Source organism: Opisthocomus hoazin, chromosome Z (genome assembly GCF_030867145.1).
Source record: "Opisthocomus hoazin isolate bOpiHoa1 chromosome Z, bOpiHoa1.hap1, whole genome shotgun sequence".
NCBI lineage: Eukaryota > Metazoa > Chordata > Aves > Opisthocomiformes > Opisthocomidae > Opisthocomus > Opisthocomus hoazin.
In genome coordinates, this window is record NC_134454.1 from 11,263,175 (window position 1) to 11,335,263 (window position 72,089).

Below are 72,089 nucleotides of genomic sequence, written 5' to 3' on the forward strand. Positions count from 1 at the left end.
AACCACAGGGTGCCCTGTGGCATGTACCCTCTGTATCCTCTCTCTTGAGCAGATGAACACTTACTTCTAATACCTGAGATGGGGAAGTGTATTGGTGGGGAGTAGGATATATTCTCTTTGAGTTGCTGGACCTCCCAGGACAGTTTCTCCACAGCTGAGATGAGGGCAGAAGGGAGACTTTCTTTGTATTCCTGGTATTGTCCAGCCATTTCATCCACCATTGGTGTCTATTCGTCTTTCCACTACATTATTGCCAATGAGCTGACATACAAAAATGGTGCACTCCATACAAACTTCTGCCACATAGGTTGTGTGCATTGGACTTCATCTGGATCTGTGGGTAGCTGCGCATTGTCCAGGTGATGATAAACCATCTCCTGCATGCCTAATTCCTTCAGGTACTGGATACCTCTCTCATGGTGGTCCACTTGCTTGGATAACATGCAACAGCTTCACTGAAGGGATACATTTCCCTCATACCTGACAGAAGGTGCCTCCAGAGGCAGAGGGATGTATCTTTTTTCCAATATCCTGGTCAATGCCCCCTTTGCTGGAAAACAATCCCAGCTACTTGGCTTCCCTGCCCTCTAATTCCAAGCTACTGGCCCCCGTAATCCCAGCATGAGAGCACCCAGGTGACAACGTGCTCGCCTGCGTGGTGGCTGAAATTTTTCCCCGTGTCTCTCAGCTCACTCAGGGACAGGGATCGGGTGATTATCTCTGGCACTGCCTCCTCCTGCTTTCACGATCACTGTGGTTCATTGTCATCCTTTACTAGGCAAACCGATTTCTTTGTGTATTTCTTTTTCTGTATAGAGGCAGCTGATACGGGCATGGTTTGGTTTTCTGGTTTAGCTTCAGGGAGTGTCACTGAGGTTGGAATACCCGCAGTATTGGTTGCTGGATTTTGGGTAGCCTCAGTGCCCATTGGTTTGTTTTCCCTTTCATTCCCTTGAGAGTACTGCATAGTGTTGACCAGGGTGGCTTGGTAGGCAGGGGCTAGGCCCCAGCATATTGCAGCGATTTGTGTCTCCCCTCTTAAATACTGAGCATGATGTCACACGGTATTTAATATCCCATTTGCTTGACCAGTGTCCCCTCCTGGCTTCTTGTGAAATTTAACCCTATCCCAGCTAAACCAAGGACACCTATACATGTTGAATTTGTAGTCCACTATAGAATGAATTGAAAAATGCATGCTTTTACTCTGCTCTGTGCTTAATTTTTGTAATATTACTGGAAAGATATTTTAGAAAAGTGCCCTGAGATGTCACCAAAGAAAAAATTTTGAAATGTACCATGTTAAACGTAAATTATTTAACATTAGGTACATGTAAATTGAGAAGAAAAATCAGTAGTAGGAAACTGACTAACTGATGCATTCAGAGTTGAGGGCATTGGCCATTTTCTGCTTTACTGACAAGAAAAAGTCTGATCGGTGTTCACTAAGAAATCCGGTGAAACTGCAGAGCTATATTCTAAGAACAAATAAAAAGAAAAAAATGTGTCTTTTTTGAAAGCATTTTTGTACAAACTTTACTGGTTTTGATTACTATTGCTTCACAAGTGTCGTGCCTCAAATGAGAACTAGCATTTGCGGCATGAATAGACTTGATATGTTTTAGCCATTGAAACAGAAATCACCTGTGGCATTAGGCTATATTTCTGAGGAACTGTAAAAACGACTGGTTATACCGCATAGAGCTCGCCGAGATGAAGTACCAGGGGCAACTTTTCAGTTTCTGTGTATGCTAGTCTTCCTGACTTTTACTCATCTATTTCTGAGAAGATGCAGACTGAGAAATCGTTGTTGGAGTTCTGTTGTACTTGTGCTGTTTAGTGTCTAAATACATGGGGTTTTTTTCTCTAACTGATAAAAGACTATTTAGGATCATGTAAAAATTTCCGTAATACCGTATGAGTCAATCGCATAAGGAAATTGGAAATATATGTTCTTCTTATATTCAGTATTTTTTTCCACAGACTGTCCTTTCCCTTCCACTCACCTTTCTCTTCCTCTCCCCTTTCTCCACAGTAAACTCCAACTTCTTGTTTATATGAGAAATTCTGTGAGGTTTGTAGTATGCAAAAAAGTTAGAAATAGCTATCAGCTCTTAGCTCATCTAGTCTTTCATTCTGCCAGTGTAGCTTGTTCCTTACAGCACATTTTCTTGTGTGTTGTTCAGCCTATTTTCACAAGTCCCAAGGAAAGAGGGTTCTACCTTTTTGTCCAGGAGTCTATTCCCCAATTTAATAGATTGCCTTGTCAGCAAGAGTGAAATCTGTCCAGAAGAGATTAAAACGGCCACAAATCTTACCTCCTTCCAGATTAAGCGTCAACCCCATCTGTCTGCTAAAGCTTTCCTCCAATAACTGAAAAGAGCACTGAAATCGATAGATGAATGGCACAATGAAGAAGAAATCTACATGCATAGGGAAGGGTACACTGTAAGACACAAAACATCAACTACATTCAGGCTAGCACTGATTTGATTGATTTTATCTGGATTTTTTTGTTTGTTTTGTTTTTTTCCTTTGTCAAGTCTTTTGACACCATGGTGAAGATTTGTAGTTAAAACAGTTAGCTAGATGAGAGAGATAGACAGAGAGGCAGGAAGTCATAATAATGAAACTGGTTTCTATAACAACAGATGGAATACCAGCTATGAATGGATTCAAGGCAGGTTGTCTGCAGAAAGAACCCTGATTTTCCACCTTTTTGAATTGTCACTGCATTACATATCAGTAAGTGCTAAGTGGAAAAGACACTTAATATAGAAGTAGCAGTAAAGATTAACTCCTCACAAGACAGTGAGTTTTGTAACTCTTAACGCACAAAGCCTGTTTACTGTTATATTAATGACATAGTGCTGGTACACAGACCTCATTGTATTGGTTATTGTGCAAATGTAGAGAAAAGGATGCTCACTGTGCCTTAAAAAAATGATGTGGGGTAGCGACAGAGACTGGCTGGAGATATGAGCAAATGAGGGCGACAGTAAGTCCCAATTTTGTGCTTCCAGATTATTGTGTTTCTTTGCCTTAACTGTGTATGGTGGCAAAGAAAAGAATGGTGAAAATGTGAGAGATGTGTAAACTTACAGGTTAATGTTATTGACATGCATGGTAATTATATACGTTACGCATCCATGAGAAATTTCTACTAATGAGTAACTAAATTTCTGTTATTCTGATATGGATTTTGAGAAAAAAAAGAAAGAAGTTGCCAGTGACATTAAAAAAAATCCTTGACAATTTTTAACTTTCCTCAAGGTCTCTAACTGAGATAAGCCTTTTGATAAAGATATAAAAAAATATTTGATATCAAGAAACAAGAAATTTATAGTTGTAGCTGGGGCTGGTTGCTGCGGTTTGCATTTTTTATTTGAACTTCAGAGCTTGAGGGATCTTGACAGATAGCCACCTGCTGAAGGAAAACATAAAAGAGGATTTGTGCTGCATCACTTCTATTTGCACTAAACTTTGAGACTATGCAGAAATATATGCCACAATAATAATATTCAGAATTAGTGAAATATCACAGATTTAACTGAAAGTTTTTCAGCTTATGTTGTAGGCTAACTCCTTACCTTTTTTTCTCATTTGAAATCTACTTTGACTACTTAAAGGACAGAGGGACTAATTTGGAGATTTTCTATATTTCCATAAAACTAGCAGTTGAGTGACAAAGAACCCAAAGGAGACAAAATAGCCTCCCTCTTTTTGCTACCCAGACACAGATTTTTTCACCATTGTATATGAAAGAGTGCAAAATGTCTTACTATTGTCTAAAACAGGACTACTGATACTTTTGACTACTGCTTTGAAATTGTCAGCTCTAATTCTCTGCTGAAGTAGGGCTTCAGTATGTACGCTGAGAGAGGATATAGGCAAAATAATTGTACTTTTTTTGGTACTCTGCTTTCCAGATTACAACTAGGTTTGACAGAACTTAACTCATACAGAGCAAGAGCAAGAAAGTAAAGATTTTCCACTCTACTTTTGTTCTAATCTCATTGCTCAGACTTTTTAACATTCTTCCGCTGACTCCTTCTTACTCTTCTTGCCTTATGCCTGAAACTAAACAGAGACCATATTTTCTTCCTTGCACTGTGAGATTCTTATTACACTCTTGGGAACTGTAACCTAAACAAAGGAGCAGTTAATTAGAAGTGTTTGTAGACTGGTATAGAAACCTGGAAGGCTGAAAATAAAGCAATTCTGGGATACCTTGTAGGAATGGAGAGGGATAAAAGGACTCCTTGTGTATTTATTTGTAGTCTGTAGTCTTATTCCTAGAAAGTTCCGAGACAAATGCAGAAAGGAAATTAACACTTAAAATAATGTATTGTATATGCCAATTTAACTTAATAAATGTTAATAATTGCTAGAAATGTTTGAAGTAATTTGGCTAAGTCTTTAAGGGTCCTGAAGATAAATCCATGGAGCCACAGTGGACAAGTGATCCCAGGCAGCACGTGATCCTAGGCGCAGAAATATAACTACCATCTCTGGAAGGCAATAAAATTCTATTAAAGTGACAACAAAACTATTATTTTTTAATTTTTTTTTTTTTTATTTTGTTCAAGGTTAATATATCTACTGGAGGTCACTACATTTAGGATTTCTGTAAGAAATTTGGTTAGTATCAGTTTGAGTATCTTTATCAATTCTCTCACAATACCTACTATGTTTCTGAAGATTGGTGCTACCCGTAAATTCCAAATATTCCTTTAGGGTCTTTTCAATAATAGCTTAAAAGACAATAATAATGTAAATACAATAGGCTTGAGAGATGGCAAAGAAATGTGTGTGCAGAAATATATGACATGATAATTTGCAAATGTTTGAATCTGTCAGCATAAAGAACAATTTTTCATTTCCAGGAGTTATTGTTTTGTCTTTGTCTTTCGCTCCATTACTGTTTCTCTCTGCTACAGTAACGCTGAACAAGTTGTAAATGGAATAGTGTGAAGAAAGGGGAAAAAGACTGGCAGTCTGGCCTCAATAACTTACTGGGTTCTTTCCTCTGCCAACCCCATCATCACTGGCACTGTTAGATCTCCACAGTTGTGCTCGTCTTAAGACCTTTGCAACTGCTGCTGAGAAATAAGAAGTAATGAGAAATAAATCATCCAGGCATACTCTGAGTAACAGAGGAGTCAAATAGTTTACTCATGTTGTTTGCATTTATTGGTACTTTTTTGACATTCTGTCTCTATTGGGAGGAAGAATTGCAGTTAAGCAGAATAAAATAAGTATCGGAATAAGAAACTCAGTCAAATCCAATAAAGACAAACAATTAACAGTGAACTTAAATGCAACTGATATTTTATATAGAGTGTGGAGATAATGAGCAGAGAAGAAAAGATGCAAGGGCCAAAGGTGTGCAGCCACGTTAGAAAAAGTCCTGCAAAATGATCCTCTAACCTGTCCACCAGCATACTGAATCATGATGTCCAACATGCGTCTCACTGGCACAGTGACTGGAGCAAAAAGGTGTCAAATTACTGCCTGGTTACACCTTTCTGTTTAACTGTTAACACATGAAAGTAAGTAAAGTTTATATTAAGAGTGAAACAGACCCACTCTCTTGCGAAAGAATACATGTGTGTATAGATATACACACATCTATATATGTGCATCTGTATTTATACAGGGAATTAAAGTTCACTCTGATAGTGATGTTTTGGAGAGTGGCAAATCAGGACAGTTTCACATTTTAAAACTGAATTTTTACTAGAGTAATTAATTCATAATGTCCTTTGTGCTAGTGGTCAAATCTATGCAATGTACACCATCACCACACGTATAAAGCTATTAGCCTTTAGCAATCGTATTCTAAAAGAGCTGTGGGTATACAATACCACAGAGCTGTTGCGATATAGCTAGCCCTAATGGCTATAATCTGTAGTGGTTCTTAGTTGCAGATGTCAAATAAATCATCCCTGACAGGTCTTAGATGAGAGAAGTGGGCTATCCTCTTCTGTAATTTTATTCCTTGCTTGCACCTGAGATTGTAATGCTATTGCCCTGGTCCCACGAAGGGGGTTCTCTGCTTCTGATGCTGCCTACCTTATTTTATTGTCTTGCTTGTCATCTTTCCTATGTGTTTGCAAAAGTGCCTTTCCTGTTTGCAGTTCCGGCTGCTTGCTCTGTGTGGTAACTTTTTGTTACTTGGATGCAACCTGTCTGAAACTACAACAATCTTTGTCAGCCTCACTGGTGATCACATAGTTCACATATTTGCGTAAGGTTGTGTCTGGTTGTACCATCTCAGTGTCACAAAATACTTGCATGCTGTTGTTAATTACACCATTCTAGTGCACTTATATCTGGTTTGATGCAAACTAGTATTAACAATATCCTGATACTAATCATGTGTGGATACCACAGGCCTTAGTCTTCATTAAACCCGATTTTAGAGAAGTAGGTCTAAGAATTTGTGAGAGTTGATCTGAGCATGTTGTAAGAACTTGTAATTCTCTGATCTTTTAACTGAGATTTGCTTTTGCAGTGCTTTTCATGAAAAATATCAATGAATATTTGAATGAATATCTTGCACAGATACATGAACTTATTATATAGTGGCAGATGTTTTCAGAAAATCCTTAAAAAAGAAGTTATCTCCTCAAGGCTGTGATTAAATATTTTTGGATAAGTAAGCTATTTTATGTTAATCAAAAATAACGAACGTATGAAACTGAGTAAAAGTTAGTAGCCATTTGAAGCTTCACTTAAATAAAAACAGAGTTAAAAATATATGTATTATAACTTTAGATGAGTTACTTGTGAAAGCTGATTTTGAAGCTGTGCAGAGCTGGAGTGTTTCTTGGATACAAGATCACATTCAAAGATTGCAAGAAAAGATGGGACAACAGAAGTGGCAACAGGACCAACAGTATGTTTCTGTGTTAGAAACAGAGCTACATCTGATGTTCCTGACATATACACCTGCACAGTTGTTTATGAGGCTCATCATGTATCACATTGGCTGTGCTACTGAAGTGAGAAAGTGAACTCTTTTTACATGCACAATTACTCATATCTAGTATTTTCCTGACATGCTATATTGTACTTCCTTATGTTGCCCGTATATGATCTGAGTAATAAAGGGTGAAGATCCATTTCAGGAGTAATTACTCTATATCAACGTATTTATTATCACTTCTGCCTCATGCATGCTGTAGTAACTCAATTTTAATGCTGCTATTCTCTGCATTTTCTTTTGCCCCAGAACAATGTGCCACAGATGGCAAAAACCTGTTACACTTCAAAAGCAGACTGATCCTTTCCTACTACCAAATGTGAAATATGTCCAGATATTTTAACTACTTCTGCGGTATCATAGAACATAAACACTGTTTTTGTCCCTACAGAGGACATAAAGAGACTGCTTTAGTGGCTCTATTTTCCGAAGTAGTTAGTCATCCTTAGCTATCCACAGGAAACATACTTCACGTTATGCTACACCAGGTTTTCTGTTTAAAACTCTTTTGATGTGAATGCATGGCTTTCATAGAGCCGTAGTTAAAATGAAGTGGCAGTGTGTGGACATAAAACTTACTGTACTGCTCTGCAATCTTCAGATCAAATAGTCTGGGGAAATGAAATTTGGCAAACCAATAGTTATATGCAGTAGACCAGTTCTTGGTAAGATACAGCATGAAGTTTCCACATTCATTAGAGGCTCTGATCAGGGGTGGTTGGGAATTTTTGTTGAAAAGAAAGAGGAGCAATGTCAATGCTGATGAATTTTTTGATTTGAAAAATACACCAAAGTTTTTCTGAAGTATTGGTATAGTGTATATATATATTTATATATATATATATAAGTATTGACGAAAACTGTTTTTCGCCTCCCCACACACCCACTCTGAGATTTTAGTCTGTGCATTGGTAACAAAGAATTGCAGAGAGGGGGAACTTTTCCCTTTTAATTGCAATCAACAAAATTTATTGCTTTGGTTGGCAAATTCAAATATTTTCCAGATCAGTTGGAAAAACCTAAGAGTAATTTTTTTTTTGCATTTTGAATTTTGGAGAAAAAGGCTTTCACATCTTTGAAATACTCATGGATATAATAATAATGGTTTTCTGCGTGTCGTGTGACAGAAGGCAGATTTCATAGCTGTCTCTTTCAGAAGGGTAGCTAGCACACTAACCCTCTGACTCCTGGTTTATATATTCTTTCACTGAGAAGGAACAGTGTCTTAACAGATGACATTACGTTATCAGGTTCAGTTTGTTAATCTCAGAAAAATATTATGAATGACCACATCTCATGACCACGCCTTTTCTTCCCCCCCCCCCCCTTGTTTTATTCCTGCTTTCTTTTACCTTTTCTTTTGTTTTAATATTCCTTGTTCAGTGCAAGGTCAAACTCTGTGTTAACAGTCAATGTGACAACAGCTTCTTCACAAGACCAGTAATACACTCAAATTTGTAAATTCCTTTAAATTACCTTTCTGGAGACATATTCCTATCACAGAAACAGAAAATAAATCAGTAATTCTATTTTTTGATATATGCAGTGTACCAAGAAATTAACTTCTGTCAGAGTTCAGAGATCGTTCTAATATTCTGAATCTCCTTTTATAAGAAATTATATGAAAAATAATCACAGAATCACAGAATCACAGAATCACAGAATGGTAGGAGTTGGAAGGGACCTCTGTGGGTCATCTAGTCCAATCCTCCTTCCGAAGCAGGGTCACATACAGCAGGCTGCACAGGAACTTGTCCAGGCAGGTCCTGAATATCTCCAGAGAAGGAGACTCCACAACCTCCCTGGGCAGCCTGTTACAGTGCTCCGTCACCCTCAGAGGAAAGAAGTTCTTCCTCATGTTCAGACGGAACTTCCTGTACCTCAGTTCGTGCCCATTGCCCCTTGTCCTGTCACTGGGCACCACTGAAAAGAGCTTGGCCCCATCCTCCTGACACCCACCCTTCAGATACTTGTAAGCATTTATTAGGTCTCCTTGCAGCCTTCTCTTCTTCAGGCTGAACAAGCCCAGCTCCCTCAGCCTCTCCTCGTAGGGGAGAAGTTCCAGTCCCCTCACCATCCTCATAGCCCTCCACTGGACTCTCTCCAGTAGCTCCTCATCTTTCTTGAACTGGGGAGCCTAGAACTGGACTGAGTACTCCAAAGGGGGCCTCACTAGGGCAGTGTAGAGGGGAAGGAGAGTCTCCCTCGACCTGATGGCCACACTCCTCTTAATGCACCCCAGTATCCCATTGGCCTTCTTGGCAGCCAGGGCACACTGCTGGCTCATGGTTAACCTGTCGTCCACCAGGACACCCAGGTCCCTCTCCGCAGAGCTGCTCTCCAGCAGGTCCACCCCAAGCCTGTACTGGTGCATGAGGTTGTTCCTCCCCAGGTGCAGGACCCTGCACTTGCCCTTGTTGAACCTTATCAGGTTCCTCTCTGCCCAACTCTCCAGCCTATCCAGGTCACGCTGAATGGCAGCACAGCCTTCTGGTGTATCCACCACTCCTCCCAGTTTGGTGTCATCAGCGGACTTGCTGAGGGTACATTCTAATTCTTCATCCAGGTCGTTGATGAGGAAGTTAAAGAAGACTGAGCCCAGTACTGACCCCTGAGGGACACCGCTAGTTACCAGCCTCCAACTAGACCCAGTGCCGCTGACGACAACCCTCTGAGTTCTGCCATTCAGCCAGTTCTAAATCCACCTCACCAACCACTCGTCCAGGCCACACTTCCTGAGCTTCCCTAGGAGTATGTTATGGGAGACTGTGTCGAAAGCCTTGCTTAAGTCAAGGTAGACAACATCCACTGCTCTCCCTTCGTCTACCCAGCCAGTCATGTCATTGTAGAAAGCTATCAGATTGGTCAGGCATGATTTCCCCTTGGTGAATCCATGCTGACTACTCCTGATAACCTTCTTTTCTTCCACTTGCTTGATGATGAGCTCCAGGATAAGCTGCTCCATCACCTTTCACGGGATGGAGGTGAGGCTGACCGGCCTGTATTTCCCTGGGTCCTCCTTCTTACCCTTTTTGAAGATTGGAGTGACATTGGCCTTTCTCCAGTCCTCAGGCACCTCTCCTGTCCTCCAGGACCTCTCAAAGATGGTGGAGAGTGGCTCAGCAATGACATCCGCCAGCTCCCTCAGCACTCGTGGGTGCATTCTATCGGGACCCATGGATTTGTGGGAGTCCAGATTGCTTGAGCGATCCCTCACACAGTCCTCCTTAACCAAGGGAAAGTCATCCTCTTTGTAGGCTTCTTCTCTTACCTCCGGGGCCTGGGATTCCTGAGGGCCTGCCTTGGCACTGAAGACTGAAGCAAAGAAGGCATTCAGTAGCTCTGCCTTCTCTGCATCCTCCGTCACCAGGACACCCACCTCATTCAGCAGCGGCCCCACATTGTCCCTAGTCTTCCTTTTGCTGCTGATGTATTTGAAGAAGCCCTTCTTGTTGTTTTTGACATCCCTTGCCAGCTTCAATTCCAGGTCGGCTTTGGCCTTCCTCGTTGCATCCCTGCATGCTCTGACTACATTTCTGTACTCTTCCCAAGTGGCCTGCCCCTCTTTCCACATTTCATGGGCCTTTCTCTTCCACTTGATCTCCGCTAGAAGCTCCTTGTGTAACCACACGGGTCTCCTGCCTCCTGTGCTCGATTTCTTTCTCAGGGGGATGCACCGCTTCTGAGCATGGAGGAAGTGACGTTTAAACAGCAACCAGCTCTCTTGGAGCCCCCTGCCTTCGAGAGCCCTGGCCCACGGGATTCCTCCCAGTAGCTCCTTGAAGAGGCCAAAGTTAGCTCTCCTGAGGTCCAAGGTTTTGATCCTGCTTATCGCCCTGCTTCCTTCACGCAGGATCCTGAACTCGACCATTTCATGGTCACTGCAGCTGAGTCTACCTCAAACCTTCACATCCTCCACCAGTCCCTCCTTGTTTGTTAATACAAGTTGCAGCAGTGCGCCTTTCCTTGTTGGTTCCTCCTCCACTTGCATCAGAAAGTTATCATCGATGCTCTGTAGGAACTTCCTGGATTGTGCCTGCCTAGCTGTATGTTTTTCCCAGCTGATGTCAGGGTGGTTGAAGTCCCTCATGAGAATCAGGGCCTGGGACTGTGAGGCTGCTTGCAGCTGCCTGTAGAAGGCCTCATCCACTTCCTCCTCTTGGTCAGGTGGCCTGTAGAACACACCCACCGTAATGTCACCCGTATGTGCCTGTCCATTAATTCTAACCCACAAGCTCTCAACTCATTCTTCATCTGCCCCCAGGCCAAGCTCAATGCATTCCAGTTACTCCCTCACATATAGAGCAACTCCACCACCTCTCCTCGTTGGTCTGTCTTTCCTAAAGAGTCTGTAGCCATCCATGACAGCATGCCAGTCATGCGAGCTGTCCCAGCACGTTTCTGTGATGGTGACCAAATCGTAGCTGTCCGGCTGTATAATGGCTCCCAGCTCCTCCTGTTTATTCAAAGACTAATATAAAGTTTGATTAAACTCCTGTTTAATCAAAGACTAATAGACGAACCTTTTTCTCCCTAATATTTTAAACAGAACTGGCCTAGTTCATCTCTTTTGAATCTCTGGATATTTCGTCTTTTCGAATTCCAGCTATGATTAACTAGATAAAAAAATATAATTTGTATGTGTAAATAAAATGGATAATACATGTTTCAAATAATGCAATGCTTCCAATTTTTCAGGAGATCAAAAAATAGCTGTTTTCTTGCTTTTCACTTGAATGATTAAACAATAAGAAAATCAGTTAATGTGAAAGAGAAATCTGAACTTGTAAAATTAGTCTGCAAAGCAGATTAGAAAAACTCAGTGTTTTTCACATGTAATGGCATACACTGTAATGTTGTGTAATTTTGTTGACAGCTCTGCATGACCTAAGATACGTGTTTAGGCATGTAGAGAATGAAAGCTTGCACTTTTGGCAGCAATCAGAACTGGGAACTTTGAAGCGGGGAACCTATGGCTCAGTAAACAGGATGAGAAATTGAATACTGGAATAGATGTCCTTACTTATAGGAAAGCTATTGCTGTTTTTAAAAGGAGCTATAATCTTTACCCTTTTGAGGGCTCTGAATTGTTGTAATTATGGGCTCCTGGTTTCACTTGTGAAGACACAGAATACACAGAAGAAATAAAGCCCTGCTAAAATACTTCTACTGATTTTTTTCTCACTCTATGAAGCCGTAGCTAAATGATCGTCTGTGAGAGCTTATCACCCTTTTTTGGTGTGACTCATATAATTCATTCACAGCTTTACTCTATAGAAGTAATGTGGCCAGACTAAACCAATGTTGAGAAAATCTTTATATCATACTACATAAGTGAAAGACCTCATTTAGTCATGCTGCTGAAGGTATTGCAAAGCGAAAAAGATAAAGTAACACACTGCTCATCACTTCCACTACACTTTTCACAGCCTCCACTGAATTGTATTATGTGATGGTGTCTAAGTTGCTTATCCAAGAAATAAGCTACACTTCCAGCCTAGACTTCCTCTAGCAGAAGAATTTTTTACCCACAATTATCTGTTTAGAATCCTTTTTTGTGCAAAAGAATACTCAAACTGCTGCTAGCCCAGCAGGTACCTAAGCAGAGCTCTAGGGCTTCACACACTTCCCAACAGTAGACTTTCCTAGAGACACACAGGTGTGTCTTTCTACTTTCCAGTAAGAAGAGCATAATATTGATTGCCTCAGTTCTTTTTGCCTTGTGTGTTTGGACTCAGTCTAGTTTATTTATGTCTCCTATTTGTAAGGGTTTCCTTCCTTTCATAAACTGCCTCTATGTCTATTCTCATTTAGTTTTGTTTCATACCATCCAGTTCTTACTTAACCTCGGTCTCTTTACATCTGCGCTGCCTCTTCCATTTGTCATGCTTTTCTTCCTCTTCATTCTTCCCTTCCTTTTTCCTTCATTGCCCAACCCAGTTCCCTCAAGTCGATTCCTTTTCTCATTTAGTATACTGTCTAATCTGCAGCGCCTCTTCATCACTGTTTAAACACCTTCCAAGACATGGAACCAAAGGGATACATGATATTCTAGTCTGTCCTCTTTCCTGATGTAAGTTCTCAGTATGTTGTACGTAACGTCTTATTTCATATGGCACAGGCTGCATTTTTTTCTGAAACATTCCTTGCTTGTTTTGGGTTCCTTATAAGTCATAATAATACAATAAATTTATTTTTTCTCGAACAGTGTAAGTGACAGAACTCAAATAGGATAAGAGTATTACTTTATTTTCCAGTTTCATCACCTGCGCTTACATGTTGTTAAGAACTGATGTAAACAGACATATGAGAAAATTTTTGCTCCCAGCCATGCTGAGAGAGTGGAAAAGGTTATGCTTCTATACATTCTCCTGTGATTTTTAATTAAAGACTTTAGTTGTTGGCAGGTGTGTTAAAGTATTGTTAAACGTGTTGCTTAAATGTTTATTCTTTCGTCTTAGTTATAAATTGAATTAATTTGAAAATGTATTAGTGTCAAAAGAAGACTCAAGATGTCTGTTCCATAGAAGTCTCTATAGGCAATCCTTATTCTCATTTAGAGGACAAAAGAAAGTGTTATTTTAAATGCCTAGTTTTACTTGCAAGAAATATTTTCTTGTGCAAGGATGCAACAAAAACTACTTTAAGTCTGGACATTTTAAATCATACCTATCCTGAATTGGATTTCCTTCCCTGTAGGTAAAAATCTGTAGTTTTCTTGAACTGCAAAAAAACGGTGTATGGAAGAGGAGGGAAGAGGATAGTATTTGGTCTATTTGCCATGAGCCTGCAAATAGACCAGCTAACACCAATTAATATGGTAGCATCATAAAATAACAATAACGAGTAATAAGAGAGCTCTTTCATATCAATGATTAATCACCTAAATATCCAAGTTAAACAATACAGTTTGTATTACATCAAGTCAACAAACATATTTCATTTGTGGGTTTCTGAAACTCAGGATGAAGGCCAATTTAACTTTAATTAGGGTTGGTTTTACCTAGCTATCTAAATGCCTAAACTGTTGTGTTTTCTGTCTTTTAAAGCACTTTTAAATGGATTTTTGTACTTTTAAAGAATTATTTATACTCCTTACAGCTATCATTTGTGTGGTACTGATATCTTCCTGATACTTCTATGCTTCTTTTAGGCAGCAATCATCTTCCATGCACACACCCTTGCTGTTTCGTTTTTAATTTTCTGCATCCTACCTTCCTTTCCTCATAGTGCTTTTAATCATTGTCCTAAGTCATGAAGCCTGAGATCCAGGATCTCTGCATTCTGATCTTTGACACTTTACTGCTTTTTACGGAATGGATGGAATCACATTTAGATCTATTTTTTCCCTTTTCCCATGATGAAGAATTAAGCAAAGAAAAGTAAAGAGGAAATAATAATGACTCAGAAATGTAAATGTTTGTGACTGCTCATATGTTAATGACTCAGAGCCTGGGTACGACACCTACAGGCCCCCCTCCAGCCTTAAAATTATCTTCTGATTAACCTCAGTAGTTTAGAGTAGGTAATAAGGGAGATAGAAGCTCAATATCAGTTGTTTATGTGTATTATGTTAAACTCTGGACCTTTAGCCATTGTGTCACAAAGTTGTTTTACTGCTAGTGATGACGTTCAAGGAGTAGGATGGGATGGCAGGCACAGAAAGGAACACCTTCTCATAGAATTTTAAAACATTAGAAAAAATCAGTCTGGATGGTAATTTATTTAGAGTTTGATTGTTGGAGTATCTTTCTTACATACTGAGCTAAATTTTCATAATGAGTGGTATAAGGTCCATTTGATTTGACACAGAAAACCTGTAGCAAGAGTATACACAATAAGCAATTAAGCCAGCTATTAATTTAAACTCATTCTCACAGGTATTGCTGTCTAACCAGACCTCTTTCTTGCAAGCCAGGAAAAAGAGTAGCACCTAACTGGCAAGACGAAAACATCCCTTCCTCTCTGTACTCTTTATCTTGCTATCACACCGTGTCAATATCTCAGCTTCTTCGTACCAAGAGCAAGTCCAATCTTTTAAAACATAGTCTTAGTTTAATTTCAGAGGTAGCAGGAGCAACACTTAAGCTATTTTTAAGCAGTGAGAGCCCTCCATTAGGCTGCAGAAGATAAATGTGGTGTTGTGGGTTAGGAGTGTGTGAGTCCAGTGTTCTGTGAGTCCAAAATCTTCAAGTATTCAAATTAGATTTGCCCTTTGCAACTTGGTGCCTCCTTTACTTATCTGGATTGCTGGCACATTGGTTCAGAGACAAGCACCACCTGCTGAGGGATTTCTGCTCTTGGGACCTTGTTTCCTCCTTGCAACAGTGATTACTGAAGAGCCTGAGGATTTTTACTCATTGTGTTACCTTCAGCTTTATTTAGGATTTTCTTTCTATTTAGGGTTTTCTTTGCCCTTTGCTCACACCTCTCAGCCTTTGTGAGCAATGAAGTTTAAAAACTATGGGGAAAGTGAAGGTGCCAGAACAAATATGTGTTCCAAGGACTCTTTCTACAACTGCATAAAGCATTTTTTGCATAGACTCTTCTAATTCTTCCAATGTACTCAATGTGGCAGTCTTCAAGAACTTTACAAACATGAAGGAAGCAGCATAACAGGTCTGCTACATGGTTTTGTTGTTCTGTTTAAGAAGGGAATGGGATTCTGGTGAGCTGAACCTATTGCTTGATAATATGTGTACATGAAAGCAAGTGGGAAATGTTTCTTATCACAACTTATTTTATCCACAAAAGACATTTGTAGCACTGCCATCACCAGACAAACACTTTAAAATGCATATTTACTTTGAGAAGACACATACATACTACAAGTAGAGTATACAAAATGAATTAAAAAAATTTTTGTGAATAATGATTAAATTCTGAGTGACTATCTTAGAAAATAAAATACCTCAGTGACAGTGCAAGTATTTTCAAGCTTTCCATTTTCTTTTCATTGTTACTCTCCATATTTTTGACACTCACTATACAAGATTGTATTAACCGATGATAGAGCATCATACTGTCTTTTAAGAGATTACTGCTTTTTGAGTGAAGATCTGTTGTCAGTTTTACTAATAATGATTATATCCCACTTGAAACACCAAGGGAAGGAAAGGACACGTTGTCAAAAGAATTCAGATACAGGGGATGTGGCATACATCCCTTTACAGATCATTTGCAAAGTGGTGTCCTTGAAAATACAATGCCACCAAAGTAAGCCTGTTAAGACCTGTTAAAATGATTACAAGTTTTGCTCAGATAACGAAATAGCAAACTGGAGTTTTTAAAGCTTGCTCTTAGGAGAGTCTACACTGTATACAAGCATAAAAAAATCTCCAGTTTCTACCTTTTATTCTTATATTTCTCTACTCCTGTCACTTCACAGATCTTCATGCATTGAACACACTGTGCTATGGAGTTGATCAACTTGACATTGTGAAAAAAGAAAGAAGAAATAATTAAAAAAATAATGTAGCAGTTGAAAAATCTGTGAAAACAAAGTATATAATATATATTATGGAGATTTTTTTCCCATTTCTGAAAGAATATCCCTTGTTTCTGATGTCTACTTATTCATTACCTGTAGAGTACCATAAACTTCTCCTTATAATACTTATAAGTACTTCTTGTATTTGTGATCCCATTTAAATACTTCTTTTGAGGCCAGTGATCTAGTCCAGGCTCCCATATGCATCAGAATGACAGAAATCCCAAACCACTCTCTTTTGCTCTCTGCCTATTCTCCCTTTTGCCTACAGATTCTCGAATTCAAAATTAGATGTTGGTAGAGTTAGCTAAACTTGTTTGTACTTTCCAAATTTTCCACAATATTTCCATGTAGACATCTGCAGAGGCTTAAGTCAAACACTTCAATATTCAGAAGGGAAAATGTTCATTACCTGTTACTGTAGCAGGAGCCTTAGTTGTCCTGAAAGCAACCTGGATGGTGAGCGAATGGAAACTGAAGCGACCAGTGAATGTCACCAACTCAAGTTTTCCTTAACAATAGGGATCTCTACACCTACCCATACAATCTGTCAGTAAAGCCAAGCAAGGAGGGATTCACCCATGCAATGCTGTGCTCTGATTTGTGCCCTTCTATTTGCTTGTGGGACTAGCATGTAAACTATGAGTCATAGTGCAGGAAGGAAAGTGGATGCCTGCACAAATGATTAAAGCATAGGGACTTCTTAAATTGGACTTTTTTTTGTTAAAGAACATGTATGAAGATCCTTATCTTTAGAATAGACAAGAGGTGCTTCAAAAAGGAGATTTTGTTGGCTAAAATATATAGAACATTTTGGGCTCTAATCCTAGTATTCTCACTCAGCTCCAGGATACCCTTGGGAAAGGTTAAGTGTCTGCATACAAGCACATAAAAATACAGATGTGAATCTTAATGGAGGCTGCATAAACTACGTCCAGCAAAAGGCAAGGAAAAAATATGCTGTTATGTCTTGTCTTAGCTATCTGTTTTTATGTGAACTTTTAGATTTTTTATGCTTTCTTAGAAGTGAACATGAATTCTGAAATCCATTTTGTGCATCCTGTATATTAAGTGCTTACATGGTCACATAGTTGCCATGAAATGAAGTAATAAACCTGATTGTTTATAGATTATGTGGCAAGAAGTTTTGCCATCTTCAAACTAAATAATGGTGAAAGAGATGGCTATACTGCCTGAGATGGGAAAGTTCTTCCTCCACAGCTGGCCGTGTTACAGCGACGTCTGTGTCTTGGTCAGTGTATATGAGAGGTGATGCTTGTAGACTACTGCTGTCTGTGTTTCTGCCATGACACTGGGAATATATGAGTAGACTTTTGGAAAAGATTTCAAAAGAGCAAAAGCCTGGATAAAGTACTGTCTTCCCTCTTTTCATACAGGCCAAGAGATCTGCATTTATGTAAAAAATCTTGCCTCATACAGAGTGTCTGATCACCTTGCAAAGCATACTTTATCTAGAAGAGAAGTTTGGGAGGCTTGGTGTTAACCTTCGAGATGTAGGCAGCTGGACTATGCTGTGTCCACACAGAGTCATTACTAGACAGGAGTCTGTGTCTGGCATGTGTTCCTAGAGCTTGATAAGAAAACCGGTATGTGAATTATTAACTTAAGAGTTTGAGAGCCTCAAGGCTTGAGTATGGAATGTACCTTGTGAAAAGAGGCACTCATCAAGGCTATAACACCATATTTTTTCTTGTAACGGGCCATATATAAATAAAAAAAAAGAGATGAGATTGAGCTTTTAGCAGATATTTAGTAACGACCCTGACAAAAAAATGGCAATGTATTTATTTTTGCAAAACTGGACGTGACAAAACAAAACACAAAGTAGTGGAAAGGTGAGTCCTTACCGATTCCAACTCACAGGACTATTGCACATTCATCTCAAGGAGGTTGAAAAATTATATTCATGGTTTTCTAAAACCATTCTAAGATGCACAGATGTAAGCAGGTGGGCAGGGAGGTGAAGTGATGCAATTTCTTACCAACCTTAGGAATACCTGCTGTGGCTACGGAGTCCTTTAGTTTTGGGAAGATAAGGAATGGTGGACTTCTAGAAAGCCAAAACTAAGCGTATAACACCTATGCTGACCTTCTAATATTTTGTGTAATTCTGAAGTGCAGCTATTTCTAACAAGAAGCATTCTGTCACTTGTTTCACATAGTGAAATCCAGTGGAGTTCAGGGCAGGAAAGGAGGACTGCTGGTGTTTTTGACTGAATCAGTGGGAGTAACACTGATATTACAGAACATGTGTGGTGTGTTATGAATCAGAAATGGATATGTTTCTGCTAACGTGCTTGTGAGGGTTTACTTTTTTAATTTTTTTTGTTTTTATAAAGATCATAATCTCTAAAGATTATATTCTCGGCAACTCGCTGTAAGACTCAGCAATTATATCCAATTTATTAAGGAACTGAAGGAACTGTGGGTCACTTGAATAGTCTTTCTGAAATTGGATTGGTTTTTGGATTTTAGCCTGGAAATCACAGGGATGGTAGGACAGGCAATAGGATCGAGTAACAGATGCTTATTGGAGTCTGACTGGTTTAGCTGAAATAAAAGATTTAAAAGTAAAGGCACAGAAGAAAAACAAGATGTGTAAGAACAGTTATTTGATAAACTAATTATCACTGGCCTTTCAGGTACATATGCATTTCCTTGAAACAATAAAAAAAGAGAAAATACTGAGTTAAGGTTAAAAATGTCTTAATTAATTGGGATTACATTTAAAAATGCTGTGTAATATCATGTAACTTACACTTAACTGAGAACTAACATAGAGAACAGCTGTGTAGGGAAGGCACTTTCCTTCAAGTCCTCGTGTGCAAATTTTAAAGACTCCGATGGATTTCACTGTGATATGGTTAAGTGCAGGCAAAGCTAATTCTGATCTTTTCAAGCATACTGGGTTCACTCAGCATAAAGGACGTTGCCCAGATGTTGTTTGACTGAATAGATCATTTTGTTAGGGCAGGTTTTAAATAAGGAAAATGGGCCTAAACTATACAGAGTTTTGTGTTACTGTGTTTTTTCATGGTATTTTGGTATGTATGAAATCATGTGCTACTTTAAGGTGTCTTAATAAAGGATTATATTATCTTTCTTAAACTCTGATTCTAAACTTGGTAGACCACAGCGTTTACAGTGTCATGGACTTACTTACGTTTTGTAGTGAGCAATCAGGGGCCTTGAGCCCTGTTGTTTTCCTAGTAATTATGTGTGGCCACTGAGTTCCTGCGCAAAATATCTTTATGAAATTTTCATCGAGGGGAAGAACTGTAGTTGTATTTTCGGCATGGTGTGAAGGAATTTAGCTGCATGACTCCCACTAATGTTAATAAGTATTGTGTATCTAAATTGCTGTGCATTGTACTGAAAATTTACCTCTTGGTGTGCTTAGAGTAGAACAGTATGTGTTTGAAATCATCCTCCCTTGAAATAACCTGAAAATCTTGTGAATATGAGGGTGATGGGAAGGCATTCAGAGCTATAAATCAAAAAAGAGTTAGAAGGAACCACACGGAAAACAAAAACCAAAGAGAGACAAAGCAGATCAAACAGCTGTGAAGTCAAACAGAAAGTGTTGGGAACAAATGAGGATGTTCGAAGCTTAACAAAACAGACAATAGAGGAATCACAAAACTGCGTTTCATTCAGGTCATCATTAAACGAATGTACTGTGTGTCAAAGCATGTCCTCAAAATCAGAAATCTCTTCTGCTGATGACTCTGACTCAGACTTCTCCTGTAGTTGCAGATAGTGGTGAAGCATGGTGTATGAATATGTGTAAAAGTGCTTCTATTCTTCAGCCACAAAGTAGAAGTTAGGACATCAGGTTGATCCTCTAGAGGCTGGGAAGTCTAAATTTATATCTTTTTTTTCCTGGACACAGAGGTTAGGAGTTTCACTGTGCCATGCTGTTGAAACAATCGCAACTCATGCTTGCAGTACAAGCTTTGCAATGTCGATCTTTCAGTAAACTGACATGTGTAATCTCTAGGACCTGTGGGGAAGGAGATGGAGAAAGAGGAATTATGATACCTTTGTTTCCTCACACTAGTAGAGTAGGTTGTTTTTGTTGGTCATTTGCCCAAGATAGAACTGCAAAAAGAATCTATAGCGTAGGCTAGGCTTTGACCTGACTGAACTGGAACAGCAGAACGGCTGCCAGTTGTAAATGAAAAGCAAGATCCCCAGGAGGTTTGTGGGAACAATTTTGTCAGCTAGGTTCACCTTTATAAACACCAAATATTTTATTCATTTTCTGTGAAAAAGCGTCTATATAAGATTATAGTCAGAAAGGCTTCAGGGATCAAAACATTCTGTTATTAATATTTGATAACCAGTATTCCAAGGAAAAAAATACGTAAGTTTGTTGAACATGCCAAAGGATTCGAGAAGAACTAAATTTCTAAAAATTGGTGAATTACTGTATGCTTGTGTGATATTTATTGTGATGTTGCTAATCAAAACTGAACTCTATAATAATCTTCATGCTCCTCTGGGTGCCCAGTATTGCTGTAGTGCTGCCCCACATTCTGTTTAGCTCTTTCTTTATAAAAAAACCCAGAAGGTTCCTGGTGAGCAGTAGGAGTTTGAATTAATCTATTTGACATTTTCGGTTTTGAGCCTAAGAAAACTGCCTTGGGATCTCATTAACAAGTTGTGAAAATTGCTTTGTCATTTGTTTGTTGTTTCTGGCAGAAATACTCTGTTATGATTTTGAATCTCCACTGTAGATCTATTCTTTCTCTTCTTTCCTCCCTTGTGTATTTGTATCCATGTATCTGTATCTGTATACAGAGTGAAGTTGCTATGAGGGACAGAGAGATCTCATAATTAAAAAATAACCACACAGCTCTGTGGTTGTCAAGGAAGAGCTGAATATTTCAAAGAGCAATGGCTATGTTACATACTTTCCTTCTGCAAATGTACAATAGTGGTGAGCCACCTGCTGTCTAGCTGGTATGGGGAAAGCTTTCGTTCTGACTCGTTTGATCTGCATTGTGGTTTTGCTTTAGTGTTTTACCTTAAAGGATGCAATACACATCCTTAGTCTGTGGACAGCTTTAAACAAAATGCATCAAAAAATGAAAGAGGTATCAAATTGAGGAGCCTTCAGCAATGAATGCTGCTGTAAAGCTTAATCTGTCTTGGAAAATTATCAGACAAGTATTTTTGAGATTCCAGGCTTAGTGAAATGAGATTTGTATATTTGTTTTATTTTGGCTGTTTGTTTGGAATCTTAAGTTTTGTTACATGGAAAATAAACAACAGCTTTCGTATCTTAGTGCCTTGTCTCTATAAGAGGTCAACACAAGATTCTTCTGAAGAAGGTAATACATCCATTATACCTCCTGTTGTTTGACATGTGTATATAGCGGGCTAGATTTCTTCCTGACAAAAAGCAGTAATTATTTTATACACTAAAATATTGATTGATTGCCTTTTTAATTTTATTCTAGTTGTCTTAGTGTAATTATGTGCCATTTTTATTCATAAATGTCATACAACTCATAAATAGTATCTTCAGTAGTGGTGACATTGAGCTTCACAAATTAAGTATATGTTGTGTGTGTGTGAACTTCTCCCACCCCACTATTTATCAATTTTAATTGTGTAGCCTTTTCTATACATTAGTCAAATGGTTAAACACCAGCAGCAAAAGTAATGAAAAAGGTCTGTTTATTATTAATGAATAAAAGCCCTGATTTAATTCTCTGCTGTTCTTGGCAAGATATTGTATATACCATATGTTTTGATTATGACTCCACAATACTTACGAATGCCACGTGTCAGTGTAATACTATCACACATTTTAAGAAAGTGTATTGCTGTGACATGCTAATCGCTCATCATTCTGTTGCTAAAAAATAGCGTCATCCAATGAAGGAACAGAAACCCAGCCGGCATGAATAGTAAGTACAGTGAACAGCTCAGGGTCTACCTACAAACTTACAGTTATTCATCCTCAGAGAATTCAGCTAGCAGCTATATAGATATGTATTTCAAGAGATATATATTTTAAGAAAATCAAGATAAATTTCTTTCATTATTCTGCATATTTTGATAGAAAGGAATATTCATAAAACATAGTAATTAAAATCTGGAATACTATTCTTTATTCCAGAAACTTAAATTTCAGAGCAGTGTTGATCTTGGATCACTAAACGAACCGTATGACTTGTGTCAAATAAAAATAACACATATTTAAACTCTCAGATGCTTACAATAAACTGTTGTCAAGCATGTTCTAGACTAATACATATTAAATACAAATATTTTTTAAAAGTCGGTACCTTCAGATATACTTAATCGGTCCTACACAGAAGAAGCTGACTAGGATACTTTGTGTGAAATTTTCCAGAGTTAGTGATAAATCATGCCTCTACATAGAACTATTTGCCTTGTATCCTTAGAGTAAAAACCAGTGCAGTTTTGTTATTGTTATTCGTATCTTCTCAAGGACCTCATCCATGTCCTTCTCTTCCAATTACAAAAACTGAACCTTGTCTTCTTTCCTGTATGCAGTAAACAGGCATACATATGACCTTCTGTGCAAGGTCTCACCTCCCTGAGCATCACTTTGCCTTCTGTTGTTGTAATGACCCCAGGGGGCATTCTTGTGTTTCTTGGTTTGTTTTTTTTTTTTTCCTGGCCTAAGTACCTAGTCTTGTTTATATTTGCCATCACTTTGTGTGCTCTTATTTAATATTTAATGCATTATTCTCTCTTTGTTTCACTTAGACTAGTCTCGCAGAATCTAAAATAATGGTGTTTGGGTTTTTTCTGCCCATTTCTATTATGCTTTCTGAATATAGGAAGCATCACATTCAGCTGAAGAATCCAGTGTGTGGCCTACCAGATGGCAGTTGCAGGTCTGGTCTAAATACATACTACTTGTAATAAAACGCGTGAGAATCACAAGACAGTACTCCCTTCCCGCCAATGTGTTTGAAGACATTGTGACTGGTGCAGCCTTTTTCAGACTTAAAGCCTTGAGATACAACTTTTGGTGTCTCTTCTAGTTTTACACTGCCTGCAGTAGTCCTAATTTTGCCCTTAATGAGCTAATAGCAGCAGTCTCCTCAAAAGGTAAGCTGGAATTCAAACACACAGCAATTCTTGTATGGGAACAGACCAGTCTTTGTTTACTGGTGGCTGGTACCAGGTGTTATAGAGAAAAGCACCAGAAGACACACAGATTTTGTTCACTAGCATTGTGTTCTCTGGAGAATTAACTACCTTGATTGTTAATTGATTTTGTAGTACACAAAGCAGTTAAATGCTACTGCTACTGAGATTGATTCAGTGCTGAAATGAAGGCAAGACCTTTCCTGTGATATTTGAATCTCTGGTTCAAAGGAAAAAGTAGGAAAGTAGGAAGTACAAAGGCAAATAAAATGAGAACTGTTCTTTTATCTACAAATCTTTGTTAAGCCAAAGATACCTTCCATGCGTGATAAATAAATTATCTGAGGAGAAAAAGCCCCAAAAAGTTCCTGTTATAGCTGATTCAAGCTGTGTTTTTTTTTTTTTTTCAAATGGCTTGTTCTCCAAAATGGAAGGTACAGGCACAGTGAAGACAGTATTCACAGAAATATCAATGTTCATAAATGCAATCAAGTAAGCTTTTCCAGTAGCTTTATTTGAACTCCTTAGTTTCTTTGAAGTGTAAGTTTCTGTCAATAATTCAATTTAAAATGTGTTGACATCACTGCCAATCTCATTCACATCTCCAGCAATCATCATCTGTAGAACTTGTCTTTCTTAATCAGTGGAACCCTGAAGAACTTTTCTTGGAGTACCTCTGCTTTTCCCATCCTCAAAATATGACCCAGTGTGTTATAAAAACAACCACAGATCAAATATTGGCAAGTATCATGAATAATTTATCAATTACATTTTAAGGATATTCACAAGTTTTTCAACAAAGTAAGACAACGACACCCACAGTCTTCCTGAAATATCTTCATCTCTCTATACTGTCTTTTCAAGCCATGCAGATTGAGCAGATTTTCTATGAGTAGACCTTGTGTAGAGCGAACCGTAACTGCTCGAAGGGCTGGTGGCTGTTTGTTTCGTAAAGTGGTGGTAATTTCTGTTGTGTAGCAGAAGAAAACTTTTTCATTCAAAACACCCAGTGCTATAATATCATGCCAAGCTCCCCCACAGTCTGACTAAGCCTTTGACTTTGTAATACTATTGTTTCATCAGATTCTTACTCATCTATCTTCATCTATGTAAAGGCTTTACCTAATCAATTATTTTCTTTTCCATTATATACCTACAGGATGTCTTTTTATTTCTCTGTTAAAAGTACTGCCTCAGACTCCTGCTTTCTGCATTTGATAAAAAATGTTCCTAAGAATAAGACAGCCATTAGCAAGCCAAATCTGTGATGAAAAGTGCAGATGCATAACCATAAAAAGATCATACATTCACCAGTTTGCTGTTGTATTTTAAGGTTTCATATTCTGCTGACAACGCAGATGCTGTATTTCATCTTGTGGGACTAGAAAATGCATGATGATTTGTGTCTATGGGAGGAAAATGCCTATTTCTTTTGTTATCTCCCCTTTCTTCATGTCTGTTATTTCTTAGTTGTTTGTATAAAAATCCCAGGTTGCTTTCCTATATTGCTGCCTGTACTGACTCGCAATGAAACATAAGTTCCATATATTCATAGGCAAGCAGGAAAGCATTGCTTAATGATCTTTTTTTTTCACTCACCAGTACTCAGATTTATAGAAATGGCTTTTAAGTCCTTCCTAGATGTGCCTCTGGATAAAACTGATATCCCATACATTTGTGGAAAAGGAAATAAAATATCTGATCTAGATTTATGACCTTACTAATTTTACAATAACTAAACCTATATTTTCTATTGGAGTTCATCTTGTGTCTTCTATTTAAGCTACATTAAGGTCATTTTTTTTATTACAAGTTGACCATGAGCCAGCAGTGTGCCCTTGTTGCCAAGAAGGCCAATGGCATCCTGAGGTGCATTAAGAAGAATGTGGCCAGTAGGTCAAGGGAGGTTCTCCTCCCCCTCTACTCTGCCCTAGTGTGGCCCCATCTGGAGTACTGTATCCAGTTCTGTACTCCCCACTTCAAGAAAGATGAGGAACTACTGGAGAGAGTCCAGTGGAGGACTACAAATGTGATTAGGGGGCAGCAGCAACTCTCCTATGAGGAAAGGCTGAGGGTGCTGGGCTTGTTCAGCCTGAAGAAGAGAAGGCTGAGAGGGGACCTGATAAATGCTTATAAATATCTGACGTGTGGGTGTCAAGAGGATGGGGCCAAACTCATTTCAGTGGTGCCCAGCGACAGGAAAAGGGACAATGGGCACAAACAAGCATAGGAAGCTCCAGCTGAACATGAGGAAGAATTTCTTTACTTCAAGGGAGACAGAACACTGGAACAGGTTGCCCAAAAAGGTTATGGAATCTCCTTCTCTGGAGATATTCAAATCCTGCCTGGACACGGTCCTGTGCGGCCTGCTATAGGTGACCCTACTTTGGCAGGAGGGTTGGACTAGGTGATCTCCAGATGTCCCTTCCAACACCTACCTTTCTGTGATTCTGTTATTTGGTGATTAACACTGGGATCACTTCTTTTTGCTAAGGTTTCATGACACTTCACTGACTTTGTATGTGTGAAAGCAAATTTTAAAAAAAGATCGCCCTTGTCATACAGAGCCACCAGTTAGATACAGCAAACATTTAGTAAAATTAATCTTCCTGTTCAGAGCCATCATGGGGTCTGTTTATCATTTAAATGTTAAGTAATTCCTTGAAATTAAGCTAAAGTTTTGCTTGTGTTTTGTGCATAGGTGTATGTTTTGTGCATCCATTTCAAATGTACATTTGAAACTGAGCATTTCTCTTTCACAACATTATGGGAGATTCAGGATTCAAGCTTCAATCTATGAAGTGTGTCCTTAAGCCTCATTTTTTTGCAGATTTCCCCAGATTTGTAGAGTGCAAAGGATGGTTAAGGACCAAAAATTTGTAGTACTTGATGGTTTTGATTAATGCATTTGGACATTGTGTCTGATGAGGATGAGCGGAGTGTCTCCTTAGGGTGTAACAAAGAGACTTGACCTTTGCAAGTAGAGAAGTAGCACTGACATCAGCTCGAAAAAAAGGAGCCAGTCTTCTAGGCTGGAGTGAAGTCACTGACTAGTGTCTGTCCAGAAGGCAAATTACAATGAAACATGATACACAGAAGAATTGAAGTAGCTGTTAATTTTAGATGTCTACAAGTTTTAGTTATCAACTAATCAACTTCAGTGTAATTACAGGGTAGAGAAGAACAGCTGTTGTCCTGGTCTGGTGGGATTCAGAATGAGACTTTTATCATGTTAGAGTAGAACATTTAGGAATTTTAAGCAGAAAAGAGGGCTAAGAGAAATAAAGGCTTTAAGGTGATTAGTACCTTCTTGTAATCTATCAATGTTTTGTCAGAGGGAAAAAGAAACACTAAAAAGGATATGCTTTCAACATATAGGCCCAAATCCTGCTTGTGATAGACTTTATGCCACATTTGTTCTCTATCCAAAAGACAGTGAAAACATGGATCAGCCTCTGGAGAAAAAAAATAGAGTAAGTGTCAAAGCTCTTCTGTCTTCCAGCAATTGGTGACATCTCAGTGAAATCAGCCTTTACTTGTCCCAGCAAATGGGCTGTCAGGGTTGGAGAAATGACTGGCACGCATTTGCCTTGGAACAGAGTTATCAGCATGTGAAAGACATCTTCCACATTCAGAAAGAGGGAACAGAAACCTTTCTACAGAAATACCTCTGCCACTTGCAGCGTTGTCTATTTTCCCAGACAGACTTCAACAACACTTTGATCTGAAAGAGAGAGAGAGAAAACTCAATGCACACTGAGAAACAGACTGAGAGTAAAGCTATCAGGCAGAGCCTACTGAAAGCCAGTTTAGAGAAAGAGTGTAATATTAATGGCTTGGGAAGTGAATTATGCTTTTACAATACAGCAGTAACAACACAATTAACAACTGGCTGTGGGCATGCTAAGCGGGGACATATTACGTTGACAGCTTGATATTTGTGATTTTGGGTATGAAAGATTCAATCCGTTACGATCTCTTTAAGGTTGCAACCAAGAACAAAGGTAGTTCAGTGCATAAGGAAAGGTTACTGGAAGTCTTTACTAGCGTAAGCATCACACAATATTTCAGCCATTAAAACCTAAACAATCAACACATGAAAGACTAGATCTGGGCGTTGCAGAAAGAGTAATGCTACAGCTGAAATACTGGTCTTTGGCAGTGGCCTGAAAACCATGGTGCTCCCAAGACCTGTTTTTTAGGTGTTCAAAGTGTGAACACCTTTGAACTTCAGGTATTTAGTGAAAACTTCACCTAAAGTTTCCGTCTGTACTGACAACAGTATCCTGTCTGTCCTTGTAGCAGCTATGTCTGCACTGCTAAAAGAAGGACCCATTCCATCTTTGTTGCATAACTGAGGGTCATTGCAAAACATTATCAGAAAGCTCCGTAATACCTACAGAGTACAAAGATTTTGAGACCATCTCTGTATTGCATATCATTGCACTCTTTGCTGTTATTCTCAGGAAGACTGGCAGAAAGACATAACCAGCAGAGCACTGTAACAAGGAAACTGTGAATGCAGATAGCAAATTTGTCCTCAGATCCAGCCTGATTACCACTCTAGTTGTAGACTGAGTCGAAGACTCCAAACACACTGGATAGATACTCTTCCAACGTACGTGTTTTATATATGTTTATTTTTCTCCCACCAAAAAAAGACCAAAATTTTTAATGTACTTTTTGTAGCATGTATTTGTAAGTACTTGTTTTGCTGTAGGGATCAAGGAGCATCTTCCCTCAGTATGTCAGCCAAGAAAAAAAGCATGACACTCAATAAAAGGCAGGAAAGTATCAGGACCAGGAAAGATGGTGGATGGGTGCCTGATGTTAACTTTAAAAAATATTGTAGTTTTTATTCAAGGATCACTTCCAAAGAGAAGTGACTTAAAGGAAATTTTTTTATTACAAAAAACACAAAAAAATCTCTGGAAAGGTAGTTGTAGGAGTAAAGAGTAAAATTCTTTAAACTGGAAAATGTTTACTTTTTCATCCCCAAGTTGGTTCACAACTTCCTTATTCAAGCCTAGGATTAAACAGAGTCAAGCAGCTAGTACTAACTGGATGTTGCTGTGCGATATAGCTTGTACTGCACAAAAATTTAAAAACAAAAGCAACAAAAAAGAGAACCCATAAAAACTTTTAATAATTTGATAGCCTTGTAAAAGCTTTCTATAGAAATTAACTTTTAGGACTTTAGCATTTATTTTCTCATAACAAGGGTGAATCGATTATTGAATGGTCGAATGCACACAGTGCATATTGATTTGTTCATGCGTAGCAGCTTTCTCCCAGCAGGCACCTTGCTGCCTCTAACATATTTTAAATAGGATTACTGCTCATTAAATTACAATGACCTGGAGCAATGGTCAACAAAAACGAAATTGCCTCAGTTCATCATGGTTTGGATCACTGCCATTAAATTTCAGTGGCTGCTTTCCCTAGAGTAAATAGATCTGAAGAACATACATGGTTGAATGCCTCAACTTCTTGGATTTAATCAAGTGAAACTAAAAATTTCATACTTATATGTGGAACTTAAGGAAGCGCAAGGAATTCTTTATTATAGTTTTAGGGCATTTTAAAACTTAGTTTAGATTAAAACATAGCAATCTTTAGCTGATGTGATACGCAGGGTCCATGCTGTGCACTGCTACATTGGCTCCTGCACACAGGAGACTTTATTTTGCAGGCACTGCTGGTCTGGTGGTTAAATCAGGCCAGGAACTTCCAACTAGACTGTTAGACCACATTTATGTTTCTTAAATTTAGAGATGAACACAGAAAAAGGACATAGAAGTCTGATAAAATATATAGGCACCACATCAAACAATTCACACTAGTTTTGCTACTTGGGGACCCGACACTGAAGGTGAAATCAGATATTTAGGAAAGGAATGTTGTAAACATCAAAGAAAAATCAAATTAAAAACTGGCTATACTGAAATGGTCACTTGAAAATGAATGTGAATTCTGTTCTCAGTTAGTTTACAGCTGCTAATTTGGTAAAAATCCAGTTTCAGTAAATTTAGTATGTATTTATGTTGATAAAACAATAAGAGGGTATTCTTCACAGTAGGCAAACCCCCAAGTAATACATCAACAGCTGTATTTCTATATTTTCATACAATAATCTAGTTTCAGTATTCTGTTATGAACAAATATGAATATTGCTTGGCAGATGAAATTCACAAAAGGCTCTCAACTCTGTGATGCTTTTGTTGAACTGATGTTGACAGGATTTAGTTTTTCACTTAACACAGATAATAATAGTCTACATTTTGTAGAAATCTGGTGCAGGCATATTAGCTCAAAGGTACTTCCTTCTGTAGCAGAAATTAATACCATGGTCATATACGGACAAGAGTAACAATGTGTGGGAAAAAGATTCTGATTTGGATGGACTGAAGAAAGTAAATCTTGTATATGCGAGTGCCTGATCTGTCTGCAAAAGGCTGTTGAGGTTTAATCTTTGCTAAACAATATTAGATTGTAAGTAATCATTTAATTTCAGAAGAAGTCAGCATTTATTATCAGCCCCAGTGATTTGAAAGGCCTGGATGTACTCCATATTCCACCATGGTGGAAACCTCAGCTGATTATGAAGTAAGGACTATATAGTGGCAGAGAAAAAGTACAGAGAATTCTGAGCTGGTTGATTTTATAAAATTTACAAAGCTGCATGCAAAAGTTTCACAGCCTTTTGCCATAGCTTTTTGAGCTCTGAAGCTGGTTTCATTTTCACTGGATCAAATCAGTGAGAACAGAGAGATCTCTCTGACATCTATCTGATAGTCCTGTTAAATTTGACACAAGTTTCTTGTTCCTCCCTTGTGCTGGCTGTTGTGTTCAGAAGGCCAGATGATGAACTGCACCAGATCCCTGAAAAATAGTCTGGCAGTATATATGTATGTATCATTATACAGGTTCATAAATACTTCTGTAGGCACAAGGGAAATAGGAATATGCATCTGGGGAATCGCATGGAATTTCAGCTTAGTATTCTTTCTGTCCTATTGTGTTATTAAAACCAATTTGCTTTCCTCTAAATTGGCCAGTGGATGTCTTCTGATGTATTAAGCTTGTAATAAGGAGGATTTAGAGAATGTTTTTTGTAGGGTTGGTATTTTTTGAATTTTGCTATTTGGTCTTTTATTTACTTTTTTTTAAAGACACTTTAACAGTCTCTCTGTAACTTTATTTTAGCAGAGCGCATTTCAAAGTATAAGCAGGTCAGAATGTGTATACTTTTCTGGTTATTGGTGGATGCTAGGTGATGTTACCTAAGGGTATTTGCAGTGATTTACACTTTACAGCAAGAGTATTTGTTGCACCATATTCAATGTTGGTACCTGTACATGGAGTTGTTTTTTCTGTTGAGAAAATGTTGTAAACTCCTTTTTCTCCAAGTGAATGAGCACTCAGAATGTGCACGAGGAGTAAGTGTGGAGTAGCTAATGTATTGCAGCTCACACCTTTCTATGTCACTTTTCTTGGGGCCTGTATCTGCAGATGTTAAGAGCTCCAGATGGGCATAATTCAACAGAAGGATGGATTCTTCTTCATACAGTGTCCCAGACAAGACCAAGACAGGCCGAAATAGAATAGTAAATGGACTAAATAAGCAGTCCTCTGGATTAAAACTGGTATGAATCATCCACATGAATAAAAAAGAACAAAGGATTATATATTTCAAGTCACTTAGAAACAGGAGCTTCTGCAATAGCCAGGGTGACATTTGAAATATTTGTCTTACTGTGGGTTTGTGCATAATATATACACCACGCTTAGCAGTTAGACTGTTACGGTCTTGCTTCATTTGTAATTGCATCTGTAAATTTCTAGATGTCCTCTGTTTCAAGCTGCCACTTTTAGGGGTGGAGATGATGTCCTGTGTAACAGAGGAGATGCTCATGGATCTCTCCAAGAGACTTTCTGAAACCTTCCATAAAGCACTCAGGCTTGTTTCATGTTTTCTAAACAGAAATTCATTGAGAGAAAGTGAATTGCTACATTTTGTGACCAGACTGAAATAAATGGGTCAGTTTCTTCTTCTGGTAAAATCATCATCTGATTTTCATCTAATCTCTGCAGTGGCTCTTAACTGTTTTCACACAAAGTTCTAATTCCTTCTCCTCATAATGGAGACTATGCAGTGGCAGCAGTCTTCTCCTCCTATTCTCTCTCCTAAAGCTCCCAGGACACAAGCATACTTACTTGTATGCTGTCTTACACACCGCTCCTAGACTAAGGTTTGCCAGGTAAAACGGTGTGAGTAATTGTATTTCTTGGTTGAGTGATGTAACTGGAAGCTGTCTCCTGCTATTTTCCAGTTAACCCAATATTAGATTATCTATGAATTTTTCAAGAATAAAGCATTTGTCCAATTTTTGAGATATTTTAAGACAGACAGAAACTTTAAGCTATTTATAAAGATAGAGGCACTGTCACCCTTTGTAACAGGAACCCAGTGATGAAACCTGGAAAATACAGTAATTGGATTCAAATTCTCTTTTCAAACTGAGCTGAGAAGGAATCTGGATTTTCTCTACAACAGCAGGACATTCCAACTGTCAAGGTAAAGAGAATTATAGAAAAATCTCTCAGAGTGTGTTGAAGATGTTCTGTGTACCGCTCTGCAATCACCATAGTGATTATCTTTCTGGCAAATGTATGTTTTATCAATGTTTCAAATATTGATTTACTTTCACATGAAGACTAAAAGTTAAGGTTTGATTGAGGGAAGTGGAATGAAAGAAAGGATCAATTTTATGCAGGTAACAATGCCCCTTTTAGTAAGGGCCTCTTTCATGCAAATACATTCTGTTCCATACTAGCATTAAGAATTTCTCTGCAATTTGTCAACCACATCTGTATTATCAGCATGTGGTTTTTGTGACTATATTTTCTAATAGAGTTTTGAAACACAAGTTCAAGCAGTAATGGGCATTTCCCATTTTTAGTGGAAATTATTTTCAGTTCACCCAAACATATATTTCTAACTGTTTTTTACTGTGTGTGAGATAGTTGCAATGAGTTACTTTGGATGAATGTATAATTACAGAGTGAATATCAGTCTCCTCACAATCACATTTTCACCTGGTTATGTGGTATACACCTGTGCCTCCTTGGCAGTACAATTGGCATTTTACTGTGTATCAGATTACTCTTGGAACTGATGAAGTACGTGTATATCATTTTGCCCTTTCAGATGATGCTGGGTATTTCATGATGGATTCTTTCAAATTTTACACTTCAAAATTGCTCTGACTTTCACTGTCATAATTTAGCTTGACTAGTCCAAATCCACATGTCATGGATAAAGCAGATATAATTCTATTAGCTGCATCTAACAAAAAGATTTGTGGAAAGTGGAATTTTTTGCCCAGTGACATTGAATTCAAACTAATTACCTACTGTTATTTTCCTCTAGACAAGCAGTCAATGCCACAGTTAGGAAAAACAACAGGAAGAGAGTCCGCATCATTTCCAATCTGCATTGCACATATTCCAAGATGGGAAACTTGAGTGCTTGCTGACTTCATGGCTACTAAATGCACAGCAATTTCACATAACAGATGATGTCTTGATTTTCATTTGTAATTCTGCTTTGTTACATAGCTTGAAGGCTTCATTTTGAAAAGGTATTCTTAACAGTTGTTTAAGGCTTTGATTTTAATAACAGTAATCTGTTAATGTAATTTCACCTTCTGTGCTTATTGGCTGTTTTTAACTTTTGCAGAGCATTTTTGGTTAGTTACATCGAAGCCTGAGGTCTGTTCTGCAAGTAGGCTCTGAATATGCTGTTCCCTGTGTCCTACTGTACCCTAACTTTTCAACAGCCATATTTTCTCAATTACAAATAGGTAACTGGATGTAAGTGTAGAAGATTGAGTTTTACAGATGGCAAACACTGAATGCAAAGTGAAGAATTAACACATACTTTTACACTTCAATGAACAGAAAAATAAAGACAGAAAGTGACTGCTTAAGTGGATAGATTTATTAATAAAAGTACAAAGTAATTTTTATGCTCGTGAGTCAGATCATTTCCAGGTGCAGTCTGCTACATATTTACATATTCATACATGCCACAAAGGTATCAAATTTTTGTAGTATCAAAGAAAATATGGGAGGTAATTATAATAGTTTACGTATATTCCTTAAACTGAAAACTCACTGGAATTCTTTGTTGCTATGGGCTTTTAATTTCATTGGAGGATGCCCAAATTTAGCAAAAGGCTAGATTCTCGTAGGGCGTGACAAATGTGGGACTAAACACTTTCGTCCGTGGATTCTTCAGAAGTACTGCAACTCTTAGAATGATGCATAAGAAGTGGGGCTCATTACCTCCTTCTCTGACTACATATAAAATATAGATGAAGCGTGTTCCACTGATTCTTGAACGAGGCACTATTTTATTGTATGCTTATAGCATGCTAGTCAAAGGATTTAGGTGACTGACATCTAGATCTTCTGGTCAGGGAGTTTGGGTTGATTCTGTGTGAAACTGCAATAGCAATTGGGTCAGAAATGGAAATGCAAGTTGAGCTGAGGTGTCTCCAGGAGTAGGCATAAGCCATTATTTCAATTATTTCAGTTGTCTAACCTGACTTCTTGCTTTTTGTTTGAATGAAACATCTGAAGTGGGATTTAAGCAGGTATTAGGTCTCATACTGAAAATGAAATTCATGTTTAGTTGCCACCCAGACTAGAAGTTACTGAAGTTTGTGCCTACCTTACACTTTGATGGCATTATGAACATGTCCCACTTTAGACAGTGATAAGAAACTGACTCTTTAGTTTTCTTCAACTTTAGACAGTGATAAGAAACTGACTCTTTAGTTTTCTTGTGGGCTTGACTGGTATTCAGAGACCAGATATTTCTCCACTTGGTACCTGAAGAGTATCAGTTTTGTGTGTATTTTCTGTCAAAATACAGGTCCTCAGACATTACACTTGTAGTCAGTCCTGTCTTTTAAGAGATGACCAGAAGAGTAGTTAATGTATTGATGACTCCTTTTACATAATCTCTACAGTTTGATGATTCATATAAGAAGCACAAGGCTTTTGTCTATTTCCCTCTTCTACTGGGAAAATCAGACTTTGAAATTTGAAGTCCCGGGTAAATGTCCCAACCACTGAATTATTTGAAAGCATGTCAGTGTCTCCAGGAATTTGAAAGTTCTTTGAAGAAAAGGGATAAGAACCTCTTTTAAAAATGCTTGCTTATAGTGGATGAAGATAGCTCTGAAATCAAAAATTATGGAAAAAACTGAGATTTAGGAAAGTTTTGCCCCCACTTTTTCTTATGTGATAGTTGTTTAGACACATTCATGTTCAATGTATTGTCTCAATTGTTTTGGCTCCCTAGTTAAAGTGCTTGCCAATTTGGATTTAGTTTTGGGGCACCTGACTCATCCTATGCACTGTAAAGAGGGTGCAGAGAACTGAATACAGTGTTATGGATTTCCATTTGGGCCAGAGGACTTGAAAGTTATGTGTCATGGAACTGATGCTAAAGGTGTGTAGGTCATTCCTTGAACCTAGTGTGAACTAATTTTCATCATGTTGGAATTACTGGTGTGGCAACAACTGATAAGTAGCAGTATCTTACAAAGCATAGCAGTGCAAAGATTCAGCATTGAGTAAAAGAATTCCACTAAGAGCTTTGAAACATGCTGTTAGGAAGGTTATATTGAAAGCATGTGCTGTCAACTGTTTCTGAAGTACCATTTATGACTTCGCACCAGTGTCTTCTTTTTCTATTTGCAAAGTATTGCTAAGCTGAAGGGGCTTTTGTCACTTCCAGTACTGATTGCTAAGATGCTTCTCTCTCTCACTCTTTCTTATTTTTTAGAGAGAGGCTAACATAGCATTTCATGGGCTTCAGTTAAAGTGAAACACTGCAGCAGGGACAGTAAATCAAATCTACACATGACTTGTCCCCTTCATTTTGTGTGCTGGCTGACAGTTCAGTGACATGCTGATTTTGAGTTTTGCTGCTTTCTATAAAGCTTCCTTCCTCCATTACACATTGGTGGCTTTTTTCGCCTGAGGATGAGCAGATGCTGCATAGCTTGTTTTTTTTTAAAGAGAGTTTCTGGGGCCCACTGGCATGCTCTGTCATCTTGGAAAGGTTGTTTTTACTCATGTTTTAGATCTGGAGTGACTGTTTTCTTATTTAATAGAGATTTTGAGAAACTTCCTTCGGATACTAGTGTATTACAGTGGTAATGCTTTGACATGTCTCTCCACATAAACATCACGCAGCGGCGTGTATTGTACCCTATTAGTATAGTGATTGCTGAAAGATGATACTTTCCTGTGTATTCTTAAACTGTTTAGTGGATGACATTAAATTCCACTTTCTTCTTTTCCTTTGAGGCCTTGTGTGCTGGTTGAGAGTTTTTTTATTATAGATTTGGTTTCTGTTGACAAGTGCATATGTGTTGAAATGGAAACATTTAACAGGTAATCACCAGTTCTGAAGCATCTTCTATCTCAAAATAATAATAATAAAAAAATGACCTGCACCTGTTCTGACATGGAGAAAATCTTCTTTTAACATGGAAACTGAAGAATCGTCACAACTGAAACAGCTTGATTTGTGCAGTCTAAATACTTCTTCCATCCCTGTGTTTCAGTTTAACACCAGTGGATATTCTCACTCTTTCCCTTGAGTATTTTTTGACATTTCAGAGATTCTTGCAGTAGAGCAGAACTGCTTTCCAGTCTCTTCACTACAGGGACATCAATCCTCACAGACTGAACAGTGGCAGACAATATTTGGAGTTATTGGAAATCATCTGCCTATACTTTTAAACTGTTAGAGAGGCATGTGTTTGGCTTTACTAGTCTGTACTCTCCCAAATAGTTCAGGCTACTGTTCAGGAGTTAATGTAATCCAGGAACCATTCCTGGTCATTTGCACATGGTCACTTTGTACTGAAAGCTTGGTGAGTTTTGATAATATGCATGTTGGATGTTCTGTTCCCTCCCCACTCTGGAAGGAAGGCATGCTGACGGACCTTGACAGGCTTGAGAGGTGGGCCTGGGGGAACCTTATGAAGTTCAACAACGCCAAGTGCAAGGTCCTGCACCTGGATGGGGGCAATCCCAAACACAAATACAGGCTGGGCAGAGAATGGATTGAGAGCAACCCTGAGGAGAAGCACTTTGGGGTGCTACTTGATGAGAAGCTCAACATGACTTGGCAATATGCACTCACAGCCCAGAAAGCCAACTGTATCCTGAGCTGCGTGAGAAGCAGCATGGGCAGCAGGTCAAGGGAGGTGATCCTGTCCCACTACTCCACTCTTGTGAGATCCCACCTGGACTCCTACATCCAGCTCTGGAGCCCTCAGCACAGGAAAGACATGGACCTGTTGATGCGGGTCTAGGGGAGGGCCACAAAAATGATCCGAGGGTTGGAACCTCTCTCCTGTGAGGTAAAGATGAGACAGTTAGGGCTGTTCAGCCTGGAGAAGTGAAAGCTTCAGGGAGACCTCATGGCAGCTTTTCAGTACCAGAAGGAGGCCTACAAGAAAGCTGGAGAGGGACTTTTTATAAGGGCAGGTAGTGATAGGACAAGGGGTAATGGCTTTAAACTGAAAGAGGGTAAATTTAGGCTAGATATAAGAAATAAATTCTGTACGATGAGCATTGTGAGGCACTGGAGCAGGTTGTCCAGAGAAACTGTGGATGCCCCATGACTGGAAGTGTTCAAGGCCAGGTTGGATGGGGCTGTGAGCAACCTGGTCTAGTGGAAGGTGCCCCTGCCTGTGGCAGGGGAGTTGGAATTAGGTGATCTATAAGGTACCTTCCAACCCAAACCATTCTATGATTAATGAGTCTATGGGCTAGTTGACCTAAGGTCAGATGCTATTTGTGGGCAACTTTAATTTAATTGTATTTTAACAGGTCATTTGTATTACAAAAACAATTCTGTTAGCTCACAGAAGTCTAAATGTTGTATTTCAAGGTTTAGTGTTCAAAAAGTTTCTGATTGAGTACTGCTGAAACGCAAATAATCTCTGAGTCAGAATGGTAGCTAAAGTAAAGAAGAACATACATACTGACATCTCAAAGAACCTTGAATAGCAGCTGTCCAGCTCTCCTTTTTTTTTTTTTTTTTAAAATGTAGTATAGACCGCAAACTCAATAGGTAGTTCCTGAGTAAACTGAAAGTAGAATGAGTCATCTATCAAAGATAGCATGATGCCACTGCTGCCCCACATTTTTCAGCCAAGATTTTGACCTTTCCGTCAAAGACATTTAGTTTCCTTTTAACCTATGATGAGATAATAAAAATCTGGAGAATTAAATAGCTCTTTTTCATGGGACATGTTCAGAAGTCTCTGTGGTATTCAGTGTTCTACTGGCAGAAATCTACTAGGAAAAAGAGCAAATTGACCAGCAGTTTAGGAATGCTTCTAAATGTTGCACCCCTTCTGAGCGTCTATTGGTCTGTGTTTTAAAGTAGGACTCACCAGGAAACAGATGTAGTAAATATGTTGAAGCTAGCCTGAAAAAGATTGCTTTAAAAACTGGTAACATGAACTTTTGGTCTGTATGCATTTTGTCTAGAAACCAGACAATTTTTTTATATCACTGACTTTCTGTGGCAAAGAATTTTGTAGTCTAGTTCTTTGCTGCTGTTCATCAGTTTAGAATTTGTTTCCTTTTGGGTTCACAGAATGTCATGTTTTGATTCTGGCAATTTTGTCTTCTAAGTATTACTTTCGTCGCTTGTGTAGTACTGAAACTAGAGAAGATATACTCTGTGCGTTGCTACAGTTTGGTCCTGGCTTCCTCTATGTTTCTTCTATGCCAGCTACTTGGATAGGACTCCGAGAAAGTATATAACAGATGCTCTTGCTGCTGCTACTTGGCAGGCTACAGCTTTGAGCCATACCTTGATGAGGATAATTATGCATTGGTCTTATAAAATGGTGAGTGCTGCATAAATTAGTGAGAGCTACAGCATTGCTGCATTTAATATGATTATTAAAGTGGCTGGATTTTCTTAAGTAGTTCAAAAGTGATGTCCTACTAGGGGACTATATAATACTATAATGTTTGTTCCTGCAATATTGTGAGAGAAAATGTTCTGTGATACTCTCAGCTGAACTGAATATGTGAACAATTGATGCTGCACATTGAAGGACTGAGCTGCAGAAGTGTAAGTTCAGTAGAGGTTCATAGATCAGATGAAGTTTGACTGAGCATCATCATTCTCTGAAATAATCTTTGTGCAGACTTTCTATTGTAAGGAAAAATTATCACATTTAAAAGTTTGTACGAAACTGTCGCTTGCTACGCTGCTAAATCTGACCTCGTTTAAAAAATCCCATCTTCCTGAACATGCCCCTTTTTTGACTAGCATGTGTTACCAGATTAAAAATCAAGCCATTAACTTATGGAAAGTAATTACGATATGGAAGTCACCACACACTTAAGGTCGCTCCGTGGTTCATAAAGACTTCCAGTCTAATAATGAGAACAATGATGTCACATTCCAAATGTGTTTGATAATGTCTCTACACTTAGTATGTATTTCCATGATTGATCTATCTGTGGGTTTTTTTGTGCCTATAGCTTTGCATTTATGCCTGACCTTTCATCTCTCTCTTCTCTTCTATAGGCTTTGCTGCCTGTCAGAGTTTTTTTGAATTTTTTTAATACTAGTTATCCTTCTCTTCTTGTTTCTACTAACTTTACAATGAGTTAATGTACTACAACTTCCCAGATCAACGTCTATTGTGTGATGGGTGGAGTACTGTAGTTCCCTGGGTCCTTGTTATTGCCCTTTTTGAAGACTGGAGTGACACTGGCTTTTCTCCAGTCCTCAGACACCTCTCCTGTCCTCCAAGACCTTTCAAAGATACTGGAGAGCAGCTTAGCAACAACATCTGCCAGCTCCCTCAGCACTTGTGGGTGCATTCCATCAGGGCCCATGGATTTGTGGGTGTCCAGATTGCTTAAGTGATCTCACACAATCCTTCTCGACTAAGGGAAGGTCATCCTTCCACCAGGCCTTCTCTCTTACCTCCAGGACCTGGGATTGTTAAATGCCAGCCTTAGCAGTGAAGACTGAAGCAAAGAGGGCGTTCAGTAGCTCTGCCTTCTCTGTATCATCTGTCACAAGGACACCCACTTCATTCAGTGGCAACCACACATTTTCCCTAGTCTTCCATTTGCTGGTGATGTAGTTGAAGAAGCCCTTGTTGTCTTTGACTTCCCTTGCCAGATTTAATTCCAGGTGGACCTTAGCCTTACTTGTTGTTTCCCTCCATGCTCTGACACTGTTCCTGTACTCCTCCCAAGTGGCCTGTTTCTTTTTCCACATTCCATAGACCTTTTTCTTCCATCTGAGTTCCCCTAGAAGCTCCTTGCTCATCCATCTGGGCCTCCTGCCTCCTTTGCTAGATTTCTTACTCATGGGGATGCACCGCTCCTGAGCATGGAGGAAGTGATGCTTAAATAGCAACCAGGTTTAATCAGATGGGAACCCAAGAAAGGAAAGTGCTGACAGAACTTGGCCTGTGCTTACATATATTAGTTCAGTTAAACATGGAAAGGGAGTTACTGCTTGAAGATAGGTAGCACATACGGCACTTTACTAGTGGAAAAGACTAGAGCTTACTTAGATCTTCTCTGAACCAATGTATGCATTCATATTTGCAACAAGAATAGCAGATTTGTTTTACCAAGGCTTCTCATCCAAGACTGGGATTGAATTAGTACAGAAAAGATCTAGTGCGCATTTCTCTGATCTCGCAAAGTTGTCGTCCTGGTGCTGAATAAGTGGTTAGAACAGTGTATCAACAGTTTCCAATCTAGTTCCTGTTGTCACCTCTAGTGGCAGGACAAATGTTTTTTCTAAAAAGGACCTTTTTTGCATGGAATTTGAATGTGTCTTTTTGTTATTAGAGGCTCTAGATGATGCTGGCCAGTGCATGCGAAAGACTTGTCTTAGAGCTCCTTTCTGTAGTAGCATCTCAGTTTGTTGGAAAATGAGGATTGGTATGTCCTGGGAATAAATGATGTGCACATAGAGCATCTGCTAAATCCAGTTCTCTTACATGGAAAAAGTCCTTAATCGTGTCTATAGTTTACGAGAAAACAATATCTTAGTATTTGGAATCTTCAGATACTTTATCTAGGGTGTGTATGAAATGAGGAAGTCAGACGTGAGTCTTGATCTGTCGACTTCATAGCAGTACAAGTACTGAGGAAATCCAGAAAAATTAAAAAAATTTATGTAACCTTAGTCAAACTTTGCAGATTCTGTCTTGCTGACATTGAACAGGAAAGGAAGGTGTAGGATTAATAAGGGAAGTGGAAGTGGCAGACATTTCCCTGGAGAAAGTGACAAGAATGCATAAGGGATTTCCCTGTTGCTGAATCTCAAACCCATTTATTTTCTCAGACCAATCACAAATTAATTTTCTCAAGAAAAATTATTTTCTGGTTTTGGTAATACAGTAAAATCTACTATATGCTTCAGTATTTTCCACTAAATAATTCACAGATTGTGATTTTTAAAATTTTCTATTTTTTGTTTTTTTTAAAAGATGCATAAAGTTTTTTTCAAGAATTAAAGATTGTTTTAGATAAAAAATTGTATGAATCAATTTCTCTGACTGGAGGTTTCTGAATAAGTGCTGCCAGTTCTTAGCTTTACAGTTTCAAAGCAAAGTCCAGCAAAGGCCGGGAAGGCTTTTGAATAACCCTTTATACTAGGCAAAGTGCCAGCCAGCCTATGCTCTATTTGTACTGGCTTTTGTTACAGGGATTCACACTCTGTATTCTCAAGGGAATGGATAACACAAAGCTACGTCGTTTGTTAAAATCTGTCGTAGGCCATTAGTATTTCTAGCTTATTACCTTCTATTAGTTGATCAGTGACCTAGTGGGTGGGTTGACCTTAGCTGGTTGCCAGACTCCCTACCCAGCCGCTCTCTCTTAATCCACCTCCTTAATGGGACAAGGGGAGAAAAAAAGGTGGAAAACTCATGGGCTGAGATAAAGACAGGGAGATAAGTCACCATTACCGTTGGCAAAACAGACTCACTTAGGGAAAATGAATTTACTTTGTTGCCAATTAAAAATAGAGTAGGATGGTAAAAACAAAGACAAAACTCAAAACACTTTCTCCCCTGCCCCCACTCTTCTTCCCAGGCTCAACTTCACTCTTTCATTCCCAGCTGCTCCACCTCCTTCCCCGGAGTAGTGCAGGCTGGGTGAGGAATGGGTGTTGCAGTCAGTCCATAACAGTTCCTCTCTGATTCTCCTTCCTCCTCACACTTTTCCCCTACTCAAACATGGGGTCTCTCCCATGGGAGACAGTCCTTCATAAGCAGTTCCAACTTGGGTCCTTCCAATGGCTGCAGTTCTTCAAGGACTGCTCCAGCGTGGGTCCTTTCCACAGGGTGCAGTCCTTCAGGAACAGACTGCTCCAATGTGTGTTCCCCACAGGCCACAGCTCCTGCCTGGACCCTGGCCCCACGTGGGCTGTCCTCCCACTGCACCTTCCTTCAGGCATCTTGACCTACTCCAGCATGGACTCCTTCACAGGTGCAGTGCAGATATGTTCTCCAGTGTAGTGCTCCATGTCAGGGAGACAAACTACTTCACCATGCTCTTCTCCACAGGCTGTACGGGAATTTCTGCACTGGCACCTGGATCATCTCCCCCCCCTCCTTCTTTGTCAACCTTGATGTCTGCAGAACTGCTTCTCACACCTTTTTGCCCTCACTTCTCATTTTTACACTCCACTGCGCATTTTTATGGTTTTTAGAAAATATGCTTTCCCAGAACTGGCACGACCTTGGCTGCAGGGCTTGGCTGTACCCTGCGATGGGTTCGCTGGAGCCAGCGGGAAGCAGCTGTGTCTGGTATGGATCAGCCCCAGCCTCTCCTCACATAAGACCCCTGCAGCAACCCACTGGCAGCACCTGGGCACCAACACCCAGTACAGCTAAATAATGTGGATTTCCAGTGGACAAGCAGTTATCAGTAGATATCATCTCTGGAACTTGCATTAGTGAGACTTTATACAGGCAGTTTTAGTGGAGAAGTCAAGGACTCAATAGGAAATAGATAGTGATTTATCTGTCTGTCCTTGAACCGAGTTCTGCAGGTAATTTCCGTTTATCAGTGAAAAATGTTGGTAAAGCAGTGTACAGACAAGGGCGATATTGGTATCTTGCATTACTTCATTCCTTGGGGAAAATGGTCAGTTCAGTTTTTAGGGTTCTTTGCATGACAAGTTGTATAAAACAGTAGCACTTGTTACGTTATTACGTTGTTCTCAAGGCAGATTTGCATCTTGTTCCCTCTGAGGGTGAAAATAAGCTGTATGAAAGTTGGGCCTTCTAGCCTAAACTAGTCATCTTGCTGTGGTCACTGGAAAAAAGATTCACCTCCAAGAGTACTTCATTCTACCTGAATGTAGAAATCCAAGAGAGAAGTGAGGTGACAGGTGGATGATTCGTTTAGTTTATAGCCACTAACTTCTTGATGGCTAAAGTAAGGCGAGGGAAAACTTGTCCTGAACGGCCATTCTATTACTCTTGGGCTTGGAATGAGCCAGATGTACAAACTCCACATGTTGTCATGATATTTAAGAGCTCTTTGAGAGAAAGAATTTTTCTGAAGATTGTGGCAAAGTGGAAGACATGGATATAATCCTTCAGGACCTCAGGTAGAGTCCCAGACACCGACAAATGCCTCTTCATGCTTTTTTTTAAAGTGTACTCATAGTATCTGATATTGCAGTATTTTTTCTTCTTTCTGTGTCAGATATTCATTCCTCAGCAAGCAGCTTCTTTTGGATCTGATTCCAGGGTCCCTGGAACCAGTACAGTGTATGGCTTTCTGTCTTCTTTCAGTATTTGCAGTCACGTCGTGAAGCCTCAAATAACCTTTATGAGTGTTTCCACCTGAGATAGATTAATGTCAGTCTAAACAATAGCCTCAAACCCCACTGTGCTTTTGAGTTTCTTCGCGCTTTGATTAATTTTAAAAACATGAACTCACACTTGGTATGTGGAAAGTTTGTCGCCTGCATAGCTGCAATGCAGACACCAATGTACAGTTCTGAGGCATGTCAGAGGCATCATGGTCAGCATTTGTGAGAATTTCATCTATATTTGATGCTGGGGCTTTGTCTCTTTAAGATTGTGTCTTATGGTTGTTACCATTCCTCATGTATTCCCCAATTAATTTATTTAATAAAATGTTGAAACACATTTTATTAAAGTTTTGTGGCTACACTAACTGGCTGTAAATGCCTATCATTAGTAGTATAAAATACATCTAATTTTATCATTAAATTGTACTTTTAAGGCAGTTTAACAGCATCTACAACACTTAGGAATGCTTTTGTGTGAAGCAGTGAGCAGAGATGAACCAGAATGGCAACATTTAATGTATTTATAATGTGATATCAAAGTGTTCAGAGGAATTTTTTATGCTATAGAGATTAGAGTCCAAGATTCATATAATGTAATTTAGGTCATTACAGGGTTAAGTCTATGTGATTCTGTAAAGCAGTTTGATACCACAGACAATTAGAGAGAGCGCGCCTCTGTGTGTGTGTGTGTGTAAGTGTGTGTGTGAAAATAAGCTATAGGTGGTAGTTTGTCAACAATCTTACAGGATAGAACAATATAAATTAGCTTCTAGAGCACAAAGTGTCATAGTGGAGGTGAATAATAAATCAAACTTGTAGTTTTTACTCTGTAGACAAAAGTTTTGCAAAAAGCTAATGTTTGATTCTTTACTGTTACAAATATCTGAATTTCAGATTTTGAAAAAAATTTTGCAAAATCCTCTTATTTTCTTTAATTTAGCAGTTACAAAACATGCATAATAAGACATAGCCCAATTCAAATCAAAGCCAGTATAGACTGGATATTTACTGAGTGGGGAAAGTATTTTACAGTAGAAAAAATGGAAATACACTAAAAAGAATTGAAAGCACAACCACACTTTATGCATAAACTCCTCATTTTGCACCGTATTTTGTGCACTCAAGAGGGTAAAGGAACATGTTTGTAACCCAAACCCCCTTTCTGTCAAGGCTTTTATAAATAATTGACATATTTGTCAAGTGATTTAGGCATTTCCACTTCTCATGGGAATATCTGAGCAATGTATGATACTGCTTAGATATTGAAGAGATACCTATCCAGATATCTGCGAAAAGTTAATCAACTTAAAAATTCAACTGCATGTTCATAGATAGTCTTCTGCAGTACTATTTCTCAGCTCTGCTTTTTTAGATCCTCTGCAATATTTTTGGTGATAAGCAACAAATAGTTGTTTATGTTTCCATATTGCTGTATGAAGCTAGTTAGCATGCAGTTGCCTCCTTTTAGTGCAAATATGTGTGTATAGGAAAGGTGTGAGAATAAGGGAAAGTGGAGTTGTTGAAATCATAGTGAAGTAGTGATCTTCAGAGTCACACTCTTCAGATTTTTTTTTATTGCCTGTTAAGTAAAGGGAGAAAATATTGTCCAGAACTGAAGTTCAATGAAAATGAATAGCCTGATATTGAAAGCACAAAATTCAATCTAAAATAATCTTGAACACAAGGAAACAACTATTTCTTTCAGTGGAAGCTCACACTAAACTTCAATTTCCAGTGCAAAAGTAATTCTTATTATTTAAGTAAATGGAAGAGAGCTAGTCTTCAGAAGAGTCAGGCAGTCTGTCTATCTGAACTTTTGATGATCCAGAAACATTCCCTATAACATTCCCTATAGCATCGCTGTGACATCCACATGGATATGAATCCAGTATATGCTGTTATGTGTTCTTGTGCCTTTTCCTCTGCAGTGCAGAGTGTATAGCCACTGCTGTGATAAGCCTTGTTGCTCTTGAAGAATTTTGAAAACAATGTGTTCACAGCCAGCTAGGACCTTAAATTAACACATAAAGATGTGGAAACCATGGGAGAAGGAACTGCTGTAAAGCGTCCTGCAAAGTGAAGAAAATTAATAAAAGATAACATAATTAACATTGGTCAGAATAGCAGAGGAGGTATCTAGTTTCACAACTTCTAATTTAATACAGTTCCATTCTTCTGTTCAAGGTTACTGAATGGATTATTTATTCTGGATAGGGTACAAGTAAATAAATGGAACCTATTGTGAGAAAGCTAGATGGTCAGCTTGGTATCTATCATCAGACCATTTTAAACACTCTTTACTCAAAGTAAGACGAGTGAAAGAAGGAAGGCTGTATACTAGCCCCAAACAGTTCTGGCACTACTGTGATTTGCTCAGCTTCAATGAACTCAGCTGAACTATGCCCACTTGCTGTAGTCTGGGGTCTTGTCCTTAATATCAGTTATGAAACTGAGACAGAAATCAGTGATGTTATCAAATCATAGTTTGACCTGTGAAACAGCCCTGTGGCCTGGAACCTGAAAATATCTGAAAAGGAAGGCTGAGAGGAACAAATGGTGAACCAGGTTGAACAGCAAATTTAATAATGTCACCAAACATTCAGCAAAACCAAATTCAGGTTTTTTGAAGTAGATTTAACATTCATCTAAATAACACCTACTGCTCCAAATAACTTTCACTTGGCAGATTTCAGGAGTATGGGTTTTTTTGAAAATTTTTCCTTAGTTTCTTATTCATTAATTCACTCTTTGTTTTTCATCTAACTCATAGGAATGGTGGACTAGTAGGGTTATGAAGCTTCTACGAAATGGCTATTGCAATTTCCCAAAGTATCTTTCTGGTGGCTGAATGAGCAATGCTGGCATCGATATACCATGAGGTGGCATTGAGTATGGCTGGGCTTTTCTGATCAGGTAATTGACAACTTAGGCATTTGTGATTGCTGGAATTCTGCAGGCACTTCTTTCCATTTCCTTTCCCTTATATATGCCAACATGGAATATAAAACATGAAAAAATGAGGAAAATCAGATTGCATAGCAAGATCGCTAACAAATATCATGACATTTCCTGCTCTTTTACACCTTTATGATAAGAGGTTCTATTTGGGTGTGTTAGTGAGTGGACCTTTTTAATTATACATCAGTATTTTGTCTTTCAGATTGTTGTCTGTTTCACAGTGAAAAGAGGAAAGTTCTGTTTAATAAGTGTCTCATCTGCATGTATTTCACAAATGGCAGCTCAGAAGATATTTAGTAAGATATTTAGTATTTCACATCTAGCTATCCTTTGCAGCAATCACTGCCTTTGCCATACTGTATTTGAGTAAAATGCACTTGGGAAGAACTATAGATCTGGTTTAAACTAGGTAAGTTGATTATGGATTTCTGGGAACTGAGCGGGAAGTGGTTTTTTTCCAATATTTTATTCGTAGTTCAATGTGTTTCTGCATTATTTGATTGTTGCATGTTCATGGAAAAGCTTACGGGCTGAGAGTTTGCCTGATACAGAGCAAGTGACAAGAAATCAGAGCAAAACTAAAGTAAATACTGCTAGTATTATGCAGATAAGCCTGCTTTATCTTGCGTTAGATCACACATCATTTATTGGTACAAGACTTCTGTATAGCCGTGGAAAGGCTTTATTGAAAAGGATATGGAAAGCAATAATGAAGGTCAATATCAGCTGCAAATTCCTTTGCTTATGGATCAGTTGTGGCCCTAGATATGCATGAATGAAATCTCTTGCAATTTCACATACAGTAAGGCTTTCATCCTAAGCTTATGGAAGCACCGTAAATGTTTGAAGTCTAAATAAAACATACCAGAGGCTCTATGTACTGGTCACATTTTGCCATTAGAGTTAAAAGGGGATGTTGCCTGATTAAATGTGACCAGATACAATCAGATGAACCTACTATTTCTGTAATGCTTTTGAAGAGCTGGACTGCCATACACGTGAACTAGTAGATAAATGTTTATCAACGTATCAATGGTGATTATTGCAAAACTTGAGTATTGGCAGTGCCGCCTCCTGACAGTGCACAAGCAGCACATGTAGGCTTTGCAGTATGATGGTGTGTAAGAATGTTATACACCAAATTCAAGTTCTGTTTCAAACGCTGTTTCCTTTTACATTTCCTGTTGACATTCCTGTTACCTTTGTGGCTCTGTCTTTTTTGTTTAGTGCGTGTGGAGATGGAATACAAGGAAAATTCCTATAAAGGGAGAGGTGAGCCTTTTAGCTGTTCTTGTTGTCTGATCTTGGTAGTTTTGCTTGTAAAATATTGCTTGATCTTTTTCTACTTTTCACTTCTGCATCCCATAAAATTATTGCTTCTCAGATGAAATGAAAGGGAAGGCCAATTAATAGGAAAGGATACTTTGTCATGGACATTGCTTTCAAAGGGTCTTCTTTGATGTAGTGATATTTTATCCAGTGCGGTCACTAAACACTGAGGAGCAAATTCAGTCTTGGTATGTGGGACTACAGTCTTGTTGCCTTTGATTTCAGGAGGAGCTCTGCTGAGTTTATCACCCATCTTTTTATCCAGGAAGACTGTAAAGACATCTTACTAGCTGTTCAACAGATTAACCTAATATTTATGTGTATTGACAAGAAGGAATTGCTCTCTGCTTCATTTTCACTTTCCTTTCAGGATGAGTTAATGCAGACAATATAAACATCCAGGTTTGTATGAGTTCTAACTCTCCCTTTCCTATTCAACAATAATCAGTGTTTGGCAGAGGGAATGGTGACTTGCAGGTGCCAAGTCAATACAAGTCGTGTTGCTTTACTTCTTTAACTGTGAGCTGGTCTTCCCATAAAGCCCTGATTTCTGGTGTCTGAGAGTGAATGGTAAGGAAGTACGGATTTAGAGTCTTTTAAAATTAGGGTGAGTTTTTGTATCTGGCTTTCTGCACCAAACCAGTTAATTAGACAGAAACAATTAATATGGGTGAAATCTGATTGTCAGTAATCAGTAAGCATAATAAAAAAAAATATGTGGATATACTTGGAATATAGCTCATTAGCTTATTTTCTAATACATTAGAAACATGTAATAATAAATTATTAAGAAATTCCAATATTTTACAATTTTCTAAATTAGAATTCAAGTTAAGTACAAACCACTTTCTGTAAAATCTAATCTCTAGTTTGCTTTAGAACATGATTTCTCATCACAGCATACTAGCTATATATTATGGCCAGTATATTAATTTCTGTAGCAGTCTCATTTATTATGTTGTCAGGGTATTACACATGTGCACATCAAAGCCCACAGACAGTGTAGAGAGCAACTGGAAAGTACTTCTGTGAAACTGGATCTGCTTATTCATTGTCTGTCTTTTGGGAATCCAGTCATAATATTAAACACAGCAATCCCTTCATTAAAAAAGAAAAAAAAATTTTTTTAAATGGACATGGATATCTAGATGCTCGAGATGTGACAATTATGACTTGCTCTATTGTTCTCTGACGTTTCCCATTGCATTGCATCTACTATCTGGATATGGGTCATTTGTGTCTCTATTTTGAGATGCCTGTAAGCAAAACTGCAGACTCAAACGTTCTCTTTTTTCACTCTTTCACTCTCTCTTTCCTTTTTGCTCTTGCTCTTTCATGTTGTCACTCTGTCTCTCTATTATGTCTTGCTTTCATGCGCTCTCACTCTCTCCTTCTCTTTCTTGCTCATTTGCTCTTTCTGTCTTTCTCTTTTTCTTAACGACTTCTTAAAGACTCTGAACACATACACATGCACACAAATACTCCTCCTCCCGAACCTTCTAGCACACTCATTGCATGTGTTGCCACCACCTTTAGAAATTTATAGTGGTGTTAATTGTGTCCGAAGACTACATCAGCCACTGAAAATAACAGCATACCTGGGAATCAGATTGAAGGAGTAGCTTGACCTTCATAAAATGAAATTAACGATGGAGTTTTTCTAGAGTCAAAAGGAGGATATAAGTGGGAGCGCTGCAGATTAACCATTAAGATGCGAAGTGAAAAATGTGGTCTCAGAATAGGCTGAAAAGAGATACTTTTTCCGTCTCTGTACTGATTTAGTTGCACAATATGTAATACTATACTGCAGAGATTCAATGAAAAATAAAGACATCTTAGTTATGTCAGTTTTCATCTCTATATGATTGAATACAGTTGGTCAGTATTTAATATTTTCTGAATAAAGTAAGTAGGGTCAGCTCTTGTGTGTTTACAATTCAGTTAAATCTCATTAATTTCAGATGGAAATTTAGTGTTTAGCCACATCATTGGAGTTTCAGTCAATTTCTTTGTGTCTGCTTGATCACCTAAAGTCTGTAAAATATAAGCAGAGAAATATAGAAGAATTTTAAAAGTTTCTACTAATGTTGGAATCCTGGTCTTCAGAAACTTTTCTCACTTGAATTTTGACAATGTAAGGTCTACGGTAAATGAAATGCTTTTGTTCACTTGGTCCTTGCTGGGATATTTACCAAGTGTTCAACCACAGTTCCTGAATGTAGGATTTTGAGTGGTTTCGAGTAGTTTCCCATTGCCTGAAACTGCCTTGCTGATGAGGTTGAGTATGTTGTTTGGCATAATTAGAAAACTTTCTTAAGAGACAATTTATTCTTTGCAGTGTGCCAACATGCAAATCCTGAAGGGCACATATTTTAAATTAATGAGTCTTTGCAATACAAGAGTAAAAAATGCATTGTGGCTGGAAAGTTTTGCTTTTCAAGAGTAGAACGTTAACACATGAATGAAACTTTGATAGCCCTCCATTAGCAGGCTTGGTATGCACTCATGTTAATAAACAATTACACATATATAAATCACCAAGTGGGTGCTACCACATGAGCTGGGGCAGGTAGTACTTAGGTACCTGTCAGGGTCTGTTACTAACTAATGAAAATTAAAGCATAATTACCAGAAGGTGATGACCTGGCAAATCAGCAAGACATTTTTATGGTTTGGCTGTGGCCAGCAACAAAAACACCACGCGGCCGCCCCTCCCCCCAGTGGGGTGCGGAGGAGAATAGAAGGAAACGGGCAGAAACTGATGGGTTGGGATAAGGGCAGTTTAACAGGACAGCAAACCAAAGGAACAGTGACAACAACGATACAGATAAGGAGAATACACAAAACAAAACAGAACACAGAGAGAAACTCTCACCGCCAGTTGCTGCCGCGCGCTCCTGAGCCGTGACTGAGATCCCGCCGCCCAGCTCCTCCTCCCAACCGGAACGCAGCATGATGGCACATGGTATGGAGTGCCCTGCTTTGTTTGGCCAGGTGGGGTCAGCCCGCCCGGCTGTACCCCTTCCTGGATTCTGGTGAAAATCAATCCTGTCCTGGTCGAACCCAGGACAGACATTCAAGCAAGGACGACCTACATAGCAGTAAGAAATCCCAGCAAAATTAAAACATCTGAGAACCAGAAAAAAATAACTCATTAGCAGCAGAGAAATTGTTCTCAGGGGATGAAAGGTGGGAGGGAATAGTCCACAAAAGTCAAAGACTGGAAACTGTAAAAAATATCTGTGAGGATCTATTGTGTCCAATACTCTAAAATGTCAAGCCAGAGACATTATACTAGCCTATCAGAAACTTATGCATTAATGAAATGATCCAGAACAGTACCTATCCAACAGTAACAGGATTTCAAAATACATTAAGGAAATATACGCTCTAAGACTGGCAACATCATGGCCTGGGCATTTTTGTCTGTTTGAATTAGCATCTAATGAAAGATGGAATATTTTATTTATTCCAAGTTTCCTCTTTTTTGGCCTTCTGATTAATAAGCTATTCTTTCTCTGTATGTTCTCACCCTGATCCTAGAGCTACCAGGGAAATAATCCCTAAATGACCACTGCTAAATATGTCTAGAGGTAGGAAAAAGCAATGGCTAGGAAAAAAACAATCAACCTACCAACCGACCAACCAGAACCCACAAAACACACTAAAGCACAAAATAACACATGCACAGAAAGAAAATTAGCAGAGTTAGGCTGCAGTCCAATCTCTGTAATTCTAGGGCACACCCCCCTGATAAATAAACTTTGATGAATTTTGCTTTGGTTTCTTACAGGACTGTTTCACTTCCAGTGTACAGGTCAGCCACAGTTAAATATTCTTTAAATAGTATTTAATGTTTGTCTAAGCTTCGGATATCTACAATGAAGACTTCAAGCTTAGCTGGGAGAAGGAACAGCTTAAACAGAATACTGAAAGAAACTGTGTGTGGCAGCCCCTCTACTGTCCGCCTCAAGAAGCTGCATTTAGAAATTATGCTAAACTTTAAATCAATCATTAGAGAGCCCACTGATCACCATAATGCAGGACTGACAAAATATCCTATGAAAATTAAAAAAAGAAAAAAAGCAGCAAATGGAACAAATCGTATCATTTTTCTATATATATATATTTGTAGGTGTACAGATACATATGTATCTGTATCTATATGGATGTATACAGTTTTGTACTCAAGGCTCAGAAGAAAGAGGAGATCTTTGAGGAGATCTCTGATACTGAGTTGATGTTGAAGTACTGTAATGATGAATAATTTCATAAAACACAGATGCAAAGAAAACAGACTAGCTGTTAGAAGACACCTTTTCTGTCCAGCAGGGAGGCTGAATATTGTAGCTTGTCATGCCAAGACCTGTATTTACTATCATCTTCAGTTCGGAGAGCATCAGTCTCCAGTATCTCTATTATACCTACATTAGAAGTGAAGGTTTAAGCTTAAAGCAGGTAAAATATAGAGATATATTCATAACATCAAGAATGAGTGAAAGTGGCTTTTAGGTTAAACCAGAAAGTTGTAACCTGAACACTCCTGAAAGGTTTTACATTTTTCTAAATCACGTTTGGGGGTAAAAGAAAGTTAGTGATTTATGCTACCAATTATAAAGCAAATTTATAATATTTTCTTCTAAATTCTTAGTTTTTTAAGACTGAAGAATAAGCTGTTTTCAGATCCTACTATTCTCTCCAGATATAGTAATAAATTTCTCTCTTGATGTTGGAGACTTCAGCTTTTATTTTTTTGGAGTTTAATGTATTATGATCAGCCTTGTAATTTTTTGTATTTAGCAGAACATTAGTTACATGTAGAAGAACAGTATAAGATCCTCTTGCTATTAGTGTTTTATATTACTGGTTTCTGTATATGTCTTAGCACACAAGAGATGTTAACAGAAGTTGTGTTTCCGCTTATGAAGCCTGGGAGGTGTCACTGTTCGTTTTTTTACTTTTACAGCGTGATGCAAGTACCAACTAGGTTTTTTTTGTTTGGGCAAATATATAGTAAACCATAGGATTACTTTTTGAGGGCTCAAAGCAAACCTATTTTGCATGCTCTTGAACTAATTATTTCATTATTGCTTTATTTGGGTCACCTAGTGTGTTTGGCTTTCCTGCATGGTAATCAACAATACCTATTTTCAGAGCAACAAAATAATGCCAATGATGATCATGATCATAACAGTAATAATACTCTAATTGCAATAGGAAACCTCTTTTGGCATTATTTCCAAGAATTTGCATAAAGAAGGTCAACAGATTTGTACTTAACGCAGTATCTAGAAGCGTGCAATGATGTAAATGCAAGAAACAACAACTTGAATGGACTTTTATCAAAATGCAACATATAGAGCAGTTTCCCTCTCAATATGACTCATACCTGTGTATGCATCCACTAGATCTGGAATATGTATATCTCAGAGAGACGGAATATAGGAGTGTTGGGGTGGAGTATTCAAGACGATGTAGCATAATCCCTACATGTTTGAGAGTCAATGGAATTGTGCTTAAACACACTAAAAACGGCTTCTTTCGCTAAAAATGGTCTTTTGTTTATCTTGTAGTATGTCCAAATGAGGCATTGGAAAATAGAGAGACTACGTAGATAGTGGGGTTGTTCTTGGGAGAAAAATGTAGATTGTTACTTTTTAAGTTGAAGATCCCTAGTTAGTTCTAGACCACACAGGAAACGTGGTGGGAAGACCCCCATAACTTAAGGTTTACTTAGATTTGCTGACAGTATGCAGTTCTAGTCATATAAAAGTTATTTATACTTGATTTATACTTCTAGTAATACAAATGTTATTTATACTTTAAAGTAACTGAAGAATTGTTATGCAAAATCATATTCCTTATGAATTCAGATAATAAATAAAATGCATTGTTATGAACACAACTTTTGTGTTTGGGTGTAGAGCCCCAAACATGTGGTCATGGAGTATAGTAAGATAAAGGTATTATGGTAAAGAAAGATTGATAACAACCTGTTTTAGCTAAGAACAGATTTGGCAAACTTTGAGCATATGGGGGGATCAGGAAGTGTATAGCTTCAATAATGTGTGAATCACAAGTTTGCAAACTTTGAAGTACATTCATTTCTATGTCTATTATACACTAAAATTTTAATCTGTGAATGATGAAATTTTCACATTTAAGAAGAGCAATGCCTGCAATTTTGCTGTGGCTGTATCTTGGGGTTAGAAAACACTTGTTATTTCCAAAGTTCGTAGTATGGCAATGTTATCTTTTTGCTCTTTGTTTGTGAATACTGTACTTGTGACGTGATGTTCCATATGGAACAATTAAATTAACATGTTTTTTTATTGTTGATCTATAAATGAAAGAAGTATGTGGTGAATGAATACAACTCTTGTAATACTTATCATAGCATTCCTTGGGATGATTTGTGTGTGTTTTTAACACAGAAAACCAAATTTACGTAAATATTGCTTTTAGTACTTTCTCATGCCTAGTCATGCAGTATATGTAGTCAACCATTTTCTATCCATTGCCATTTTCAGAATTTTTGCCCCTGATGCCCAAGTGTCAAATGTTCCACTTAGCTCCATGGCTAGTCCAATAACTAAAAGCACACCCATGTTTCTAAAAAAAGCAAAGGAGCAGAGACCTGTGCATATGAATACATTCTTTAAAAAAGTCATTTAGGAGGAGTTAGAGGAAAAGCATTTCCACAACTTCAAAGGTGTGTTTCAGAGGTGAAAACCTCCATTAAATTTAAAAGGAGAGGAGAAAAATAGTTACAAGATACCGGCTAGACTCCTGAAATGTGATTTAGTCATTGAAAAGCTCACCAGTTTCCCAGTACCAAGAATGCTGTAAACAGCACCTTTATATTAGGTTGATTTTAAGTAGAACAGCATTAGCCTGGAAAAACACCTGGGTCAATACTGATTCCTGCATCTCAGTTTCAAAGTTCTTGTCTATCATTATCTATGCCAACACCTGCATTTGAAAATACTTCTTTCAATTTAGGGTTTTTTTTTGTGTCTATTGCCTCAGAAACAATAGTGTGTACATCATACATATGTCCACAGTGCGATTTTTCTGTGTCTTTTCTTGCTGGAGGCAGCATGACGTTCTCAGGGCAACAATTTTCAATACTATCGCTACAACGAGAAAAAAAGACAATGTTTTGAACTTAAATGTTATTTCTTTGTAGAGATGCATAGTAGGGAAGAAAGAAAAGATGATGCCTAATGTAGACATTGGGGGTATGCATTTTTATGATGAGAGAATGCATTAGCTATTTGTCTGGGTCTGCATTAAGATGATAGATTTTGTCACTGTTAAAGTGTTAGGCAGCCTACAACCATTCTGTTATCTTATAAGCTTTATGTTTTTTTCAGGGGTGTACCTTCTTCATTTTGAATATAGGCAGCTTGTAACTGAAAAGAGCATCAATATGTAATGTTTTTTTCCAGATTAAGAAATAGCTTTACTATTTAACCTGCTTTAATGTTTTAGATACCTTCCCCCTGCCCTGGCCAGGGTGTTTATTGTAGTTTGCACCTACGTGGGTGGACAGTGGGATTCTGTGTTGTGAGGAATTCCAAACTTTGTTTAATTTCAGTCTGGGGAAAAACCACGTGAGACTGAAGTTTCCAATAACTGCAATGCAGAACATAAGGTCACTTAAGGAAATAAAAATATTTCAACCGGGCATGCTACTTCTCAAAATTTGAGACTCCATGAACAGACAGGAAACTTGGCCTCCTTTTGACATTAAGGCAAAATCCCTTAATCCCTGGCTTTCTGGTGATCCTGGAGGTTTTCTGGTAATCTAAGACTCCAAAAGCTCAAGCAGAGCCTGGACTTCCAGATCAGCCCACCAGCTCGTGTAAGTTGGATTGTCTCAGGAGTCAGCTGCTTCTAAAGACAGGCAGCTGGCATGGCAACCAGGAGGCTGTGAAGTCCCTGTCTCTGAGGCACGTACGAGGTTGCTGGTCAATGAATAGCCTGGAAGGCACGGGTTTTTCATCTCCTTCATGGCTTGCTTTGGTAAAATACTCTGGATGGAGAAATTGGGACGCTGAGTAGCTCTGAAAGTAGAGATTACTGTGGGCTTCCTGACTACCATCATACCTTCCAAGCACTACGTAGGCTGTGAATAGCCCCTGTACAGTACCCAAATGTCTTGCCAGTGATGAATAAATATGCAGGCAAGTAGAGAGTTTTGTTTGGTAAACCTACCTCTATTCTTTATGAGTCAAAATTTAAACATTTTCATCAAACATGATTTTGTGGGAGAAGAGGCATACCAGCAAATCGGTAAATGCCAATATATTTTCAGCAATTTTGTAATTCAACTTTGGACAGAAGCAAAGACTGGGAGGTAGATTAGAGAAAATTCCAGAAGAACATGAGTTGTGGTAATTTTTGTCTGATTATAGATGCAGACCTGTTAAAGTTACAGGTGTCCATTTGGGCATTAAAGTGCTTTTTATGAAAAGGAAAAATGTCTATTGTACAACTGATTACCCTAGAAAATATAATGTTAAATAATTTAGGAGACATGACAGAAAATAGGAAAAAATAAATTATCTAAAACGGATAGATCAGAATTTCTGCTCTACTTTTTGTAACAATGAGTGAGGGATTGTCTATATATGCAGAGAAGTAGACTACCTAGATTTATAATGTGGTTTTGTAGACGACATAAAATTATATTTGGACCAGTACTCTGTAATATCTTCACCAGTGACATAGACAGTGGGATGGAGTGTACCCTCAGCAAATCTGTAGATGTCACCAATAAGACTGGTGCAGTTGACACCCTCAAGGGACAGGATGCCGTCTAGAGGGACCTGGATAAGCTCGAGAAATGAGGTTCAACAAGGCCAAGCGCAAGGTGCTGTACCTGGGTTGAGGCAACTTCAGGTATCAATACAGGCTGGGGGATGAAGGGATTGAGAGCAGCCCTGCAGAGAAGGACTTGGTTGTACTAGTGGATGAAAAGTTGGATGTGAGACGGCAATGTGTGCTCACAACCCAGAAAGCCAGCCATATCCTGGGCTGCATCAAGGGAAACATGGCCTGCAGGGCGAGGGAGGTGATTTTGCCCCTCTAGTCTAGTTAAACCCCACCTGCAGTCCTGCATCCAGCTTTGGGGCTACCAGCATAAGAAAGACATGGACCTTTTGGAGTGGGTTTAGGAGAGGGCCAAGAAAATGATCACAAGGATGGAATGCCTCTCCTATGAAGAAAGGCTGAGAGAGTTGGAGCTGTCCAGCCTGGAGAAAAGAAAGCTCCGGGCACACCTTATCACAGCCTTTCAATAATTAAAGGGGACTTATACGAAAGATAGGGACAGACGTTTTAGCAGGGCCTGTAGCAATAGAACAAGGGGCAATGGTTTTAAACTAGATGAGGGAAGATTTAGACTAGATATAAGTAAGAAATTTTTGGTAAGGAGGGTGGTGAAACACTGGAACAGGTTGCCCAGAGAGGTGGTAGGTGCCCCATCCCTGTGACATTCAAGGTCAGGTTGGATGGGGCTCTGAGCAACTTTTATCGAGTGGAAGATATCCCTGCTCATTAAGAGTGTGTTGGACTAGATGACCTTTAAAGGTCCCTTCCAACCCAAACCATTATGATTCTATAATTGTGTTATAGGATGGAAAGTACAATCTTGTGCTTCAGGATTTTACATAGTCCTTGGTTATTGTGATACACAGATGTCTGTTAAAATATTTTCCAGTACTTTCTTTTATGTAGCTAGCCACTGTTGACCTCAAGGTACTAAATGAGGAGGGCTGCAGACATAATCCTTTGTAGCAATGCCATCAGGTCAAGAAAAAAATTAAATATAGATCTTAGGTAGAAGCTAATTAAACCCTTGCCTGTCTTCTCACTCAGTCTCTGATTCATTAAGAACAGCATCCCCATTCAGGCAAATATTAGTAGATTATTGGTTTGGCTGAAGTTGGTAGGATTTATATTTAAAGTTAAGCACATATTTAAGGGATTTCCTGAACTGTAACTTCATTTCTAATTTTGGCTGTTTTTGTTTTCAATCATGATAATAAGATTTAAGAAAGCCAATGGTGTGGCAAAACCCAAATCTGTAAGGGTCTTAAAAATCCAACAAGAAATCACCACAAGCAAGTGAATTTTTACATCTGTTGAAGGAATTGCATAAAGATCTCTAGTGTGATAACATTTCCAGGTCATTTCTTCTTCTCCTTACAGTGCTCTGCTGTCATTATTTGGCAAGATTCAATGCCTTAATGATTTCTTCAAGTAATGCTCCTTTTCAACAAGGTTGGAGTCATCTAGTGAAAGAAGTGAAATCATACTGTGCTTACAAGCCAAACAGTGCATAAAAAAAATTGTAGATTAGGTGACAATAAGGGTGTAATGAACACTTGGTGGGAAATGGATTGTAGATGGTCTACAAATAGAGGCTCCCTATCTTCTGCTAATGTCATGTGGCAGTTCAAAGTGACCAAATTTATTTGAGAATATGCTCCTCACTGATGATCTCTAAACTAGTAAATAAATCTTAAATATATTCTACATTCAGTAACAAAGAGTAGTGCTTCAAGACAGACTGATCTGTTAAGTTTGGATGTATTTTACAAAGGCTTAATTTTATTTCTTTGTTTCAAAGCACAGCAAACAGTAGTGTTCTGCCAATCGTTTGTCCGTTATTTGTGACTGCACATGTAGTCATGTTAGCGAATTGTTGACAATGCTAGCCTCCTGATCTGAGAGCCGGATCAATCTGTATTTAAAAAGGAACCATCAAGCAGGCAAAAAGTTCCCAACTAAGATGTCAGTTAACTTCACTTTTCCTTTTCTCTCAATAACAGCTTTCAGGCTTGAGTGCCTAAGAGAAAAGTAAACAGGAAAAATATTCTAAGGAGAAATATGATACCAATGTACATAAATAAAAGACCCTAGTGTTAATAAAAATAAATACCCCCCCCCCCCAAATCTTTTGGAAAACAAAAAAAGCAATGAAATATCTAGTCACATTGGTATGCCAAAAGTAAATAATTTCTGAGTGTGGCAGTCATTAAATACTTTTGACCATGGCAACCTTTAAAGAACACACATTATCACTTTGGTGTTCATATTTCAGAACTTCAAATGGCTTACATTAAAAGCTCATCCTTTCTCGTATAAATTCACGTGCAGAAATAATTTGTAGATATTGTGTTGTTCAGAGTTTATTAATGAAGCCTTATTAAAAACTTTTTCAGTGCTCTTTTTCATGACTTGAAATCCAAATTGTATTACCGTCTACCTCTTGACAGAATTCTGTGCCCGCAGCAATGACAGAAGAGCTTGTCAAACATCAATATTACATGATACACTGCTGTGTTTTTCTGTCTGGTCACTGTGGTACCAGTGACCTCCTTCAGGTAATTAGTAGATTCATAAAAATAAGATTCTGATATTTATATAAATACAATGACTTTAGAAAAGAAGAAGAGTGTTTCAAAAATACAATACAATTAAAAACATTTCCAGAAATCGGGATGTTTTCTGTGTTATTTTGTGGGAGGTGATCATCTGATGCTGTAAAACACATGATAAGGCTACAATCCAGCAGAGCCTGCATTTTGAAGACTGTTTCAGGTAAATATTTTTTTGAAAATAGTTGTCAGAAAGGAGATTTCATTGAAGAAATCCAGTAAACCCACAAATCCATATTAACACATTTAACTGAATCAATATACTATTAGCAAACTCTTGTAACAGAAAAGGTACTTCTAGGATGACTTATATCAGGAGCTTCAAAATTGTCTTACTTGCTTACTGGACTGTCAGTTTGTGCATTCATGCTTGAGTAGTGGTGTCTACCCTTCATTTTAGTCAATGACATATGACAGCAATAAGGAAAAAAAAAAAATTCCCGACAGCTGGAGAGATGTGCAGATGAGACACTAAAACATGATATACAGGCTATGTTTCCTTTTTCTGAACACCTTATGATGCTAATACTAAACAGATTTGATGACTACTTGATGTATTATCTGATTATGACAACTAAACAAAAAATTAAACAGGATTAAAACAACTGCAGAAGAGAGATTTGTTCTTGAATCTCTCCAGCAAAATATCCTATGTAATCTGGCAATTTTTACAGCTGTCAAGTGGTATTCAAAATGTGACAGGTAGCTCTTTTGAACAAAAGACACTGGAAAGTGGCTTAAGGTTTCTTAATGACAACATAAATGGAACATGACTGAGCGTCTTTACATGAATGGAAAACAAACAAACAAACAAACAAACAAACAAATAAATCCGCTTGCAACAACAGGTGACGCGAGTTAAAATCTTTTCCAGTCCTCTAGTAAATTGAAAAGCATCTAGCTTGAATGGTAAAATTTCTTGCTCTTTGTGTGCATTGTGAGCAGATCTACAGGACCAGAAGTTTTCAAGGAAAAAGGGGAATGACTTGAAACAAGCCTTTTTATAGTTTATATTGATTTTTTTGAAATGTGTGTTATCTGTTTTTTGAGTAGTAGCCTTTAAAAAGAAAGAAAATCATCCACGATACGCTCTATGTTTGCAGCTATATTAGCATGAAAAGTACAAAGGTTCACTGAGGAGTTAATGGAAGTAGAGATCCAAGAGCCATAAGACGCCTGTAAATTCTGGCTTGTCTTGTCATTGCTCATGTATTAAGACACGATCTTTTCCACTCTCTGCAGCAAATTGTGAAAATTTGTGGGAACTGTGCACTATCTCCTGTGTTTAAATGTCTGATTCTTCAGTGGTGCTCAGTGAATTACACAGGATTTTGCTTTGCTACTGCTGTGCCTGAGCCTAGGAAAAGTGGTGTGCACTGTGGTTGTGTGTGTAGCCACACTGTTTCTCTCATTCTCTCCTGCATGCCCCATCTTTCATGGGCAGGAGTAGACGTTGGGAATAAGTTTTCCTATTAGTCGGCTACATTAAAGGAGTCAGACAGACTAGCTTCTCCTATTAGCTCCCCTGCTGTACTTGTCAAGGGACCGACTTTGTTAGAATTGCTGCTGACCTGATGAAATTGTGATAAGTTTCAAGCTGCTGTTCCTGTTGGGCGGAGAGTGCAACAATAAGGGAGAAAAAAAACAGGTAGCCTGCTGAAAAAGGTATCATTTGGAAAGAAAAAAGGCACTTGAAAGATGTGGAAGTCCAACAATTTTAAATAATTTGATTGATGGGGCTTACACTTGCAGCCTATAGGAAAGATGGGGACAATCTTTTTAGTAGAGACAGCAGTGACAGGACGAGGAGTAATGGTTTTAAACTAAAACAGGGTAGGTTTAGGCTGGATATAAGGAAGAAATTCTTTACAATGAGGGTGGTGAAACACTGGAACGGGTTGCCCAGAGAGGTAGTGGAGGCCCCATCCCTGGAAACATTCAAGACCAGGTTGGACAGGGCTCTGAGCAACCTGATCTAGTTAGCGGTGTCCCTGCTTGCTGCGAGGGGGTTGGACTAGATGACCTCTAGGGGTCCCTTCCGACCCAAAACTTTCTATGATTCTATGATTCTATGATTCTGAGCAGGGAGAAGGAAAGGATGGGGACTCATACTCTCCTATGTGTATGAATCATGCCAGCCTTTATCAAATGTCAGTAAGTTTGTTTTGTGGGCCAGGCAGATTCAAAAAGCAGGAAGTTTAACTATCTCAGCTTCTATCTAGTAGCAATGTGTGAAGCGTGCATCTGAAACATTTGAGCTACTCTCAGTATGAGTGATTGAGTGATGTGTATGTGAGGCAATGACTACATAGGGCAGCTGAACCAGGATTAATCAAAACAGGGTGCCTGTGGTCTGAGATACATTACCCATGGAGAGGACAGGAGGATGTGAAGGTGTAAAGACTAGAGAACATGCTGATAAGGCCTTCTGAGTACTTTGCCATATGCACGCACCTATCAATAATGGTTGGAGACTGAAAGCATGCTTAGATGAGGTAATTAACCAGGTAGACAGTGCATGCTGGCTGCACAACAGAAGGCTGATATCTGATAAGATTAAATGTGATATGATTTACACCAAATGCGTGTAATGAAAAGTGGATTTAAGTACAGTACAATTTAAACAGTATAAAAGCATTAGTGATTGCACATGTGTATATATGGCACTTGATTTTCAGTATACAAGTATTCCTCTTGCTATGTGCCATTCTCCCTTATGAAAATACCTGAGTAATTAATCTAATAGGGAATTGAGCTTTGGGGCTAAGCATATCTGTGTGAATCCAGTGCCTCAAAAATTTGGGCTCAGAAGCATATTCCGGAGTAATCAAAAGTAGCTGATGAACATTCACACACTGGCATGTGAGTAGCTTTGGAAGCAGCAGCCAGTGTATTTTGGTATTACGTTTCTGAGCTACTTGTTTGGTTAAAATGAGGGAATCTCATTTGGTGTTGGGGTGACCTTTGCTAAGGCAAAAGTGTCTACCTAGAGCAATGACACCCACTGGCAACTGTGGCACTTGTAATTATTTTGAGATAAAAGAAGACAAATTTAAGTGACTGAAAGGCAAATTTTCATGTGTGCCTGATTTACAGGAGCAAATTGTAAAGCATACAGCTTTTACCAGAACCACCTTTACATCCATCAAAACAAGGAAAAAAAAGAAGATAGAAGAGTCAGAGTTTCCTAAAAGAAAGCAAGGAAGCATGCTGTCCTACAAATTGTTCATCCTAAAAGTAATTAAAAAGTCTACAGAAAAACATTTTTAAAAATCAATAAATCTGACAGAAAAAGACACTTTTGTATAAATTGAAGAAAAACAAAACTTTGCAGGATTCAAAAAATTTCTATAATGAGAGACCAATGAGGTATCTGAAATGAGTGGCTGGATACATGAGTGTGAAGTTTTAAATTCACAGGAAATAATAACAGTGTGATTTAAATAACTCGATGAAGAAAAGAAAATAAACAAACAATAAACCAAAAAAAAGCCTGCTTTAAAATTAAAAAGCAGCAGAGAAAAGCTCAGCACTGTTTTTAATCTTCTACAGTTGTCTCTTCATCAGAAAAACACTTTATGATAATTTTATAAAAAAAGGCCTTAACTGAAGAATATATCTGAATAGTTTTGTGGGCAACTCTAGCGTAATGACAATAAAATCCAATTAAACTCATTTCAGTGAAAATATTTCAAAAATATATAAGGAATCTGCTCTAATGTAATTTTTAGACTATACAAGGAAGGGGATAGAAAATGTTACTACATTTGCAACCGTTCCAGTTATAAACAAATAGAACCAGCTTTTAATTTCACAGAGAAAATAAGTTATAAAATCCTTTAACAAAACTCTTGTAAAAGTCAAATTGACAATTATCACAACAGTCTAAGGATGTCTTTTTCCATTCCATTTCACCTGGTATGCCACACCCAGCCCCAAGAAGACTAATAATCAAAACACTTAGGGATTTTCTTTAGATTAGTACTAAACAAGTCGGAAATGATCAGGCATTCTCAGGTATAACTATGTTTAAGCAGAATTGTATTTAAGCAAAAATAGTCCTGTTTTAAAAAGAGTGACAACTGCTTTATGAAGTTTTTTTTCTCAGCTTGGTTAAATATCTTGGGTATAAGAGCATAACAAACAAATGATTGCATCTTTTTCACTTAGTTTTTAAAAAGGAAGAAAAAGGTCCTTGTACCAGAAGTACAGTATATCTAAAACAAATTTAGGTTAAATTATGTATTCTTCAACAGGAAAATTAGAGCAGAAAATTTTTTTCATTCTTAGGCTAATTTGTAGAACTAGTAGTTATAACAAGAACTAAGCCTAAAAGAGACTTGACATACCATATATCCCATCCAGGAATGCACAAATTGCCATGTGTTTGCGTAGTTGGAGCCAAAAGAACAAATATATATTTTAAATGCAATATGAAATAGTATTTGTTGCTTAGTATTGGCTGCAAGCTTGAAAAAGTTCATCTTCTTGTTATTTTAAAAGTATAAGAAGTGCTACTGAAAGCATAATATAGGTGCTCTTGTTTAAGCAGCTGTTTGCAAAACAGACAGTACCAGATGAATCAAGTCAGGGTAGAAGAAATTTGGTTTACCCAAAATAAGCCCAGTGAAAATGAAGGAATAGGGTGGCCCTGAAAATATTTTGGAATTTCATTATATGAAATATGGTGGACCTTAAAATCAGAGAAGTATAAATTGTAGCAAGATTATATAAAAATGAGCCAAAGGTTAGAAAAATTACCTTAGAATATAGAGTTTAGAATGTCTACCAGTGAAATATTGGAAATAATAGGTATATTATGCATGCTCTTTGTATGATGAATTATGGAAAAATTCTGAAAATAAAATTTGGACATTGTTGAATGAAGAACATTTTATTTTAGTAAGAACCACAATGAAAAGAATCTCTACATATTTTTTGGGAACATGTATACTTCACAATAATGTCTACATTCATGTGGAGAACAAGATTTGTCTATACTTAGAAACAATCAGCAAAGGATTTGGTGTATTGATACCGATGTGGAGAGAAAGAAATGGTGAAGCAAATATTCAGGCTTCATGTCTGACAGCAAAACAGATTTCCTGATTTGCAAACTGCACCTATTGAATATAGAGTTGGACTTACATGATCAATTGGTAGAAAATTTAAGGATCTGGAAAAAGACTTTAGATTCTGCATGAAGATGAAAAAATGGAATTGATAATACTGCTGTCACAATCAGCTCACAAAATGAAAGAGAAAGACTTGTGATAAGAACAAAAGGCATTACTGGAATATGTTGGAGAGAAATTCTATTGAGAGAGTTATCTAAAAGTATATTCTGTACTTGTACGTGTGCTACATGCTATGAGGACAGAGCAGGCAACCATACAAGAAAATTAGTTAGCTACCTACAGACCATAAAATGGAACTTCTCTGAGGTGCCAAAATAATGTACTGAAATGCTGCCTGCCTCAGGCATCTGTGACTTGGGGCTGAATCTGCCTGATTCCAGTGATAGTTCAGGGCGTCAGAGGACATTGAAATAGCTAACAAGGAAAGTAGCAGAAGCAAATGCTGTGCCGAGGATAAACTTTGAATTATCTTTTCTGGTTTGAGGAACAAGAAGCCTATATATCTCAGCTGTCATCTCACATGGCATAATGGATTCTGTGTTTTGAGTTCATGATATAGAAGTGAAAGAGCTACATTGCCTAAATGGTTTGCTGCTTGTAACTGATTAAAATAATATCTTTGTCTTGAATTTGAAGAGTTGATTGAGTCTGAGGGAAGCTAAGCACTGTTAATCAAAACAAGAGTTAGGTCAGCCGCAGAAATGGTCCTGCAAATCAGGAAAAATGCACACTGGACATTCACAAACACATGGTTTAGTGAAATATATTGAGCATGTGACTTCAACAGTTATAGAGATTGTGTCTTTTTTGTGCAAAGGAGATTATTAACCACTTAAAATACCTGTGGTGAAAGCATGATAGAGAGGTGATAATAATTTCAATAATACTTGGCATGTTGTAAGAAACAGTGGGATGTATGAAAGGAACTGGAACTTGCTTACTTGTCTGTGGCTGCTGGACAGCTGTGTGCTCTGTGCAAGTTGTTGGTATATCAGCGTTGCTTTTTACCCTGCAGCACTAAATAGAATGCAGAGTAACTGTAGACAAACAAAGCCGAATCATTCTGGTGTTTAGAAGGGTCATGTCTAAAACAGATTTAGAGACAGCCAGATGCGTGCAGATACATTTCTGGGATATTAATATTGGGACAAAGTCCCTGGAGTGCCAGCAGTAGTTTGTAAAAGAGAAAAATCAAGACAAATACTAGAAGGTGTACTGGGTGTACTGTCTTTGTATACCCCAAATAAACAGTCATTTAACTGTACACTAGATTTAGTCCTAGGTGGCTGTAGCATAACAAGGAGCCATTCTGGGCTATGGGTACTTTGGTCTGTTGTTGATAATCATGTGATTGAAATCTAACGTTATATTTTCAAAATCCATACTAAAAATCAAAGGACTTGGAACAACTTTCTTCTGATATTTTCAAAGACTTTGATGACAGGAGTTAATGTGATCTTTGTAAGATTACCTCAGCAAGTTAGAAACAAGCAATGGGCTTGGCTGTTTTTTGCTAGACTTTCCTGTGGCTCGCAACTCCTATCATATAACTAGTTTGCTCTGTTAGTAATATATGTAGTAATAAAATGTGCTAAACAATTTTTTATTGTTTAGATATTTCTTATTTTGCACAGAAAATAAGAATATTGAGGTGTCTGAGACTAGTTAGAGGCATTCATTACACTTTAGTGTATCTAGCAAGATGTTCGTATTTAGTGTCTTCTGAGAAACCGATTTATAACTCTACATTACTTCAATCAGTGAAATAATTCACAAAAGAACATATTCTTTAGCTTGGCAACTTAAGAACATCCCCATGAAATACCCTAAAGAACTCTTAGCAAATCTTCTTGTTTTTAATGTAGGAAGAATGAAATTACAGTTGAGAAATGATACAGGTGTGATTAAGACTTAAAGCAGGTACTTTCTTCTGATTCTGCTGCAGATTTCAGTGTATGAGTCTGAAGGTCACTTAGCCTCCCTAAATCTCAGTTTATCCAAGGGGGGGAAGAGGAGTTTTCACTTCTTCACCTGACAGAATTGTTCCTAGTACTCCTAGTTATCAATATAATAATGTACATGCAAATGTATTTCAGATGTTATTAATTTGAATTAGAATCTGTGAGATATAGTTTCGAAAGCAAGAGTCAGGCATGGTGCATGATTTGGCTGAGATTTTGGGAAGGGTGATTTTAAACAGGGCAAAAGTAAAATGATAGTTGGTAAAATGAAAGTAAAATGAAATTGTCCCTGATTTCATATAAAGTTGAAAGGTAGTTCAACTGAACTGCAGTGTGAAAATTCCTCTGGAAAGTGGAAATAGTTCGGAAGATAGACACAATTTGAAAGGTCAGGATACTGAAAGAACTGTTACTTCTGCTACACTAAATCTGATTCAGAACATCACAGTCTGAGCCTAAGGACTTCATTAATCAATTCTGTCCTTACAGAAATCTACAAAAAATTTACCTGGGAAATAAAAAATTATGTTGTTTTCTTGTATTTACAAAGCTCTTTCCTGTGTATGGCATGAAATTCCACTCTGTTTTGTGATGTACAACTCTTACTAGATTCTTCAGCAAACACGTTTGTATTTAAAGTTAGAATCTCTGGCAGAAAAGCTGCTTTCTAATTATTTAATTTTTCCAGCATAATTAAAGACAAAATACTGTCGCAGTCTCATGAGAAAATTCCTTGCTGGCTTTAGTGAGAGTTCTATTAAAAAAATGAGTGCAAAATTAACTCTGTAGTTAATAAAAAAGTTGTGGTTTGGAGTTTTCTTTGGATTTGGCTTAGTACATTCAGCTCTTTCAGTGGTTTAGTTTTGGTAGCATCTGCATGGTGATGGCCACTCTGAAAGCACAGAAGGTAACCCTGAGCAACAACCCCAAAGACCTCAAACAGAAAAGCTAATAAAGAAAGGATATGTCTCAAAGCTAAATGGTGATCATCCCCGGCCTGATAATATGAAATCATAATATGAATGGACTGTTTTCAGGAATTTACATGTATCATAATAGGTTATGAGTATTTTTTTTAGACCATGGCTGTAGAAATGTGTATTCAAACTGCAGAGAATATCACAGCCGCATTCAACAGCTTAGGAAGGAAGCTGACTTACATGTGACCCCATTGAAGAGAGTACGGAGATGCTTTCTGAAGAAACAGAGATAGGTTGTCAAGGCTGTCACCAGTCCCCATCCCTTGCCTCCTTCAGTAAAGTAGATAAAACAGTGTAAAGCAGAAAGAGGCATAGTTTGCATTGCAAAGAACAGAAACAAAGTTAAGCTGGGAGCTATGACAAAAAAGTCAGTGCAGAGGAATTATAGTAACATGAAGTCCCAGAAAAATGATCTTTACGGTGTCCTTTTGACTGTCTACCATGTAACAAGGCTGATTCTGGGAACAGAGGTTTTCTGAAATGGGATGAGAGGACAGTGAATATATACTGTGTCTTTTGTTATCCACAAATTTTCTTTTGAGATGTCTAGTCCTGTAGAATCTTTCATACTATGTAGATCATCATCAGTTAATTTTAGATGGCCCCTTGTAACTATTGTGCTTTGATGAAGAAAATATGTCTCTCTGGATGACTCCTAATCCTGTGCACTCTGAAAGAGTGTTTTCCAACAGACAGTCACTAAACCAGACCTTTTTTCCTGTTTAGCTAGCAAACTACATTGTATTCCAAAAAAATATTTATCCAATTTATAACAGCAAAGCAATATAAAACACTACTGTCCAAAAAAATACACATGTTGCAAGGTGAATAAGAGTAGTCTTGTCTTGTATTCTAGAATACAAGATTACACATCCCAAAACTGCAATAAATTGGCACTGATTTGGCTATAAGGTTTGGTATGTGCTCCTAGTCTAAGGATCTGGAGAAAATAACAAGAAAAGGGAATATTCATACCAGGTTTGAATGAAATACATTTATAATGCCATGGAAGTATGATTTAATATTTCTTGTGGTGTCTTTTAGTTTTCCAAATTATCCTGGTACTGAATGGTGAAAAGAAATAATATAAATTATCAGGAGACTTTTTTTTTAAATGACAAGCTTTAAAATGGCAATTTGCAGTTAATGAAAAATAATAAAGCCCAGTTTTACTCAGGTCGGTTTAGACATTCTTTAGGAGGAAAAAGCATGATAATCTACAGAACAAGACAATAGTAATATCAGTTTGTTGTTCTTCCATTTGTTTCGTTTGTTCCTTTGCTCAGTCTTAGACACTATAAATAATAGCTAATTTCATGTTAGGATAACATAGGATTTGCTCTCCCTCTGAGTGCCAGGCAGAATGCTGGCTTCTATGCTGCATTTTGAAAGAGTATTACTTTTCTGCTAATACAGGTGGATTTTCAATTGACATTTTGACATCAACAGAAAATACAGACTGTCCTGTCAAAAACTCCTCTAGAGTCCATTAGGAAACAACTATTAAGAGAAATGCAAGCCAGCAGGACTTGATTCTACTTTTTTTTTTTCTTTATTTAGATGCTTATTTATTTGAATTGGCCATAGATAGGTTTCCAAGGATTTGAATTGTGCCAAACATGATTTGATTAAAGTCAAACAACCTTGACAATCATAGCTTGCCACAGCCTAAAATGAAATCCTCTGGTTACCATGGTTAGATAAAACATTGTAAATGAAATAAGAAGTAGGTTTTTTTGCCGTTCTCACACTATGTTTTTCAAGTCACTGAGATTTTTTTTTTTTTAAATAAACATGGAGTTTTGATAACACAAGCTAGTTTTAGCCTTATTGTTGAAAAAGATGCTCTTCGCATGTGATTCACTTGCCATTAGAAAATCACACAAGAGTTGTCTAGCCTGAAGAGATTTTGGTAGGAATCCTCTAGTATTTTGGGTTTTCTCTGTAATTATAATGGTTAGAATCATAGAATCATAGTATTGCTTACGTTGGAAAAGACCTTCAAGATCATTGAGTCCGAGTGCTAACCTAACACTACCAAGTCCACCACTAAACCATGACCCTAAGCACCACATCTACACACCTTCTAAATACCTCCAGGTTTTGTGACTCAACCATTTTCCTGGGCATCCTGTTCCAATGCTTAATAAACCCTTTGGTGAGGAAATTTTTCCTGATATCGAAGTTAAACCTCACCTGGTGAAACCTGGGGCCATTTCCGCTTGTCCTATTACTTGTCACTTGGGAAAAGAGACAAACACCCACCTCATTACAACTTCCTTTCAGGTAGTTCCAGAGGGCAAGAAAGTCTCCCCTCAGCCTCCTTTTCTCCAGAGTAAACAGCCCCAGTTCCCTCATCCCCCCCTCCTAAGACTTGTTCTCTAGACCCTTCATCACCTTCATTGTTCTCCTGTGGACATGCCCCAGTACCTCAATGTCTTTCTAGCAGTGAGGGGCCCAACACTGAAGACAGTATTCGAGGTGCAGCCTCACCAGTGCTGAGTACAGGGTCACGATCACCTCCCTGCTCCTGCTGGCCACACTATTCCTGATACAAGCCAGGATGTCGTTGGCCTTCTTGGCCACCTGGGCACACTGCTGGCTTGTATTCAGCTGGCTGTTGACCAGCACCCCAAAGTCCTTTTCTGCTGGGCAACTTTCCAACTACTCTTCCCCCAACCTTTAGCATTGCATGGGGTTGTTGTGACCCAAGTGCAGGACCTGGCACTTGGCCTTGCTGAAACTCATACAGTTGCCCTCGGCCCATTGATCCAGTCTCTCCAGCTCCCTCTGCAGAGCCTTCCTACCCTCAAGCAGTTCGCCACTCCCGCCCAACTTGGTATCATCTGCAAACTTACTGAGGGAGCACTCAATCCCCTCATCCAGATGATTGATAAAGATATTCAACAGAACTGGCTGCAATACTGAGCTCTTGGGAACACCACTCATGACCACTCATGGCCACCAGCTTGATTTAACTCCATTCACCACAACTCTTTGGCTCAGGCCATCCAGCCAGTTTTTTAATGAGCATAGATTATACCCATTGAAACCATGAGCAGTCAGTTTCTCCAGGAATATGTTGTGGGAAGCAGTGTCAAAGGCTTTACTAAAGCCCAGGTAGGCAACATCCACAGCCTTTGCCTCATCCACTAAACAGGTCATCTTGTTGTAGAAGGAGATAGGTTAGTCAAGCAGATCCTGCCTTTCATAAACCCGTGATGACCAGGCCTGATCACCTGGTTGTCCTGCACATGCCATGAGACAGCATTAAGGATGATCTGGTCCTTCCCCAGCACAGAGGCCAGACTGACAGGCCTGTAGGTCCTCAGATCCTCCTTCTGGCCATTCTTGGAGATGAGCATCACATTTGCTAACCTCCAATCAACTGGAACATCCCCAGTTTTCCAGGACTGCTGATAAATGATTAAAAGTGTCTCAGTGAACACCTCCACCAGCTCCCTCAGTACACTTGGCTGGTAAACTTCATGTAGTTGAGATCTGAGTTGAACTGTACCAAAAGCCTGGGCATAGTAGTAGATACTGAGATGTTCAGAAAATCTTAGTTACGTAGATACTTCAGCCCAACAACTTCAGTGCAGTCAGCCAGTAATAAGTGGCCTAAAATAATGAATATAAAACCTTTTTTTTTTCTTACTTTCAGTATTTCTTTTAGTTTCCACTTCTTTGCTAGAACCCATTCTTAAGAAGAAGCAGAATAAATAGGTTACCTTCATGATTATCTTATAAAGAGGTAGTATTTGTTTGAGGTTGCTATGGGATAAATTATATCATGTACATAAAAACCTGTGTAAGTGCAAAGTAGTGGGTAAATGTGAAAAATTAGTCTTCAAAGAATTTTTGCCTAAATCACTTTCCATTTTCTTTTCCATAGGTTCCTTTGATACTATCTTTCAAATGACCAAGGACTTGAAAATGTCTGCATTTTTGGTGTTCTTTTCTCCTCTGTTTTTAATTATTCTCAGATCATCAAGTATACTAGAAAGCTACTGTGTTGAATGATGCTTATTTAACTACAGTGAATGATACCAGAGACAGAATTTAATTCACTTTTTACTTGAACTTTGCAAAAAATGAATTAGAGAGCAATGGACAAGCTTTTCAAAGGATCTTTAAAATCAATTAAAAAACCTTGTTTTGAAAGAAAATCTCATTTAGCTACCATGAGTGACATTTACTTTTTTCACTCCACATTTTCCATAGCTTACTCTTAATGGTCTCCTATTTTTCCCCCTGCAGCTTCAGTAATCATATTGTTTCAATGGTCCTCACTTCTCTGTGAAGCTGTTTAATCAGCAGGATGAAAATCAGTCATCCTTGACCTTTCCTTGAACATCGCACCATTCGTTGAACCTACCTTCAGCCAGCAAATGAGTATTTCAGAAAGTGCTAGAATTGACAGTCCAGCTTTCCTAAAAATATGGAAGGAAAACCTGAAAAAATTAGATGTTAAAAGATTTAACAGGAATCCAAATAATCTGCATCTATGAGGCCTAAATGCATGAAAAGACATGTCCTCAAGCTCAGAAGAACTAGTTACAGCACAGTCATGAAACACTGTTAAAAAAAACCTTTTATTTTTCCTGTGGTGTGTGCATTATTTGTGTTTTTACACCATGTCCACATTCATCAAATGAGATTTTATTAATATCATTGTCATAAATGGATATTTTAGTTACAAAAAACCCAAAAAAGATG